The 72,089-nt window shown below is 44.1% G+C and overlaps 3 protein-coding genes, 4 non-coding genes and 1 pseudogene across 7 annotated transcripts; all 8 read right to left on the bottom strand.

The window, feature by feature from the left end:
* Positions 1–5,367: 5,367 nt before the first annotated feature.
* LOC124039087 (somatomedin-B and thrombospondin type-1 domain-containing protein) lies at positions 5,368–20,513 on the bottom strand. The gene is made up of 6 exons (XM_046354966.1): positions 19,797–20,513; positions 15,444–15,519; positions 15,067–15,185; positions 14,498–14,576; positions 10,635–10,811; positions 5,368–5,636 (listed from the first exon to the last, which is right to left on the bottom strand). Exons 1-6 carry the CDS (start codon positions 20,017–20,019, stop codon positions 5,519–5,521), a joined length of 792 nt encoding a protein of 263 aa, XP_046210922.1. The 5' UTR covers positions 20,020–20,513; the 3' UTR covers positions 5,368–5,518.
* A 15,249-nt stretch (positions 20,514–35,762) lies between these two features.
* Positions 35,763–54,177, bottom strand: si:ch211-171b20.3. Its single transcript, XM_046354964.1, has 7 exons — positions 53,954–54,177; positions 50,441–50,480; positions 46,826–46,983; positions 45,775–45,910; positions 43,775–43,870; positions 43,451–43,506; positions 35,763–36,191 (listed from the first exon to the last, which is right to left on the bottom strand). Exons 1-7 carry the CDS (start codon positions 54,129–54,131, stop codon positions 36,049–36,051), a joined length of 807 nt encoding a protein of 268 aa, XP_046210920.1. The 5' UTR covers positions 54,132–54,177; the 3' UTR covers positions 35,763–36,048.
* Positions 54,178–54,907: 730 nt separating this feature from the next.
* LOC124039449 (60S ribosomal protein L7-like) lies at positions 54,908–58,988 on the bottom strand. The gene is made up of 7 exons (XM_046355418.1): positions 58,930–58,988; positions 58,344–58,443; positions 57,635–57,801; positions 57,119–57,256; positions 56,520–56,629; positions 55,848–56,058; positions 54,908–54,960 (listed from the first exon to the last, which is right to left on the bottom strand). The coding sequence occupies exons 1-6, from the start codon at positions 58,941–58,943 to the stop codon at positions 55,850–55,852; spliced, it is 738 nt and encodes a 245-aa protein (XP_046211374.1). The 5' UTR covers positions 58,944–58,988; the 3' UTR covers positions 54,908–54,960; positions 55,848–55,849.
* On the bottom strand, positions 55,166–55,258 carry LOC124040531. The gene has a single exon (XR_006839763.1). It is a non-coding gene; the product is annotated as a small nucleolar SNORD12/SNORD106 (small nucleolar RNA).
* LOC124040535 lies at positions 56,280–56,375 on the bottom strand (annotated as a pseudogene).
* Positions 56,768–56,860, bottom strand: LOC124040536. Its single transcript, XR_006839766.1, has one exon. It is a non-coding gene; the product is annotated as a small nucleolar SNORD12/SNORD106 (small nucleolar RNA).
* LOC124040532 lies at positions 57,361–57,453 on the bottom strand. The gene has a single exon (XR_006839764.1). It is a non-coding gene; the product is annotated as a small nucleolar SNORD12/SNORD106 (small nucleolar RNA).
* LOC124040534 lies at positions 58,087–58,178 on the bottom strand. Its single transcript, XR_006839765.1, has one exon. It is a non-coding gene; the product is annotated as a small nucleolar SNORD12/SNORD106 (small nucleolar RNA).
* Positions 58,989–72,089: the final 13,101 nt, after the last annotated feature.

Genomic DNA, 72,089 nt, shown 5'->3' with positions numbered 1-72,089 from the left:
CTGTACCGTAACACCCTGTATATTGCCTCCACATTGACTCTGTACCGGTACCCCCTGTATATAGCCTCCACATTGACTCTGTACCGGTACCCCCTGTATATAGCCTCCACATTGACTCTGTACCGGTACCCCCTGTATATAGTCTCCACATTGACTCTGTACCGTAATACCCTGTATATAGTCTCCACATTGACTCTGTACCGTAATACCCTGTATATAGGCTCCACATTGACTCTGTACCGGTACCCCCTGTATATAGTCTCCACATTGACTCTGTACCGTAATACCCTGTATATAGGCTCCACATTGACTCTGTACCGGTACCCCCTGTATATAGTCTCCACATTGACTCTGTACCGTAATACCCTGTATATAGTCTCCACATTGACTCTGTACCGTAATACCCTGTATATAGTCTCCACATTGACTCTGTACCATAATACCCTGTATATAGCCTCCACATTGACTCTGTACCGTAATACCCTGTATATAGCCTCCACATTGACTCTGTACCGTAATACCCTGTTTATAGCCTCCACATTGACTCTGTACCTTAATACCCTGTATATAGCCTCCACATTGACTCTGTACCGTAATAACCCTGTATATAGCCTCCACATTGACTCTGTACCGTAATACCCTGTATATAGCCTCCACATTGACTCTGTACCGTAATACCCTGTATATAGCCTCCACATTGACTCTGTACTAGTAACCCCTGTATATAGCCTCCACATTGACTCTGTACCGTAATACCCTGTATATAGCCTCCACATTGACTCTGTATTAGTAATCCCTGTATATAGCCTCCACATTGACTCTGTACCGTAATACCCTGTATATAGCCTCCACATTGACTCTGTACTAGTAACCCCTGTATATAGCCTCCACATTGACTCTGTACTAGTAACCCCTGTATATAGCCTCCACATTGACTCTGTACTAGTAACCCCTATATATCGTCTCCACATTGACTCTGTACGAGTAACCCCTGTATATAGCCTCCACATTGACTCTGTACCGTAATACCCTGTATATAGCCTCCACATTGACTCTGTACTAGTAACCCCTGTATATAGCCTCCACATTGACTCTGTACTAGTAACCCCTGTATATAGCCTCCACATTGACTCTGTACTAGTAACCCCTGTATATAGCCTCCACATTGACTCTGTACTAGTAACCCCTGTATATAGCCTCCACATTGACTCTGTACCGTAATACCCTGTATATAGCCTCCACACTGACTCTGTACTAGTAACCCCTGTATATAGCCTCCACATTGACTCTGTACCGTAATACCCTGTATATAGCCTCCACATTGACTCTGTAACGTAATACCCTGTATATAGCCTCCACATTGACTCTGTACCGTAATACCCTGTATATAGCCTCCACATTGACTCTGTACCGTAATACCCTGTATATAGTCTCCACATTGACTCTGTACCGTAATACCCTGTATATAGTCTCCACACTGACTCTGTACCGTAATACCCTGTATATAGCCTCCACATTGACTCTGTACTGGTATCCCCTGTATATAGCCTCCACATTGACTCTGTACCGTAATACCCTGTATATAGCCTCCACATTGACTCTGTACCGTAATACCCTGTATATAGCCTCCACATTGACTCTGTACCGTAATACCCTGTATATAGCCTCCACATTGACTCTGTACCGTAATACCCTGTATATAGCCTCCACATTGACTCTGTACCGTAATACCCTGTATATAGCCTCCACATTGACTCTGTACCGTAATACCCTGTATATAGCCTCCACATTGATTCTGTACTGGTAACCCCTGTATATAGCCTCCACATTGACTCTGTACCGTAATACCCTGTATATAGCCTCCACATTGACTCTGTACCGTAATACCCTGTATATAGCCTCCACATTGACTCTGTACCGTAATACCCTGTATATAGCCTCCACATTGACTCTGTACCGTAATACCCTGTATATAGTCTCCACATTGACTCTGTACCGTAATACCCTGTATATAGTCTCCACACTGACTCTGTACCGTAATACCCTGTATATAGTCTCCACACTGACTGAATTGTAGGAAGGAATTGTACTTTACGCTTCTGGGTCTTTGTATTTCCAGAGTGTGACAAAAGCTCGGATTCAATCCGATTGAAGGTCATTTCCTATTTAGCTGACACAGTTTACCATGAATTTGATCTCCACAAACGCGAGAATCTTGCCTTTAAAAGCTGCATTGTCTACAAACAGCGATCGGATTGAATCCCGGGCTTTTGTTAACATGCCGCTTCGATGCAAATGTGTTTTGTTGAGGAAATTGCTGTTGTGATTATGTTATTACTGCCAGTAACCAGCAGAGGGAGCTGTTTATCCTGCTGTGAACAAGCACAGTTTGGAAACGTGTACAGTAGAATACCATTTTTTGCAATATTTATAACCTCTAGTTAACTAATCAATAGCTTCTACCGATCAATAACTAAAACACACAAAGTGGAAAAACAATCAAACTAAATGGAATTTTTTTAATTAGAAGAAAAAAGACATTGTTAAATGTCTTTCATCGTTTTATTTAATTTATTATACAGTGTGTTTTATTTCTGCAATATTAAGAGTGACAATAGAAAAGCAGCATTGTGTATAGTAAATTAGTTCCATCTATCATTGTGGATGTCATGCGGTTGTCTGTACATGGAAATGTTACTCAAATGTTCCTACAACAATAGTTTTAACAAACTGATTTCATTAAATAAAGATGCATAACTTTGATTGTGTGTTGTTTTGGTGTGGATATGACAAAATGCCACCCTATTCCCTACTGTTGACCAGAGCCCTATAGATTACCAGTCACCCTATTCCCTACTGAGAGAGCCCTATAGATTACCAGTCACCCTATTCCCTACTGAGAGAGCCCTATAGATTACCAGTCACCCTATTCCCTACTGTTGACCAGAGCCCTATAGATTACCAGTCACCCTATTCCCTACTGTTGACCAGAGCCCTATAGATTACCGGTCACCCTATTCCCTACTGTTGACCAGAGCCCTATAGATTACCAGTCACCCTATTCCCTACTGTTGACCAGAGCCCTATAGATTACCAGTCACCCTATTCCCTACTGAGAGAGCCCTATAGATTACCAGTCACCCTATTCCCTGCTGAGAGAGCCCTATAGATTACCAGTCACCCTATTCCCTGCTGAGAGAGCCCTATAGATTACCAGTCACCCTATTCCCTGCTGAGAGAGCCCTATAGATTACCAGTCACCCTATTCCCTACTGAGAGAGCCCTATAGATTACCAGTCACCCTATTCCCTGCTGAGAGAGCCCTATAGATTACCAGTCACCCTATTCCCTACTGTTGACCAGAGCCCTATAGATTACCAGTCACCCTATTCCCTACTGAGAGAGCCCTATAGATTACCAGTCACCATATTCCCTACTGAGAGAGCCCTATAGATTACCAGTCACCCTATTCCCTACTGAGAGAGCCCTATAGATTACCAGTCACCCTATTCCCTGCTGAGAGAGCCCTATAGATTACCAGTCACCCTATTCCCTACTGTTGACCAGAGCCCTATAGATTACCAGTCACCCTATTCCCTACTGAGAGAGCCCTATAGATTACCAGTCACCCTATTCCCTACTGAGAGAGCCCTATAGATTACCAGTCACCCTATTCCCTACTGTTGACCAGAGCCCTATAGATTACCAGTCACCCTATTCCCTACTGAGAGAGCCCTATAGATTACCAGTCACCCTATTCCCTACTGTTGACCAGAGCCCTATAGATTACCAGTCACCCTATTCCCTACTGAGAGAGCCCTATAGATTACCAGTCACCCTATTCCCTGCTGAGAGAGCCCTATAGATTACCAGTCACCCTATTCCCTGCTGAGAGAGCCCTATAGATTACCAGTCACCCTATTCCCTACTGAGAGAGCCCTATAGATTACCAGTCACCCTATTCCCTACTGAGAGAGCCCTATAGATTACCAGTCACCCTATTCCCTACTGAGAGAGCCCTATAGATTACCAGTCACCCTATTCCCTACTGTTGACCAGAGCCCTATAGATTACCAGTCACCCTATTCCCTACTGAGAGAGCCCTATAGATTACCAGTCACCATATTCCCTACTGAGAGAGCCCTATAGATTACCAGTCACCCTATTCCCTACTGTTGACCAGAGCCCTATAGATTACCAGTCACCCTATTCAAATCAAATCAAATCAAATTTATTTATATAGCCCTTCGTACATCAGCTGATATCTCAAAGTGCTGTACAGAAACCCAGCCTAAAACCCCAAACAGCAAACAATATTCCCTGCTGAGAGGTATAAAAGTCACCCTATTCCCTGCTGAGGAAAATTACCAGTCACCCTATTCCCTAGAAAGGCCAAAACCTAGGAAGAAACCTCAGAGAGGAACCGGGTCTATTCCCTGGGGTGGATTACCAGTCCTCTTCTGGCTGTGACCAGGCCCTAGAGATTATAACAGAACATGACCAAGATGTTCAAATGTTGACAGAGCCGTAAATGACCAGCATGGTCAAATAATAATAGATTACAGTCAACAGTTGAAAGCTGGAGATTAGCAGTCACAGGGCTGCTGAGAGAGCCCTATAGATTACCAGTCACCCTATTCCCTACTGTTGACCAGAGCCCTATAGATTACCAGTCACCCTATTCCCTACTGAGAGAGCCCTATAGATTACCAGTCACCCTATTCCCTACTGTTGACCAGAGCCCTATAGATTACCAGTCACCCTATTCCCTACTGAGAGAGCCCTATAGATTACCAGTCACCCTATTCCCTACTGTTGACCAGAGCCCTATAGATTACCAGTCACCCTATTCCCTACTGAGAGAGCCCTATAGATTACCAGTCACCCTATTCCCTACTGTTGACCAGAGCCCTATAGATTACCAGTCACCCTATTCCCTACTGAGAGAGCCCTATAGATTACCAGTCACCCTATTCCCTACTGTTGACCAGAGCCCTATAGATTACCAGTCACCCTATTCCCTACTGAGAGAGCCCTATAGATTACCAGTCACCCTATTCCCTACTGAGAGAGCCCTATAGATTACCAGTCACCCTATTCCCTACTGAGAGAGCCCTATAGATTACCGGTCACCCTATTCCCTACTGAGAGAGCCCTATAATTAGCATAAAAACCTAGCGTCAAAAATGGATCCAATCATTTTTTTTACTGTTTGACTGGTCTAAAGTAGTGCACTATATAGGGAATAGAGTGCCATAGGGCTCTGGTCTAAAGTAGTGCACTATATAGGGAATAGGGTGCCATAGGGCTCTGGTCTAAAGTAGTGCACTATATAGGGAATAGGGTGCCATAGGGCTCTGGTCTAAAGTAGTGCACTATATAGGGAATAGGGTGCCATAGAGCTCTGGTCTAAAGTAGTGCACTATATAGGGAATAGGGTGTCATAGGGCTCTGGTCTAAAGCAGTGTACTATATAGGGAATAGGGGTGCAAGTAGGACCGCAAGACTTCCTTTGTGTTTATATGAAAAGGAAGCTGTGGACGTGAGGACAGGAGCAGTATGCTGTTCTCTGGACCTTCTTCCACGTTCCACGACAGCCAGAGTTCCCCACAGCCTGCCAATGGAGCAGCTCCTCACTGCAAAACACACAGGACACAGGTTAGTATGGCTCACAGCCAGCCAATGGAGCAGCTCCTCACAGGACACAGGTTAGGCTCACAGCCAGCCAAGCCAGCCAATGGAGCAGCTCCTCACAGGACACAGGTTAGTATGGCTCACAGCCAGCCAATGGAGCAGCTCCTCACTCATTGCAAAACACAGCCAGGACACAGGTTAGTATGGCTCACAGCCAGCCAATGGAGCAGCTCCTCACAGGACACAGGTAAGTATGGCTCACAGCCAGCCAATGGAGCAGCTCCTCACAGGTCATTGGTTAATATGGCTGACAGCCAGCCAATGGAGCAGCTCCTCACAGGACATCAGACACTTTTCCACTAAGAACACCTGTTTTTATTTTCCTCAGGATCATTGTCCTCTATAGTCGTTGAATACTACCAATAATACTGGACTGGTGGAGGCAGTCCATGATACACAGGGTTAAAGGAGAAGACCTGGAGATACCAGGGAAAATACATACATATATACACATATATTTACATATATACACATATATATTTACATATATACACATATATATTTACATATATACATGTATATTTACATATATACACATATATATTTACATATACACATATATATTTACATATATACACATATATATTTACATATATACACATATATATTTACATATATACATATATATTTACACATAGACATATATATTTACATATATACACATATATATTTACATATATATACACATATATATTTACATATATACACATATATATTTACATATATACATATACACATATATATTTACATAGATACATATATATATATTACATACATATATATACACATATATATTTACATAAATACACATATATATTTACATAGATACACATATATATTTACATATATATTTACATATATACACATATATATTTACAGATATACACATATATATTTACACATGTACACATATATATTTACACATATACACATATATATTTACATATATACATATACACATATATATATATACATATATATACATACATATATATATACATATATTTTTACATATATACACATATATATTTACAGATATACACATATATATTTACACATATACACATATATATTTACACATATACACATATATATTTACATATATACATATACACATATATATATATACATATATATACATATATATTTACATATATACACATATATATTTACATATGCATGTTCTGAAAGGTCATTCTAACAGGAGTGGTGAGGGGTCAAATCTACTGAAAGGTCATTCTAACAGGAGTGGTGAGGGGTCAAATCTACTGAAAGGTCATTCTAACAGGAGTGGTGAGGGGTCAAATCTACTGAAAGGTCATTCTAACAGGAGTGGTGAGGGGTCAAATCTACTGAAAGATCATTCTAACAGGAGTGGTGAGGGGTCAAATCTACTGAAAGGTCATTCTAACAGGAGTGGTGAGGGGTCAAATCTACAGCAGCACAAAGATCACACTGACGACAACACAACTACTGTGTGTGAAAACATTTTTCACCTTTCAGTTAAAAAAAAAATATAATAATAATTAAATGTATGACGAGACTAGTCTTCATCTCTGCAACTGTTTTGATAAACTCGTACACCAGTCAAATGTTACCACAAACTAAGAACACAGAACAAAGATCTCATATAGTCTACACATTTTTTTTATTTTTTATTTTACCTTTATTTAACCAGGCAAGTCAGTTAAGAACACATTCTTATTTTCAATGACGGCCTGGGAACAGTGGGTTAACTGCCTGTTCAACGACAGATTTGTACCTTGTCAGCTCGGGGGTTTGAACTTGCGACCTTCCGGTTACTAGTCCAACGCTCTAACCACTAGGCTACCCTGCCGCCTCTACACTCTAACCACTAGGCTACCCTGCCTCCTCTACACTCTAACCACTAGGCTACCCTGCCTCCTCTACACTCTAACCACTAGGCTACCCTGCCTCCTCTACACTCTAACCACTAGGCCACCCTGCCTCCTCTACACTCTAACCACTAGGCTACCCTGCCGCCTCTACACTCTAACCACTAGGCTACCCTGCCACCTCTACACTCTAACCACTAGGCTACCTGCCACCTCTACACTCTAACCACTAGGCTACCTGCCGCCTCTACACTCTAACCACTAGGCTACCTGCCACCTCTACACTCTAACCACTAGGCTACCTGCCACCTCTACACTCTAACCACTAGGCTACCCTGCCACCTCTACCCTCTAACCACTAGGCTACCCTGCCACCCTCCACTCTAACCACTAGGCTACACTGCCACCTCTACACTCTAACCACTAGGCTACACTGCCACCTCTACACTCTAACCACTAGGCTACCCTGCCACCTCTACACTCTAACCACTAGGCTACCCTGCCACCCCTCCACTCTAACCACTAGGCTACACTGCCACCTCTACACTCTAACCACTAGGCTACCCTGCCACCTCTACACTCTAACCACTAGGCTACCCTGCCACCTCTACACTCTAACCACTAGGCTACCCTGCCGCCTCTACACTCTAACCACTAGGCTACCCTGCCACCTCTACACTCTAACCACTAGGCTACCCTGCCACCTCTACACTCTAACCACTAGGCTACGCTGCCACCTCTACACTCTAACCACTAGGCTACCTGCCGCCTCTACACTCTAACCACTAGGCTACCCTGCCGCCTCTACACTCTAACCACTAGGCTACCCTGCCGCCTCTACACTCTAACCACTAGGCTACCCTGCCGCCTCTACACTCTAACCACTAGGCTACCCTGCCGCCGCTACACTCTAACCACTAGGCTACCCTGCCACCTCTACACTCTAACCACTAGGCTACCCTGCCTCCTCTACACTCTAACCACTAGGCTACCCTGCCGCCGCTACACTCTAACCACTAGGCTACCTGCCTCTACACTCTAACCACTAGGCTACCTGCCACCTCTACACTCTAACCACTAGGCTACCTGCCTCCTCTACACTCTAACCACTAGGCTACCTGCCTCTACACTCTAACCACTAGGCTACCTGCCACCTCTACACTCTAACCACTAGGCTACCTGCCACCTCTACACTCTAACCACTAGGCCACCCTGCCACCTCTACACTCTAACCACTAAGCTACCCTGCCGCCTCTACACTCTAACCACTAGGCTACCCTGCCACCTCTACACTCTAACCACTAGGCTACCCTGCCTCCTCTACACTCTAACCACTAGGCTACCCTGCCACCTCTACACTCTAACCACTAGGCTACGCTGCCACCTCTACACTCTAACCACTAGGCTACGCTGCCACCTCTACACTCTAACCACTAGGCTACGCTGCCACCTCTACACTCTAACCACTAGGCTACCCTGCCACCTCTACACTCTAACCACTAGGCTACCCTGCCACCTCTACACTCTAACCACTAGGCTACCTGCCACCTCTACACTCTAACCACTAGGCTACCTGCCTCCTCTACACTCTAACCACTAGGCTACCCTGCCTCCTCTACACTCTAACCACTAGGCTACCCTGCCTCCTCTACACTCTAACCACTAGGCTACCTGCCACCTCTACACTCTAACCACTAGGCTACCTGCCTCCTCTACACTCTAACCACTAGGCTACCTGCCGCCTCTACACTCTAACCACTAGGCTACCCTGCCGCCTCTACACTCTAACCACTAGGCTACGCTGCCTCCTCTACACTCTAACCACTAGGCTACGCTGCCTCCTCTACACTCTAACCACTAGGCTACCCTGCCGCCTCTACACTCTAACCACTAGGCTACCTGCCGCCTCTACACTCTAACCACTAGGCTACCCTGCCTCCTCTACACTCTAACCACTAGGCTACCCTGCCACCTCTACACTCTAACCACTAGGCCGCCTCCTCTAACTCTAACCACTAGGCTACCCTGCCACCTCTCCACTCTAACCACTAGGCTACCTGCCGCCTCTACACTCTAACCACTAGGCTACCCTGCCTCCTCTACACTCTAACCACTAGGCTACCCTGCCACCTCTACACTCTAACCACTAGGCCGCCTCCTCTACACTCTAACCACTAGGCTACCCTGCCACCTCTCCACTCTAACCACTAGGCTACCTGCCACCTCTCCACTCTAACCACTAGGCTACCCTGCCACCTCTACACTCTAACCACTAGGCTACCTGCCGCCTCTACACTCTAACCACTAGGCTACCTGCCTCCTCTACACTCTAACCACTAGGCTACCCTGCCACCTCTCCACTCTAACCACTAGGCTACCTGCCACCTCTACACTCTAACCACTAGGCTACCTGCCTCCTCTACACTCTAACCACTAGGCTACCTGCCGCCTCTACACTCTAACCACTAGGCTACCCTGCCGCCTCTACACTCTAACCACTAGGCTACGCTGCCTCCTCTACACTCTAACCACTAGGCTACCCTGCCTCCTCTACACTCTAACCACTAGGCTACCCTGCCACCTCTACACTCTAACCACTAGGCTACCCTGCCTCCTCTACACTCTAACCACTAGGCTACCCTGCCTCCTCTACACTCTAACCACTAGGCTACCCTGCCACCTCTACACTCTAACCACTAGGCCGCCTCCTCTACACTCTAACCACTAGGCTACCCTGCCACCTCTCCACTCTAACCACTAGGCTACCTGCCGCCTCTACACTCTAACCACTAGGCTACCTGCCTCCTCTACACTCTAACCACTAGGCTACCCTGCCACCTCTCCACTCTAACCACTAGGTCACCCTGCCACCTCTACACTCTAACCACTAGGCTACCTGCCACCTCTACACTCTAACCACTAGTCTACTAATGTTATAACATATGATCAATCAACTAGTGCCATTTCCAGGGGGTTGGACATCAAAGCCTAACTACATAGCTGCATTGGCTCAAACAAGGCTTACATGACTTTCTTCATAATACCAAACGTCTTTAAAAAAATGATCCGTCCGTGACTCCGTACCTGTTGGATTCTTGTCCGTCTCCCTGGCAGCTGCCGCTATGGTTACGCATGGCGGGGGGTTGGCACGCCACACACACCGTGTAGCCCTCACGTAGGTACTGCATCCAGAGGGTGTGTGGTCTGTTCTCCACCGTACAGTGGGTAGTCAGAGACTCCATCTTATACTCCATACAGAACCTGACGGAGGAGGGGTTTGAAATATCATACCTACCATTCCACACAGAGTGCATCCTAAATGGCACCCTATTCCCTAGTGCACTACTTTAGACCAGAGCTCTATGGCACCCTATTCATTTACATTTACATTTACATTTAAGTCATTTAGCAGACGCTCTTATCCAGAGCGACTTACATTCCCTAATAGTGCACTACTTTAGACCAGGGCCCTATGGCACCCTATTCCCTATATAGTGCAATACTTTAGACCGGGACCTATAGGGAGTATAGTGCACTACTTTAGACCAGGACCTATAGGGAGTATAGTGCACTACTTTAGACCAGGACCTATAGGGAGTATAGTGCACTACTTTAGACCAGGACCTATAGGGAGTATAGTGCACTACTTTAGACCGGGACCTATAGGGTGCCATGCCAACAAAAGTAATTGGTTCGAATAATGACAGTTTGAATTACAGGGTTGCAGGAGGGAGCTGGGACTTCACATTTCAGATGGTGTGTGTGTGTGTGTGTGTGTGTGTGTGTGTGTGTGTGTGTGTGTGTGTGTGTGTGTGTGTGTGTGTGTGTGTGTGTGTGTGTGTGTGTGTGTGTGTGTGTGTGTGTGTGTGTGTGTGTGTGTGTGTGTGTGTGTGTGTGTGTGTGTGTGTGTGTGTGTGTGTGTGTGTGTGTGTGGTGTGTGTTTCCCTGCGTTCAGAGAAACTTTGCCAATTGTTCGTCCAGATTCTTTGTACATGTGATGTTAATCATGTTTCATACCTGATGGAAACCAGTGTGTGTGTGTGTGTGTGTGTGTGTGTGTGTGTGTGTGTGTGTGTGTGTGTGTGTGTGTGTGTGTGTGTGTGTGTGTGTGTGTGTGTGTGTGTGTGTGTGTGTGTGTGTGTGTGTGTGTGTGTGTGTGTGTGTGTGTGTGTGTGTGTGTGTGTGTGTGTGATCTAGATATCCTGGTGAGAAAACACTTCATTTGGTAGAAAATCCCTAGTTGCTTTTTGCTGTGACGATGGCGTGCCTCACATTTCAAACCAGAATGATCGTTGACATCTTATTAACTAAGTAAGTACCACAGGCCCCCTCACTTGTTCTACATTTTGTTACGATACAGCCTTATTCTGAAATGGACTAAATAGTGTTTGTCCTCATCAATCTACACCATTATGACAAAGTGAATACAAACTGACAGAGCTTGAGAGGATCTGCAGAGAAGAATGGGAGAAACTCCCCAGATACAATGTGCCAAGCTTGTAGCGTCATACCCAAGGAGACTCAAGGTTGTAATCTAGGCCAAAGGTGCTTCAACAAAGTACTGAGTAAAGGGTCTGAATACTTATGTAAATATGATATTTCAGTTTTTTATACTTTTTATTTTTTTATATACATTTGCAAAAATGTCTATGAACCTCGTTTTGCTTTGTCATTATGGACTATTGTGTCTAGATTGATGAGGATTTTTTACTTGTATTTTAGAATAGGGTTCTAATTTGACAAAATGTGGAAAAACTCAAGGGGTCTGAATACACTGAATTGGACTTAATTCCACATTTTGTTGTGTTACAGCTCAAATTCAAAATGGGCAAAAAATGTATAAAATGATTCACTATTCACCTTTGGCAGCGATTACAGCTGTGTGTCTTTCTGGGTAAGTCTCTAATATCTGTAGGTCTTTCAGGGTGACTCTCTAAGAGCTGTGAGTCTTTCTGGTCAAGTCTCTAATATCTGTGAGTATTTCTGTGTAAGTCTCTAAAAGCTGTGGGTCTTTCTGGGTAAGTTGCTAAGAGCTGTGAGTCTTTCTGGGTAAGTCCCTAAGAGCTGTGAATGTTTCTGGGTAAGTTGCTAAGAGCTGGTAGTCTTTCTGGGTAAGTCTCTAAGAGCTGTGAGTCTTTCTGGGTAAGTTGCTAAGAGCTGGTAGTCTTTCTGGGTAAGTCTCTAAGAGCTGTGAGTCTTTCTGGGTAAGTCTCTAAGAGCTGTGAGTCTTTCTGGGTTAGTCTCTAAGAGCTGTGAGTTTTTCTGGGTTAGTCTCTAAGATATGTGAGTCTTTCTGGGTAAGTCTCTAAGAGCTGTGAGTCTTTCTGGGTTAGTCTCTAAGAGCTGTGAGTCTTTCTGGGTAAGTCTCTAAGAGCTGTGAGTCTTTCTGGGTAAGTCGCTAAGAGCTGTGAGTCTTTCTGGGTAAGTCTCTAAGAGCTGTTAGTCTTTCTGGGTTAGTCTCTAAGAGCTGTGAGTCTTTCTGGGTAAGTCCCTAAGAGCTGTGAGTCTTTCTGGGTAGGTCTCTAATAGCGTTCCACACCTGGTTTCTACAATATTTGCCAATTTATTGTTTTATAAATTCTTCAAACTCTGTCATATTGGTTGTTGATCATTGCTTGATAACCATTTTCAGGTCTTGCCATAAATTTAAGTTAAAACTGTAACTCAGCCAGTCAGGAACATTCACTGCCTTCTTGGTAAGCAACCCCAGAGTATATTTGGCCTTGTCTTTTAGGTTTTTGTCCTGCTGAAAGGTGAAATCATCTCCCAGTGTTTGGTGGAAAGCAGACTGAACCATGTTTTCCTCTAGGATTTTGCCTGTGCTTGTCCATTTATTTGTTATCCTTTTTTATCCTTGTAAGCATACCCATAACATGATGCAGCCACCACTATGTTTGAAAATATGGAGAGTGGTACTCAGTAATGTGATACATTGGATTGTCCCAAAAAGAACACTTCGTATTAAAGGACAAAAAAAATTATTGCTTTGCCACTTTTTCTTGCAGTATTACTTTAGTTTCTTGTTGCAAACAGGATGAAGGTTTTGGAATATTATTATTCTGTACAGGCTTCCTTCTTTTCACTCTGTCAATTAGGTTAGTATTGTGGAGTAACTACAATGTCTCAGTTTTCTCCTATCACAGCCATTAAACTCTGTAACTGTTTTAAAGTCACCATTGGCCTCATGGTTAAATCCCTGAGCAGTTTCCATCCACTCTGGCAACTGAGTTAGGAATGTTGCCTGTATCTTGGTAGTGACTGGGTGTCACCATCCAAAGTGTAATTAATAACCTCACCATGTTGCTCAAAGGGACATTTAAGGTCTGTTTTTTAGTTTTTACCCATCTACCAATAGGTGCCCTTCTTTGCGAGGCATTGGAAAACCTCCCTGGTCTTTGTGGTTGAATATGTGTTTGTAATTCACTGATCGACTGAGGGACCTTACAGATAGTTATATGTGTGGGGTACAGAGATGAGGGAGTCATTCAAAACTCATGTTAAACAGTATTATTGCACACAGAGTGAGTCATATCTTTATATGTAACTTGTTAGAGCACGTTGTTACTCCTGAACTTATTTAGGTTTGCCACAACAAAGGAGTTGAATACTTATCGACTCTAAACATTTTAAGCTTTTCATTTTTAAATTCATTTGTAAAAATGTCAAAACGTTGTAAAGTATTGTGTGTAGGCCAGTGGACAAAAAAAAAATTCTCAAATTGTATCCATTTTAAATTCAGGCTGTAACAACAAAATGTGGGGAAACAGTCAAGGGGTGTGAAACACTTCTGATGGCACTGTGTGTACCACAGGATCCTTGAATCTGATTCGTCCCCTTCCCTATGTGAGTAGACGGGTGTAATAGAGCATTGTACAACTCGCTATAAGCCTTCATAACTGTTCATTTCTCCTTAAGAACCGCCATAAAACATGCATAACGCAGCATACCCAGGGTACAGAGGTGCTCCGTAGATGTCAGGCTTTGTTCTTCCTTTACCAAACTCCCTGGTGGTGATGAAAGCTGGACCTGGAGAGGGACAAACACAGTCCCCTGGTTATAACCAGGACCTGGAGAGAGACCAACACAGTCCCCTGGTTATAACCAGGACCTGGAGAGGGACAAACACAGTCCCCTGGTTATAACCAGGACCTGGAGAGAGACCAACACAGTCCCCTGGTTATAACCAGGACATGGAGAGGGACAAACACAGTCCCCTGGTTATAACCAGGACCTGGAGAGGGACAAACACAGTCCCCTGGTTATAACCAGGACCTGGAGAGAGACCAACACAGTCCCCAGGTTAAAACTAGGACCTGGAGAGAGACCAACACAGTCCCCTGGTTATAACCAGGACTTGGAGACAGACCAACACAGTCCCCTGGTTATAACCAGGACTTGGAGACAGACCAACACAGTCCCCTGGTGATAACCAGGACTTGGAGACAGACCAACACAGTCCCCAGGTTAAAACCATGCAACAGTGTGACTCAGTTGGTTTAGTTTAATGTGCGTGTACCTGTGTTCTGAGTGCAGATCTCTCCATGGTTCGACTGGTAGTCCATGCAGCCAGCCTGCTCCTCTAGACTGGGACATGGATCTGCACTGTTCCTGGGCTCCTGCTCAATGTGGCGCTGCCTACAATCCATTGATGATTCATAGATTATTGGCTTTTAAAGCATTTTAAAAGTACAAAATAAATCAATCCCAGAAGATAACACGAGTGTTAAGTCCACTTATTATATCTAATGTGGTTCTTCAGTGTTGGACAAAAGACCGCGTTTACACAAGAAGCCCAATTCTGATCTTTTGCCACTAATTGGTCTTTTGACAAATCAGATTTATTCCCACTAATTGGTCTGTCAACAGGACCAATAAATAACACACAGGTCTCACCGGACCCTCCTGGACCGCTGGCAGGGCTGGGCACAACCACTCCAGTGACTCCAGTCAGTCACCACACACGACTGGGCTGGACGAGAGACAACAGTGTTATTATTTTGCATTAAAGTATCTTCATAAACACCTATAGACACACACACACACACACACACACACACACACACACACACACACACACACACACACACACACACACACACACACACACACACACACACACACACACACACACACACACACACACACACACACAGTCTTTGACACACATGCATCTTTAATAGAACATTCAGGGAATCGTTACCTAATTAATATTCATACACCTGCCTCCCGATTGGTGGATGTGCTTTTGTTCCAGCCTAGGATAAACACACCTACCAAATCATCAAGGCTTTGATTAGCTGAATCAAATTAGTTAGCGCTGGGTTGGAACTAAAGCCTGCACGCCCTGTGAATCCTCCGTGCCAGGAGTGAAAACCCCTGAGGTGATGTTAGTTTGACGACTGAAGTTCTGTGACATTTTAAGCCTTCCCTGTAACACTGAAGACGGAACAAGTCAAGGGTGTGTACAGTTCGCTCAGCTGACTGCTCAATATTCACCCTATTCCCTATAAAGTGCACTACTTTAGACTAGAGCCCTATGGCACCCTATTCCCTATAAAGGACACTAATTTTGACCAGAGCCATATGGCACCCTATTCCCTATAAAGGGCACTAATTTTGACCAGAGCCCTATGGCATCCTATTCCCTATAAAGTGCACTAATTTTGACCAGCGCCCTATGGCACCCTATTCCCTATAAAGTGCACTACTTTAGACCAGAGCCCTACAAGAATAGGGTGCCATTTGGGACACACACCTTGGATTTGAAGGATTGGTGTTTCTGTACAGCGTTGGGTGATCTGAATGAAACTGTAAAGCTGAATGAATTGGATCCAGTCACTGATCCATTTAATCCTGTTGTTCTCTTTTCACACGCTCTCTGAGTACCTGGTCTTTGATGTGTCAGGTATTAGGTACACTCTGCTTGGCTAACTCCTACAGTAATTACCACAGAGATCCCATTCAATTCCGGATGTAGTACACTACATTGTAAATAAGGTGCTATCCGGGACACAGATAATGATTAATAGAAGTGCATTCCTGACATATTTGTCCATAATTCCATCCTGTCCGCACATTCATACAAAGTAAATGAGTTACGATTGAAACTAGACAGCATAGTTTTATATCAGATCAGTCAGAGTCCCTAACCATAGAGATCAGATTCCATTACTAGAGGGGCTATGATGTCATAAACCCTTAAAGCTCCAGAGAGGTTTGAAAACGGCAGCCATCTTGGTCAGGGAGAAGTCCAAACCAGTCTAATTGGAATGAATGGCAGAAGAGGCTCAATTCTGATTTTACTTATGCAGGAAATTCAAAATAAGAAATGTCAGAAATTGATGAATAGAAGTTTTGTCAACTTAAAATAATGTTTTGTCAACTTAAAATAATGTCATATAATTATAACTGCAGTTTATATGGGTTTTATACACATTTTCTGTTATGCAGGTGAGTGAGGACCCAAAAGCGACTTAACAGAAACTGAGTTTATTAAAGTCCAAACAGAGAAAACATAATCCTCAATCCTTAACAGGAAATGTCCAAACAGGGAAAACATAAATCCTCTTAGTTGGGGAGAGTTGCAGGGCTTGCGGCAAAAGACTGCAGGTCCCTTCGGGTAGGCGCGGGCCGTAGAGGATAGAGACACCTGCTCACACGTAGTATCTGAAGACGAGGCAGAATACAACTGGACGGAACAAGGGTACAGCAAACGGCAAACAAGAATCCGACAAGGACAGAAGCAGAAACAGAGAGAGAAATAGAGACTTAATCAGAGGGCAAAATAGGGGACAGGTGAGAAAGAGTAAACGAGGTCGTTAGGAGAATGAGGAACAGCTGGGAGCAGGAACGGAACGATAGAGAGAGAGGGATAGAGAGAGGGAAAGAAACCTAATAACACCAGCAGGGGGAAACGAATAGAAGAGAAAGCACAGGGACAAGACATGACAATATATGACAATACATGACATTTTCAGTATATATATATATATATATATATATATACTTTAAAATATACAGCTGAATACGGAAGCTTACATACACTTAGGACGGAGTCATTAAAACCTGTTTTTCAACCACTCCACAAATGTCTTGTTTACAAACTATAGTTTTGGCAAGTTTGTTAGGACATCTACTTTGTGCAGGACACAAGTCATTTTTTCAAAAATTGTTTACAGACAGATTATTTCACTTATAATTCACTGTATCACAATTCCAGTGGGTCAGAAGTTTACATACACAAAGTTGACTGTGCCTTTAAACAGCTTGGAAAATTCCAGAAATGATGTCATGGCTTTAGAAGCTTCTGATTGGCTAATTGACAACATTTGAGTCAATTGGAGGTGTACCTGTGGATGTCCTTCAAGGCCAACCTTCAAACTCAGTGCCTCTTTGCTTCACATCATGGGAAAATCAAAAGAAATCAGCCAAAACCTCAGAAAAAAATTGTAGACCACAAGTCTGGTTCATCCTTGGGAGCAATTTCCAAATGCCTGAAGGAACCACGTTCATCTGTACAAACAATAGTGACCACGCAGCCGTCATACCGCTCAGGAAGGAGACGCGTTCTGTCTCCTAGAAATGAATGTACTTTGGTGCGAAAAGTGCAAATCAATCCCAGAACAGCAAAGGACCTTGTGAAGATGCTGGAGGAAACAGGTACAAAAGTATCTATATCTACAGTAAAACAAGTCCTATATCGACGTAACCTGAAAGGCAGCTCAGCAAGGAAGAAGCCACAGCTCCAAAATATGTAGATTTGCTGGAAATTTGCTTCAAAACTGCAACAATTTTCTTTCATCTCAATGAAGAAATGTGAAGAATTGCAGAAAATCAGCTTTTTCCACTACGCCGCAAAGAGACCGTTCTGGCTAATAGACTGTGTTAGAGTTCACACTTCCTCTTCCAATGACCTGTGGGGACTGAAAGGTCAACATAATAGAACTGTCGACCAAATCTATTCATGGTAAAAGGTTGATTACTTCAGCTTGCCGGTTTGCGGGGGGGGGGGGGTCCCTGGGCAAGAAAAGTTTGAAAATCCCTGGGTTAGAGGACAGAGGTAAAGCGTAAAACAGTCGAGTGGTAAAATTAGATAAGGGTTTAAGTCCCATCGTTTCTCTGGCCAGATACTGTAGAATGCATCCATTGTTTCTCTGGCCAGATACTGTAGAATGCACCCATTGTTTCTCTGGCCAGATACTGTAGAATGCACCCATTATTTCTCTGGCCAGATACTGTAGAATGCATCCATTATTTCTCTGGCCAGATACTGTAGAATGCACCCATTGTTTCTCTGGCCAGATACTGTAGAATGCACCCATTATTTCTCTGGCCAGATACTGTAGAATGCACCCATTATTTCTCTGGCCAGATACTGTAGAATGCACCCATTATTTCTCTGGCCAGATACTGTAGAATGCACCCATTATTTCTCTGGCCAGATACTGTAGAATGCATCCATTATTTCTCTGGCCAGATACTGTAGAATGCATCCAGTATTTCTCTGGCCAGATACTGTAGAATGCACGCATTATTTCTCTGGCCAGATACTGTAGAATGCACCCATTATTTCTCTGGCCAGATACTGTAGAATGCACCCATTATTTCTCTGGCCAGATACTGTAGAATGCATCCATTATTTCTCTGGCCAGATACTGTAGAATGCATCCATTATTTCTCTGGCCAGATACTGTAGAATGCATCCATTATTTCTCTGGCCAGATACTGTAGAATGCATCCATTATTTCTCTGGCCAGATACTGTAGAATGCACCCATTGTTTCTCTGGCCAGATACTGCGTCCAAAATGGCGATATTTTTTCAAATACTATATGGTTCACGAATTCAAATGGCATCCTAACAAAATGTAGAATAATCACAGGGTATGAATACTTCACTGTATATACCATTTCCAGTCTTTCATAATAACAGACGGCCCACGATTCTCCATCATCATTTCACTATTGTGGCTCCAGGTAGCCTAGTGGTTGGAGCGTTGGGCCAGTAAGCACGACAAGGTAAAGGTCTGTCGTTCTGCCCCCTGAACAAGGTAGTTAAACCCACTGTTCTCCGGTAGGCCATCATTGTAAATAAATATTTGTTCTTTAACTGACTTGCCTAGTTAAACAAACGTCAAATATAGTGCTATAGACCCTGGTCAAAAGTAGTGCACTACATAAGGAATAGGGCAACGTTTGGGGCAATTCATGACAACCGTGACTGTAGAGACTCCATCCATCCTCCTTACCTGGGCACTCGGTGGGGTAGTCATAGCAACAGTCTTTGGTCCTGAGGCAGCCCTCGTCGCAGTAGCAGGTGCCGAACACACGGTCCATCCTCCAGTCTGCCGTTGAACAGGTGATGTCTGAACCCCGGCAGCACTTCCCAGCGCACCCTCCTTCCACCCCAACGTGGTACGGTCCCAGCACGGCAGCTACCAGCAACAACACATAATCCACGGCTGACGCCATCGTCAGGGACAAAAATACGGGGGGGGGGCAAGTTGGGACCTCCAAGGATTCCACAAGAGGCTGAAATAGTCTCTCCAAAATTACAATGTGTGTGTGTCGTCTCCGCGTCTAGAGTCTCTCTGTGTGAGTGTGTGTGTCTTCTACTCAGTTTGTTTTCAGATCTCCCGTACTGTCAGAGTAAGAAGGACAGGGACAATCTTCAATCAAGCAGGACACAGTAGACATACTCCCTACCCCAGCTCAGATTAACTACAACACTTCTCCGACCACTGCTCTGCTGCTGGAGCCCTCGTGACCTGAAATTCCTGCGTCCACACAGCCCTTCTGTTTACCAGCAGGTTGAGCTGAAGAAAAGCGTCATTCCACAAATACAGCTCAGCTCCACTGTTCACACACAGATCAGTCACTCAGTCAGTCTGTCTGTCTGTCTAGTGTTTCCGCCCTGACTGCTTGTAGACTAACCACACACCAAACCTGAGATTCTCCCTCGCTCTCTCTCCCACTGAGTTCCTCTCTCTCTCTCTCTCTGAGTTCCTCCCTCTCTCTCTCTCTGAGTTCCTCTCTCTCTCTCTCTCTCTCTCTCTCTCTCTCTCTCTCTCTCTCTCTCTCTCTCTCTCTCTCTCTCTCTCTCTCTCTCTCTCTCTCTCACTGAGTTCCTCTCTCTCTCTCTCTCTCTCTCTCTCTCTCTCTCTCTCTCTCTCTCTCTCTCTCTCTCTCTCTCTCTCTCTCTCTCTCTCCCACTCTCTCTCTCTCTCTCTGAGTTCCTCCCTCTCTCTCTCTCCCACTGAGTTCCTCTCTCTCTCTCTGAGTTCCTCCCTCTCTCTCTCTCTCTCTCTCTCTCTCTCTCTCTCTCTCTCTCTCTCTCTCTCTCTCTCTCTCTCTCTCTCTCTCTCTCTCACACTGAGTTCCTCCCTCTCTCTCTCTCTCTCTCTCTCTCTCTCTCTCTCTCTCTCTCTCTCTCTCTCTCTCTCTCTCACTGAGTTCCTCCCTCTCTCTCCTCTCTCCCTCTCCCTCTCCCTCTCTCTCTCTCTCTCTCTCTCTCTCTCTCTCTCTCTCTCTCTCTCTCTCTCTCTCACTGAGTTCCTCCCTCTCTCCCACTGAGTTCCTCTCCCACTGAGTTCTCTCTCTCTCTCTCTCTCTCTCTCTCTCTCTCTCTCTCTCTCTCTCTCTCTCTCTCTCTGGATATCAGGACAGGGATTACTCACCTCGTATTGGACAAAGATTCTGGATATCAGGACAGGGATTACTCACCTCGTATTGGACAAAGATTCTGGATATCAGGACAGTGATTACTCACCTCGTATTGGACAAAGATTCTGGATATCAGGACAGGGATTACTCACCTCGTATTGGACAAAGATTCTGGATATCAGGACAGGGATTACTCACCTCGTATTGGACAAAGATTTTTTCTCTTTAGGACACAAAGGATTTATTTCAGAACCCGACAAGGCCCAAAATCCCTTAATTCGCAGGAGAAATTAGGCAGATATCAAGGACATACACTACCATTCAAAAGTTTGTCCATTAAAATATCAAATTGATAAAAAAATACAGTGTAGACATTGTTAATGTTGTAAATGACTATTGTAGCTGGAAACTGATTATTTTTTTAATGGAATATCTACTTAGGCGTAGAGAGGCCCATTAACAGCAACCATCACTCCTGTGTTCCAATGGCACGCTATGTTAGCTAATCTGTCATGGCTGTTGAAAGGACAGGACCAAGGCGCAGCGTGGTGAGCGTACATTTTCTTTTATTAATCAAAATGACGCCGAACAAAAAAAATAACATTACAAAAACATAAAACAAACTGTGAAGCTTTATGTGCCCTAAACAAAGTCAACTTCCCACAAAGACAGGTGGAAAAAGGGCTACCTAAGTATGGTTCTGAATCAGAGACAACGATAGACAGCTGTCTCTGATTGAGAGCCCTACCTGGCCAAAACATAGAAATATAAATAATACAGTATAGAATACCCACCCCAACTCACACCCTGACCAGGCACCCTTCGTTGTGGGCCCCGGACTGGGCACCCTCGTTGTGGACCCCGGACTGGAGATTGTCGCTGGAGGGCAAACAGTGGGTCCATCTCCTCTATACACCCACCTGGTAGTGTGGTGGATGGAACTACCAGCTCTCTGTAACCTAGAGGACAACCAGTGGGTCCATCTCCTCTATACCACCCACCTGGTAGTGTCGTGGATGGGACTACCAGCTCTCTGTAACCTAGAGGACAACCAGTGGGTCCATCTCCTCTATACCACCCACCTGGTAGTGTGGTGGATGGGACTACCAGGTCTCTGTAACCTAGAGGGCAACCAGTGGGTCCGTCTCCTCTATACCATGTTTCTTGTAGGATGACAATGTCTGTATTTCCAATGTATTTGATGAAGTCTGGGTTCCTGCTCTTTAGATCAAAGGCAGATGACCTCAGACCTTGTATATTCCAGGAAGAGATAGTAAAAGCTTTGTGTTCCGTAGTGTCTAGTGTTGTTTTTGTGTGGTTTACGCCTGGACCGCTCTCTCTCTTTGTCTTACTTTCCCTGTCTTTGTTTTTCTAGTTTCTCTCAAAGAGAGAGAGAGAGAGCGAGAGAGAGAGCTCAAGGTAGAGAGCTGTTGTGTGTGCTTCCCCCTTCTCTCTCTCTCTCCCCCCCTCCCTCCCTGTCTTTGTTTCTCTAGTTTCTCTCAGAGAGAGAGCTCAAGGTGGAGAGCTGTTGTGTGTGCTTCCCCCTTGTCTCTCTCTCTCTCCCTTTCCCTTTCTATTTCCCTCTCTTTCTCTCTCCCCCCCTCCCTCCCTGTCTTTGTTTCACTAGTTTCTCTCAGAGAGAGAGCTCAAGGTGGAGAGCTGTTGTGTGTGCTTCCCCCTTCTCTCTCTCTCCCCCTCCCTCCCTGTCTTTGTTTCTCTAGTTTCTCTCAGAGAGAGAGCTCAAGGTGGAGAGCTGTTGTGTGTGCTTCCCCCTTCTCTCTCTCTCTCTCTCTCCCCCTCCCTCCCTGTCTTTGTTTCTCTAGTTTCTCTCAGAGAGAGAGCTCAAGGTGGAGAGCTGTTGTGTGTGCTTCCCCCTTCTCTCTCTCTCTCTCTCCCCTCCCTCCCTGTCTTTGTTTCTCTAGTTTCTCTCAGAGAGAGAGCTCAAGGTGGAGAGCTGTTGTGTGTGCTTCCCCCTTGTCTCTCTCTCTCTCCCTTTCCCTTTCTATTTCCCTCTCTTTCTCTCTCCGGCTCTCTTTCTCTCTCTTTCTCTCTTTTTCTACCCTGTGCCATCCCAGTGTCTCAGCCAGAGTAATACCAGTCATGCCCAGCTGGTCTCAGCTCCGTATCCAGGAGCCTCAGGGGCAGAAGCAGGAATGTGAATGATTGGCTGGAGTCCAGGCCTAAATGCCTAGGGGGCTCGAGTACAGGGTCTGCGTCTGAAACCCTGTGTGGTTTACCTGTTAACGTTAAGTTATCTATACAATCACAGTTTGACATCCACATGTCCACAGTTGACATGTCGTCTTGACATGTCAAATCAAATTGTATTTGTCACATGAACCGAATACAAATAGGTGTGAACTTTACAGTCAAATGCTTAAATTTTACAAGCCCTTAACCAACAATGACGTTTTAAGAAGTGTCAATAAAGTATTTACTAAAATCAACTTAAGTAACAAAAAATGCAAATAACCACTTAATTAGCTGTTCAGGAGTCTTATGGGTGTAGAAAATGTTAAGAAGTCTTTGACCTCTTGCCATGCGGAAGCACAGAGAACAGTCTATGACTGGGGGTGGCTGGAGTCTTGGGCAATTTTTAGGGCCTTCCTCTGACACCTCCTGGTATAGAAGTCCTGGATGGCAGGAAGCTTGGCCCCAGTGATGTACTGGGCCGTACGGATTACCCTCTGTAGTGCCTTGCGGTCGGAGGCCGAGCAGGTGCCATACCAGGCAGTGATGCAACCGGTCAGGATGCTCTCGATGGTGCAGCTGTAGAACTTTTTGAGGATCTGAGGACCCATGCCAAATCTTTTCAGTCTCCTGAGGGGAAATAATCTTTGTCGTGTCCTCTTCACGACTGTCTTGGTATGTTTGGACCATGTTAGTTTGTTGGTGATGTGGACACCAAGGGCCATGTTAGTTTGTTGGTGATGTGGACACCAAGGGCCATGTTAGTTTGTTGGTGATGTGGACACCAAGGGCCATGTTAGTTTGTTGGTGATGTGGACACCAAGGGCCATGTTAGTTTGTTGGTGATGTGGACACCAAGGGCCATGTTAGTTTGTTGGTGATGTGGACACCAAGGGCCATGTTAGTTTGTTGGTGATGTGGACACCAAGGGCCATGTTAGTTTGTTGGTGATGTGGACACCAAGGGCCATGTTAGTTTGTTGGTGATGTGGACACCAAGGGCCATGTTAGTTTGTTGGTGATGTGGACACCAAGGGCCATGTTAGTTTGTTGGTGATGTGGACACCAAGGGCCATGTTAGTTTGTTGGTGATGTGGACACCAAGGAACTTGAAGCTCCCAACCTGCTCCACTACAGCCCCGTCGATGAGAATGAGAATCCTGTAGTCCACAATCATCTCCTTTGTCTTGACATGTAGTCTTGGTGAAGAAGTACAAGACAACAGGTTCTATGCTGTTGTCATAGAGAGGCACATCGGATCAGGGATAACGATTTTATCTAACTTGGTTTGACTTGAGGATAATTGATTTGCTTGGTTGTGTCCCAAATGGGACACTAATTCCCTTACATGTGCTAATTTTAGACTCTTCCACCTTTATGTTATACTAGGGGAAAGTGTGTTTCCGTATCTAGGGCTGACGGTGAGGACTTGTGAAGAGCAGAAACAACAACCTCTGCATAATCAAGACAGTTGCTGTGTGAGAAGGTTTTAAAAGTTCACAGTTAGCCATTGTTATTGAAATGCCAGCTGAGAAGTGCCAGAGGCTTCGGCCCCAAGTGAGAGGCAGGGCCGCCCGCCGGAGCCATGGCCCAGTGAGACACGAGTGGCGGCCCCGCCTAGACGGTAGGAGCCTTTTGAGTAAAACACCTTTGGAACACAGGGCTTTGAGAGACTCCATTAGATTAGTCATTTCAGGAAAAGAGAGCACAGACAGGCCCCCTTTATGCTAGACACACGGACAGGGTTGGGGAATAACTGTAATAAAATATAACTGTAATAATATTGAAATCAGATTAGATACTTTTTTGAAAAGCTAGAAGATTACTTTACATTTCAGAAATGACATTTCCTTTTTGTCTACTCTTAAAGGCAAAGTATTCCAAAAGTAACTGGGAGTAATCAGATACCATTGCTGAGATTAGGTCATCCACAAATGATATTACTGAATACAATTTTAGACAGGCAACTGGTAACCGGAACGGATTACATGCTTACATCCACAAATGATATTACTGAATACAATTTTAGACAGGCAACTGGTAACCGGAACGGATTACATGCTGCTACACCCGGCATTGCTTGCTGTTTGGGGTTTTAGGCTGGGTTACTGTACAGCACTTTGAGATATCAGCTGATGTACGAAGGGCTATATAAATTAATTTGATTTGATTACATTTTGAAAGACAGGTAACTAGTAATTGTAAAAGATTCAATTTAGAAAGTAACCTACTCAACTCTGTACAGATACATGCATCCATACTCTTGGCATTCATCAGCTATACTCTTGGCATTCATCAACTATACTCTTGGCATTCATCAGCTTTACTCTTGGCATTCATCAGCTTTGCTCTTGGCATTCACCAGCTATACTCTTGGCATTCACCAGCTATACTCTTGGCATTCACCAGCTTTACTCTTGGCATTCATCAGCTTTACTCTTGGCATTCATCAGCTATACTCTTGGCATTCATCAGCTAAACTCTTGGCATTCACCAGCTAAACTCTTGGCATTCATCAGCTATACTCTTGGCTTCATCAGCTAAACTCTTGGCATTCATCAGCTAAACTCTTGGCATTCACCAGCTAAACTCTTGGCCTTCATCAGCCATACTCTTGGCATTCATCAGCTAAACTCTTGGCATTCATCAGCTAAACTCTTGGCATTCATCAGCTATACTCTTGGCATTCATCAGCTAAACTCTTGGCATTCATCAGCCATACTCTTGGCATTCAACAGCTAAACTCTTGGCCTTCATCAGCTGTACTCTTGGCATTCATCAGCCGTACTCTTGGCATTCATCAGCCGTACTCTTGGCATTCATCAGCCGTACTCTTGGCATTCATCAGCCATGCTCTTGGCATTCATCAGCTATACTCTTGGCATTCATCAGCTAAACTCTTGGCATTCATCAGCCATACTCTTGGCATTCATCAGCCATACTCTTGGCATTCATCAACTATACTCTTGGCATTCATCAGCTATGCTCTTGGCATTCATCAGCTATACTCTTGGCATTCATCAGCTATAATCGTGGCATTCATCAGCTATACTCTTGGCATTCATCAGCCATACTCTTGGCATTCATCAGCTATACTCCTGGCATTCATCAGCCATACTCTTGGCATTCATCAGCTATGCTCTTGGCATCCATCAGCCATGCTCTTGGCATCCATCATCCATGCACTTGGCATCAATCAGCCATACTCTTGGCATTCATCAGCCATACTCTTGGCATTCATCAGCTATACTCTTGGCATTCATCAGCTATACTCTTGGCATTCATCAGCCATACTCTTGGCATTCATCAGCTATACTCTTGGCATTCACCAGCTAAACTCTTGGCCTTCATCAGCCATACTCTTGGCATTCATCAGCTAAACTCTTGGCATTCATCAGCTAAACTCTTGGCATTCATCAGCTAAACTCTTGGCATTCATCAGCTATACTCTTGGCATTCATCAGCTAAACTCTTGGCATTCATCAGCCATACTCTTGGCATTCACCAGCTAAACTCTTGGCCTTCATCAGCCATACTCTTGGCATTCATCAGCCGTACTCTTGGCATTCATCAGCTAAACTCTTGGCATTCACCAGCTAAACTCTTGGCCTTCATCAGCCATACTCTTGGCATTCATCAGCTAAACTCTTGGCATACATCAGCTAAACTCTTGGCATTCATCAGCTAAACTCTTGGCATTCATCAGCTATACTCTTGGCATTCATCAGCTAAACTCTTGGCATTCATCAGCCATACTCTTGGCATTCACCAGCTAAACTCTTGGCCTTCATCAGCCGTACTCTTGGCATTCATCAGCCGTACTCTTGGCATTCATCAGCCGTACTTTGGCATTCATCAGCCATGCTCTTGGCATTCATCAGCCATGCTCTTGGCATTCATCAGCTAAACTCTTGGCCTTCATCAACCATACTCTTGGCATTCATCAGCTAAACTCTTGGCATTCATCAGCTAAACTCTTGGCATTCATCAGCTATACATTCATCAGCTATACTTTGGCATTCATCAGCTAAACTCTTGGCATTCATCAGCCATACTCTGGCATTCACCAGCTAAACTCTTGGCCTTCATCAGCAAGGATTAAAAAGGCTTTGGCATTCATCAGCCTGATTCTTGGCATTCATCAGCTAAACTCTTGGCATTCACCAGCTAAACTCTTGGCATTCATCAGCTATACTCTTGGCATTCATCAGCTAAACTTTGGCATTCATCAGCCATACTCTTGGCATTCACCAGCTAAACTCTTGGCCTTCATCAGCCGTACTCTTGGCATTCATCAGCCGTCCCCATGATTCATCAGCCGTACTCTTGGCATTCATCAGCCGTACTCTTGGCATTCATCAGCCACTTTGGCATTCATCAGCCGGCTGGCATTCATCAGCCATGCTCTTGGCATTCATCAGCTATACTGTTGGCATTCATCAGCCATACTGTTGGCATTCATCAGCTATACTCTTGGCATTCATCAGCTAAACTCTTGGCATTCATCAGCCATACTCTTGGCATTCATCAGCCATACTCTTGGCATTCATCAGCCATACTCTTGGCATTCACCAGCTATACTCTTGGCATTCATCAGCCATACTCTTGGCATTCATCAACTATGCTATTGGCATTCATCAGCCATACTCTTGGCATTCATCAGCTATACTCTTGGCATTCATCAGCTATAATCTTGGCATTCATCAGCTATACTCTTGGCATTCATCAGCCATAGTCTTGGCATTCATCAGCTATAGTCTTGGCATTCATCAGCTATAGTCTTGGCATTCATCAGCCATACTCTTGGAATTCATCAGCTATGCTCTTGGCATCCATCATCCATGCACTTGGCATCCATCAGCCATACTCTTGGCATTCATCAGCCATACTCTTGGCATTCATCAGCTATACTCTTGGCATTCATCAGCTATACTCTTGGCATTCATCAGCTAAACTCTTGGCATTCATCAGCTATACTCTTGGCATTCATCAGCTAAACTCTTGGCATTCATCAGCCATACTCTTGGCATTCACCAGCTAAACTCTTGGCCTTCATCAGCCATACTCTTGGCATTCATCAGCCGTACTCTTGGCATTCATCAGCTAAACTCTTGGCATTCACCAGCTAAACTCTTGGCATTCATCAGCTATACTCTTGGCATTCATCAGCTAAACTCTTGGCATTCATCAGCCATACTCTTGGCATTCACCAGCTAAACTCTTGGCCTTCATCAGCCGACTTTGGCATTCATCAGCCGAGAGAGGGCATTCATCAGCCGTAGAGAGAGGCATTCATCAGCCGATTTTGGCATTCATCACACTAGATCTTGGCATTCATCAGCCACATCTTGGCATTCATCAGCCATGCTCTTGGCATTCATCAGCTATACTGTTGGCATTCATCAGCCATACTGTTGGCATTCATCAGCTATACTTTGGCATTCATCAGCTAAACTCTTGGCATTCATCAGCCATACTCTTGGCATTCATCAGCCATACTCTTGGCATTCATCAGCCATACTCTTGGCATTCACCAGCTATACTCTTGGCATTCATCAGCCATACTCTTGGCATTCATCAACTATGCTATTGGCATTCATCAGCCATACTCTTGGCATTCATCAGCTATACTCTTGGCATTCATCAGCTATAATCTTGGCATTCATCAGCTATACTCTTGGCATTCATCAGCCATAGTCTTGGCATTCATCAGCTATAGTCTTGGCATTCATCAGCTATAGTCTTGGCATTCATCAGCCATACTCTTGGAATTCATCAGCTATGCTCTTGGCATCCATCATCCATGCACTTGGCATCCATCAGCCATACTCTTGGCATTCATCAGCCATACTCTTGGCATTCATCAGCTAACTCTTGGCATTCATCAGCTATACTCTTGGCATTCATCAGCTATACTCTTGGCATTCATCAGCCATACTCTTGGAATTCATCAGCCATGCTCTTGGCATCCATCATCCATGCACTTGGCATCCATCAGCCATACTCTTGGCATTCATCAGCCATACTCTTGGCATTCATCAGCCATACTCTTGGCATTCATCAGCCATACTCTTGGCATTCATCAGCCATACTCTTGGCATTCATCAGCCATACATGGGCTACTAACAGCTCACTGCATAACATACACTTAGTATTACTTTCTTAGCTACAGTGTAAATATCTCCCTGGGATATTACATCATTTGACATGTTTGATCTCACCTTGTTGTGACGTGCTCACTTGAACAGGAAGGTGGCTGATCCTTTGTGGGCAAGTTTTGTCATCAAAGAAAGACAGAGGCCCGGATTTACAACTCCGAGTTGGATGACCGTTCAAAACGACCGTTCAAAACGACCGTTCAAAACGTACTTTTCCAGTCGGAGTTCGTTTATTCACGACTTCCCAGTTGCAACGCTTGCAGTTAGCCACCGTCACCGATTCCGTCCAAACCACTCATTGTTGAATTTGTGATTTCCAACTTATAATATTTATGTCCAATGGTCGATGAGCACCGAAACAGTTGATCTATAATTTCTCTTCATTACTTATCTTAATATGACAAGGATTAAAAGGCTTTATCCGTAGATTATCAACCTGATTCATGATGATGATGACTGTTAGCTAAGATTTTTGAAAGTAAGAGGTTGACATGATCAGTCCAATCAAAGCTACTGTAGATATGTGATTTGACGTAATTTTATCTGTGGCCAATGACCTTGAGCCTTCTTGGAAGGGCACTACTAATGTAAATCTATGAATTGTGAAAGTCTACCCTTACTAAGGAATGGTGACGTAGTGTCCCCATGATTGACAGAACACTGAGCCAATCACGGCGCAACACTCCTTTCTGCTGGCTTGCCCCACCACCACACAGAAAGCACTGAGCTCGGCTGAAACACCTGGATTTTGGAGCTGCCTTCCTCAAGAAAACATAAAAAAGACCATGTTTGTATGCCGCTTAATAACTCAATTATATATGTTTTTTTTTTCATTACATTGTTTGCAAACTGATTTGTGACTCGTATTACTGCCAAAATAACATGCAAAACAGGCAAGCTCCACCTGCCCTGAATGACGGGTCGCCACTGATCCTCACAAACACACAGTCTGCTCCTCTCTCCCCCCTCTTCTCCCCCTTTCCTCTTTGCGCCCTCTCCCCCTCCCCTCCCTCTCGCTATCCTCCCCCTCTCTTCCCTCTCTCCTCCCCCTCTCTCCCCCTCCCTATCCTCCCCCTCCCCTCCCTATCCTCCCCCTCCCCCCCCCCCTCTCCCCCCTCCCTCCCTATCCTCCCCCTCTCTCCTCCCCCTCCCCTCCCTATCCTCCCCCTCTCCCCCTCTCTCCTCCCACCTCCCCCTCCTCCCCCTCCCCTCCCCTCCCTATCCTCCCCCCCCTATCCTCCCCCTCTCTTCCCTCTCTCCTCCCCCCTCCCCCCTTTCTCCTCCTATTAACCTGCCTTTCTCCAGAAAACTGCTCCGAACCAGCGGAGGGGGTCTGCATGGGTCCTGTGAGTTCTACCTACCTAGCAGAGTTTAGAGAGAGGATACACACACTAGAGAGAGGATAACACACACTAGAGAGAGGGTAACACACACTAGAGAGAGGATAACACACACTAGAGAGAGGATAACTCACACTAGAGAGAGGATACACACTAGAGAGAGGATAACACACTAGAGAGGATAACACACACTAGAGAGAGGATAACACACACTAGAGAGAGGATAACACACACTAGAGAGAGGGTAACACACACTAGAGAGAGGATAACACACACTAGAGAGAGGATAACACACACTAGAGAGAGGGTAACACACACTAGAGAGAGGATAACACACACTAGAGAGAGGATAACACACACTAGAGAGAGGATAACTCACACTAGAGAGAGGATACACACTAGAGAGGATAACACACACTCGAGAGAGGATAACTCACACTAGAGAGAGGATAACACACACTAGAGAAAGGATACACACACTAGAGAGGATAACTCACACTAGAGAGAGGATAACTCACACTAGAGAGAGGATAACTCACACTAGAGAGAGGATAACACACACTAGAGAGAGGATACACACACTAGAGGGAGGATACACACTAGAGAGAGGATAACACACACTAGAGAGAGGATACACACACTAGAGAGAGGATACACACTAGAGAGAGGATAACACACACTAGAGAGAGGATAACACACACTAGAGAGAGGATACACACACTAGAGAGAGGATAACACACACTAGAGAAAGGATACACACACTAGAGAGAGGATAACACACACTAGAGAAAGGATACACACACTAGAGAGGATAACTCACACAAGAGAGAGGATAACACACACTAGAGAGGATAACTCACACTAGAGAGAGGATACACACACTAGAGAGAGGATACACACACTAGAGAGAGGATAACACACACTAGAGAGAGGATAACACACACTAGAGAGAGGATAACACACACTAGAGAGAGGATAACACACACTAGAGAAAGGATACACACACTAGAGAGAGGTAGTTGTAGTTGAGGCAAAAATACATCTCTTACCTTGTTTGGTTTTGGTACTGGACTCTAAACATGTTTGGTTTTGTAGATCTCTTGAGCTCAGTGTAAGAGGCTTCATCACACAGTATCTTTGTCACATTATCAGAAAGCCATTCAAAAGCCTTGATAGTTTACATGAAAGCCAAATAACCTCAGTGACTGTGTACAGTATCAGCCTGCCCATCTAACTCCAAGCCAGTCATGGGGCTCCATTTTGGCTCGGTTTCCCCATGCCTAAGCAGTAATAACAGGCAGTGAGTAAAACTGAGAGTGGCTGACTCCATTTTGGCTCAGTTTCCCCATGCCTAAGCAATGATGACGGACAGTGAGTAAAACAGAGAGTGGCTGACTCCATCTTGGCTCGGTTTCCCCATGCCTAAGCAGTGATGACGGACAGTGAGTAAAACTGAGAGTGGCTGACTCCATTTTGGCTCGGTTTCCCCATGCCTAAGCAGTGATGACGGACAGTGAGTAAAACTGAGAGTGGCTGACTCCATTTTGGCTCGGTTTCCCCATGCCTAAGCAGTGATGACGGACAGTGAATAAAACAGAGAGTGGCTGACTCCATTTTGGCTCGGTTTCCCCATGCCTAAGCAGTGATGACGGACAGTGAGTAAAACTGAGAGTGGCTGACTCCATCTTGGCTCGGTTTCCCCATGCCTAAGCAGTGATGACGGACAGTGAGTAAAACAGAGAGTGGCTGACTCCATCTTGGCTCGGTTTCCCCATGCCTAAGCAGTAATAACAGGCAGTGAGTAAAACTGAGAGTGGCTGACTCCATCTTGGCTCGGTTTCCCCATGCCTAAGCAGTAATAACAGGCAGTGAGTAAAACTGAGAGTGGCTGACTCCATCTTGGCTCGGTTTCCCCATGCCTAAGCAGTGATGACAGGCAGTGAGTAAAACTGAGAGTGGTTGACTCCATTTTGGCTCGGTTTCGCAAATGCCTAAGCAGTAATAACAGGCATTGAGTGAAACTAAGTGACTTTTTTTGAAGACTTGAACAGTAATCCTGTGTTGGGTCTACCTTTTCTTTCCGGAGACTCACTGATCTCAATCCAAGGGCGACGCGAAGGCCTTGGAAGTTTTGAAAACATTGAACTTGCCGCAGGGCAGAACCATCGGAAGACGATAAACATGGAGATATGACTGTATTTGTTGGGGCTGTAACTACGGGGCTCTCTCTCTCGGCCTGGTATTGGAACAATCTTCTCTCGTCACACCACGCTGTCATTGGATGCTATTCAGCGATTCGGACTTCAGATTCTACTTCACACTAGGACAATAGAGCTGAGTCCCAAATGGCACCCTATTCCCTACATTGCGCACTAATTTGGACCAGAAGTGCTATGGATACTGGTTTAAAGGAAGTGCACTATGAAGGGAATACGGTTCCATTTGGGAGGGATTCTACAAGAAGAGGATGATGTCAATGGAATCACTTACTGCAACGAAGATCGTATCATATTTTCATTACATTGTCATGAATCTGATGTTTTCATTAGTGAATCACCTCCGACCCCAGAGATCACTGTTTTCTAACAGACTCCTTCCCTATTGGTTCTGTCCTGATGTTGTCTGTTTACACGTAAGATCTGATCACAGTCAAATCCCAACACGTCTTAATAATAATGAGGACAAGATCAGGACAAAGGACGCATGTCGGAATCAGGTATAAACAGGGCTTGTGTGTTCGGGCGTGTGCCTGCATGCCTGCCGTGAGTTGTCAGCGTGTTGTCAGTCGTTAGCTTCTCTCCAAAAGCCCCTCCATGGTTGTGTTGAGAGTGTTTGGTAAGCATGTTGTCAGTAAGTTGTTAGTGTGTTGTCAGTGTGTTGTCAGTGTGTTGTCAATGTGTTGTCAATGTGTTGTCAATGTGTTGTCTCTGTGTTGTCTCTGTGTTGTCTCTGTGTTGTCTCTGTGTTGTCTCTGTGTTGTCAGTAAGTTGTCAATGTGTTGTTAGTAGGTTGTCAGTGTGTTGTCAATGTGTTGTCTCTGTGTTGTCTCTGTGTTGTCTCTGTGTTGTCTCTGTGTTGTCAGTAAGTTGTCTCTGTGTTGTTAGTAAGTTGTCTCTGTGTTGTTAGTAAGTTGTCAGTGTGTTGTCAATGTGTTGTTAATGTGTTGTCTCTGTGTTGTCAGTAAGTTGTCTCTGTGTTGTTAGTAAGTTGTCAATGTGTTGTCTCTGTGTTGTCTCTGTGTTGTCTCTGTGTTGTCAGTAAGTTGTCTCTGTGTTGTCAGTGTGGTGTCAGTAAGTTGTCAGTGTGTTGTCAATAAGTTGTCTCTGTGTTGTCAGTAAGTTGTCTCTGTGTTGTCAGTGTGTTGTCTCTGTGTTGTCAGTAAGTTGTCTCTGTGTTGTCAGTATGTTGTCAGTGTGTTGTCAGTAAGTTGTCTCTGTGTTGTCAGTAAGTTGTCAGTATGTTGGCAGTAAGTTGTCTCTGTGTTGGCAGTAAGTTGTCAGTATGTTGGCAGTAAGTTGTCTCTGTGTTGGCAGTAAGTTGTCTGTGTTGTCAGTGTGTTGTCAGTAAGTTGTCTCTGTGTTGTTAGTGTGTTGTCAGTAAGTTGTCTCTGTGTTGTCAGTAAGTTGTCAGTGTGTTGTCAGTAAGTTGTCTCTGTGTTGTCAGTAAGTTGTCTCTGTGTTGTCAGTAAGTTGTCTCTGTGTTATCAGTGTGTTGTCTCTGTGTTGTCAGTGTGTTGGCAGTGTGTTGTCAGTAAGTTGCCAGTGTGTTGGCAGTGTGTTGTCAGTGTGTTGTCTGTGTTGTCAGTGTATTGTCAGTAAGTTGTCTGTGTTGTCAGACATTAGCTTCTCTCCTCCAGGCTCTGTGTCGTCAGTCGTTAGCACAATGTTTGTGATCAAATGGAGTTTTACTTGCGCACACTCTCTCTGCAGCGAGTCAATTCACTGGGGTAATGGAGGGGTAGCGGTTCCTGCTATCCGTTTTTTGTACATGTGCGTATTCACTAATTAACGCCTTCTTGAGGCTGTTTCGGGCCTGTCGTGTCCCCTCCCTGGTCAATGCAACTGCTCATTGAATCTCCCTCCACGCAACCGGTTCTCTCCTCATCTCACCCTGACACAAAACAAGATACAATAGAATGTGTGAGGGGCCTCGTTATTGAACACAATGAGGTCTATTCACCGGTATGGTTGTGTCTGTACAGTACTGCAGCGCCACAATGTAGCCTACTTTAGTGAGGAAAGGCCACATTCCCAGTCCTGTGGGAAAGACTTGGTCTCTATATTGGTGATATGGAATGCACTCTGTCCATGTCCCAATTTGCACACTTTTCACTATATAGTGTCCCTATGGGCCTTGGTCAACAGTAGTGCACTATATAGGGAATAGGGCCCTGGTCAAAAAGTAGTGCACTATATAGGGAATAGGGCCTTGGTCAAAAAGTAGTGCACTATATAGGGAATAGGGCCCTGGTCTAAAAGTAGCACATTATATAGGGAATAGGGCCCTGGTCTATAGTAGCACATTATATAGGGAATAGGGCCCTGGTCTAAAGTAGTGCACTATATAGGGAATAGGGCCCTGGTCTAAAGTAGTGCTCTGGTCTAAAGTAGTGCTCTATATAGGGAATAGGGCCCTGGTCTATAGTAGAGTATTATATAGGGAATAGGGCCCTGGTCTAAAGTAGTGCTCTCTCTATATATGTAATGATCAATTAGCTAATCCAAGTTTATAATTTTAAAGACTAACACAGGAGTGATGGATGCTGATAATGGGGTTCTGTAGATGTTTCATTTAAAAAATCAGCCGTTTGCAGCTACACTAACCATTTACAACATTAACAATGTCTAAACTGTACTCCTGATCAATACAATGTTATTTTAATGGACAATTTTTTTTTTTTTCTAATTTCAAAAACAAGGACAAGTCTAAGTGACCCCAAATTTTGAACAGTAGTATAAGTCAAAATATTGAATTACACTTTGCTATTACATAGCACCAACAAGCTTTTACAAAGTTAGATTATATTTAAACAAGAAAAAGGTTTATATTTCCCTAAGTGTTTTCTTTGTTCAGGCGGCATTGGCACTGCGTATGGGGTCACAGCCTTGAACTGTGACCTCTGCTCTCTGATTGGCTGATAGACAGGTTGTGTCAGGAGTCCTGTCTCCTGTTCTTCTTAATCTTCTTGATCTTCTCCTGCCTGACCGTCTCTCCCTCCAGAGAAGCGATCTCAGACAGTCTCTGGATGATTGAGGCTGACGGGGCTCCGCTTACCGGGTCTGGGTATGACTGGGCTGGAGGAGGAACAGAGAGGAGAGTGGTATGTACACTCCAAAGACTCCTTCGTGGATGAGAGGGCTGAAATATTGAGCAGGTCATGTGTGATATGGGGAACACTGGACTAGAAACAAGACAGTGTCTGATCCGACTGTCCTGGAGGAGGAACAGAGAGGACAGTCTAAAGGAGGAGGAACAGAGAGGACAGTCTAAAGGGGGAGGAACAGAGAGGACAGTCTAAAGGAGGAGGAACAGAGAGGACAGTCTAAAGGGGGAGGAACAGAGAGGACAGTCTAAAGGGGGAGGAACAGAGAGGACAGTCTAAAGGAGGAGGAACAGAGAGGACAGTCTAAAGGGGGAGGAACAGAGAGGACAGTCTAAAGGAGGAGGAACAGAGAGGACAGTCTATGAAGGAGGAGGAACAGAGAGGACAGTCTAAAGGAGGAGGAACAGAGAGGACAGTCTCAGGAGGAGGAACAGAGAGGGCAGTCTATGAAGGAGGAGGAACAGAGAGGACAGTCTAAAGGAGGAGGAACAGAGAGGACAGTCTAAAGGAGGAGGAACAGAGAGGACAGTCTAAATGAGGAGGAACAGAGAGGACAGTCTAAAAGGAGGAGGAACAGAGAGGACAGTCTAAAGGAGGAGGAACAGAGTGGACAGTCTAAAGGAGGAGGAACAGAGAGGACAGTCTAAAGGGGGAGGAACAGAGAGGACAGTCTAAAAGGAGGAGGGACAGAGAGGACAGTCTAAAGGAGGAGGAACAGAGAGGACAGTCTAAAAGGAGGAGGAACAGAGAGGACAGTCTAAGGGGGGAGGAACAGAGAGGACAGTCTATGAAGGAAGAGGAACAGAGAGGACAGTCTCAGGAGTGGGTTGGTATGAGGAACAGAGAGGACAGTAAGGATACCAAACTAAATCAAAACTAGTGAGAAAGTGTTAGGAAGCTACACACACTGACAGCTTCAGGGAAGCTTGAAAACAAAATCACAAGTAAGAGGACAAATCTCCAATGGCATGAACACATTAAACAGATGGGGAATATCTCCCCCCCCCCCCTCCACCACAAAAACACACACACTGGGGAATAGCTGCCTGCTCCAGACAGACATGACTGATATGACCGATTGATAGGAAGGGCACTTGACCCCCCCCCACCACAAAAACACACACACTCCACCACAAAAACACACACACTGGGGAATAGCTGCCTGCTCCAGACAGACATGACTGATATGACCGATTGTTAGGAAGGGCACTTGACCCCCCCCCCTCCACCACAAAAACACACACACTGGGGAATAGCTGCCTGCTCCAGACAGACATGACTGATATGACCGATTGTTAGGAAGGGCACTTGACCCCCCCCCACCACACACCTACACACACTGGGGAATAGCTGCCTGCTCCAGACAGACATGACTGATATGACCGATTGATAGGAAGGGCACTTGACCCCCCCTCCACCACAAAAACACACACACTGGGGAATAGCTGCCTGCTCCAGACAGACATGACTGATATGACCGATTGTTAGGAAGGGCACTTGACCCCCCCCACCACACACACCTACACACACTGGGGAATAGCTGCCTGCTCCAGACAGACATGACTGATATGACCGATTGTTAGGAAGGGCACTTGACCCCCCTCCACCACAAAAACACACACACTGGGGAATAGCTGCCTGCTCCAGACAGACATGACTGATATGACCGATTGTTAGGAAGGGCACTTGACCCCCCCCACCACAAAAACACACACACTGGGGAATAGCTGCCTGCTCCAGACAGACATGACTGATATGACCGATTGATAGGAAGGGCACTTGACCCCCCCTCCACCACAAAAACACACACACTGGGGAATAGCTGCCTGCTCCAGACAGACATGACTGATATGACCGATTGTTAGGAAGGGCACTTGACCCCCCCTCCACCACAAAAACACACACACTGGGGAATAGCTGCCTGCTCCAGACAGACATGCCTGAATGATGACTCCAGACAGACATGACTGATATGACCGATTGATAGAAGGAGTCTTTAATCCAGTAATGGCACTTGACCCCCCAAGAACTGCAGGTTGCCTCCACCACAAAAACACACACACTGGGGAATATCTGCCTGCTCCAGACAGACATGACTGATATGACCGATTGATAGGAAGGGCACTTGACCCCCCCCTCCACCACAAAAACACACACACTGGGGAATAGCTGCCTGCTCCAGACAGACATGACTGATATGACCGATTGTTAGGGCACTTGAAGGGCAGCTTGACCCCCCCCCCCCCACACACACACCTACACACACTGGGGAATAGCTGCCTGCTCCAGACAGACATGACTGATATGACCGATTGTTAGGAAGGGCATTTGACCCCCCCCCTGCTCCACCACAAAAACACACACACTGGGGAATAGCTGCCTGCTCCAGACAGACATGACTGATATGACCGATTGTTAGGAAGGGCACTTGACCCCCCCCACACACAAAACCTACACACACTGGGGAATAGCTGCCTGCTCCAGACAGACATGACTGATATGACCGATTGTTAGGAAGGGCACTTGACCCCCCCCTCCACCACAAAAACACACACACTGGGGAATAGCTGCCTGCTCCAGACAGACATGACTGATATGACCGATTGTTAGGAAGGGCACTAGACCCCCCCTCCACCACAAAAACACACACACTGGGGAATATCTGCCTGCTCCAGACAGACATGACTGATATGACCGATTGTTAGGAAGGGCACTTGACCCCCCTCCACCACAAAAACACACACACTGGGGAATAGCTGCCTGCTCCAGACAGACATGACTGATATGACCGATTGTTAGGAAGGGCACTTGACCCCCCCACAAACACACCACAATAGCTGCCTGCCCAGACAGCTTTTCTCAGTGGGAGAGCTAATCCAGGAGGGGTGAACTGAGCCCAGCCCTGACAACGAGCCCTGACAACGAGCCCTGACAACGAGCCCTGACAACGAGCCCTGACAACGAGCCCTGACAACGAGCCCTGACAACGAGCCCTGACAACGAGCCCTGACAACGAGCCAGACCTTCGGTGCGTTGTGTTTAAAGCCGCGTTTGTTCGGTAGCTTTACGTCACCATCGTCATAAAGCACCTGAGGCCAGGTTGAACTGTGACGAACGAAAAAGTCCTCTCCTGTGCAGCAGCCGGGTGGGGTCTGGAATGACAGACTGAGCTCTCATAAAATACACATAGGAGGAAGTACCGTACACTTAATCAAGGAAAGGCCACATTAGTCCCGAATGCTACCCTGTTACCTATTTAGGGTACTACTTTGGACCACGGCCAGTAGAGGTCGAAAGTAATGCCTTTTATGGGAAATAGGGCTCGATTTGGGACGGATTATGAGGACGCTGGGTTCATGGAAGGATACAGGTCTATGGGCATTCCTTTACACACAGTCTTTTCATAAAAGAGTCCTCTTACTAAAAACGTTTCAGTATTTTAAAAAGAGAGCAGTATGTGGAAACGATAGCCACTGGTTACACAAGATTTACATCTAGTTGGTTTAATGGTTCAAACGGTAGACGAGCCTGTATCGTTGTCCGCGCAGGCATTTAAAAAGGCTGATAAAAGATATCATAAATGAATCAAACCCTGAGGTAGTCATTATTGTGGGGACGATAACCCTCACCATAGTATAGGCATTTATTGAAGCGCAATGTAAAATTCAGATCGCCCTACAATACTATGTAACTATGTACAGTAGAAGTCGGAAGTTTACATACACCTTAGCCAAATACATTTAAACTCAGTTTTTCACAATTCCTGACATTTAATCCTAGTAAAAAAGTCCCTGTCTTAGGTCAGTAAGGATCACCACTTTATTTTAAGAACGTGAAATGTCAGAATAATAGTAGAGAGAGTTATTTCAGCTTTTATTTATTTCATCTTATTTGCAGTGGGTCAGAAGTTTACATGCACTCAAATAGCGTTTAGTAGCATTGCCTTTAAATTGTTCAACTTGGGTCTAACTTTTCGGGTAGCCTTCCACAAGCTTCCCACAATAAGTTGGGTGAATTTTGGCCCATTCCTCCTGACAACTGGTGTAACTGAGTCAGGTTTGTAGGCAAGTCGCTCTGGATAAGAGCGTCTGCTAAATGACTTAAATGTAAATGTAAATGTAAATGTAGGCCTCCTTGCTTGCAAACGCTTTTTAAGTTCTGCCCAAAACTTTTCTATAGGATTGAGGTCAGGGCTTTGTGATGGCCACTCCAATACCTCGACTTTGCTGTCCTTAACCTCTCTAGGGTACGTGGGACGCTAAATGCCCCACCTAACCAACATCCAGTGAAAGAGCAGGGCACCAAATTCAAACAGAAATCTCAATTAAAATTAAATTAAATTAATAATTAATCAATTAAAATTCCTCAAACATACAAGTATTATACACCATTTTAAAGATAAACTTGTTGTTAATTTCACCACAGCGTCCGATTTCAAAAAGGCTTTACGACAAAAGTGCACCATGCGATTATTATATTATTATCATGGTCAGTACCTAGTCACAAAAACACAGCCATTTTTCCAGCCAAAGAGAGGAGTCACAAAAAGCAGAAATATAGATACAATTAATCATTAACCTTTGATGATCTTCATCAGATGACACTCATAGAACTTCATGTTACACAATACCATGTATGTTTTGTTCGATAAAGTTCATATTTATATCCAAAAATCTCTGTTTACATTGGCGCGTTATGTTTTGCCTCCAAAACATCCGGTGAAATCTACAGAAATACTCATCATAAATGTTGATGAAAATACAACTGTTATGCATGGAATTAAAGATATACTTCTCCTTAATGCAACCGCTGTGTTCTGCAACCGCAGATTTCAAAAAAGCACACCATGGAATAATCTGAGTACAGCGCTCAGAGACCAACACAAGCAATACAGATTGTTATGGAGTCAACAAAAGTCAGAAATAACATTATAAATATTCACTTACCTTTGATGATCTTCATCGGAATGCACTCCCAGGAATCCCAGTTCCACAATAACTGTTAGTTTTGTTCAATAAAGTCATTTATGTCCAAATACCTCCTTTTTGTTCACGCATTTAGTACATTAATCCAAATGCGCAGGCAATAGGTCCAGACGAAGTCAAAAAAGTTATATTACAGTTCATAGAAACATGTCAAACGATCTTTACAATGTTTTTATCATAAATCTTCAATAATGTTTCAACAGGAGAATTCCTTTGTCTTTAGAAATTAAAGAAATTAAAGGGAACGGAGCTAACTCTCACGGGCGCACACCTGACTGAGCGCATGGCCTTCTGGCAGACCCATGACTCAAATCAGCTCTCATTCTCTCCCACTTCACAGTAGAAACCTGAAACAGGGTTCGAAAGACTGTTGACATCTAGTGGAAGCCTTAGGAAGTATACTATGACCCCACAGACACTGTATATTGGATAGGCTAAGACTTGAAAACCTACAAACCTCAGATTTCCCACTTCCTGGTTGGATGTTTGTCATATGAGTTCTGTTATACTCACGGACATCATTCAAACAGTTTTAGAAACTTCAGACTGTTTTATATCCACATCTACTAATAATATGCTGAGTGGTCCCATGGTGTTTATACTTGCATGCTATTGTTTGTACAGATGAATGTGGTACCTTCAGGCGTTTGGAAAATGCTCCCAAGGATGAACCAGACTTGTGAAGGTCTACACATTTTTTTCTGAGATCTTGGCTGATTTCTTTTGATTTTCCCATGATGTCAAGCAAATAGGCACTGAGTTTGAAGGTTGGCCTTGACATACATCCACAGGTACACCTCCAATTGACACAAATTATGTCAATTAGCCTATCAGAAGCTTCTAAAGCCATGACAACATTTTCTGGCATTATCCAAGCTATTTAAAGGCACAGTCAACTTAGTGTATGTAAACTTCTGACCCCCTGGAATTGTGATACAGTGAATTATAAGTGAAATAAACTGTCTGTAAACAATTGTTGGAAAAATGACTTGTGTCATGCACAAAGTAGATGTCCTAACTGACTTGCCAAAACTATAGCTTGTTAACAAGAAATGTGTGGAGTGGTTGAAAAACGAGTTTAAATGACTCCAACATAAGTGTATGTAACTACATTAAATTCAAAATCGCCCTACCATCATATCTAAGCCAATATGACACCAATGTTGAGGAAAATTCTCAAATCAAAGTACTGCTAAACTGGATTTTATCATCAGACAATTATTTTCGCCCAAACCAAGCTCAAATTCTAGACGTCGAATGAAAACAAGGACACAGCATCCATAAGATATGATAATTATACTTTGGATCAATTTGGACTGAATAGGCTTGTAGGTGCAACAGTTTATATCACATGTATAATTGAATCGCTCTGGTTCATTTCCGTCCGTTACGAACCAACGATGTGCTACCTTTTGGTAGCATCAATGGACAATGCTAACTGACAATGGAGATAGAAATTAATTTCATAATTTCTGTTAACGTTATTTATTGAGGCACAGTGTAAAAAATATATATTTTATCAAATGAAAGTCAACATATCAGCCAGGATGAGACACTTTGATCGAGCATCACCTGCGTGTGTTTGAAATGAGCTCCATCCATTTTTAAAAAAGTTACAACAAAATGTGTAAAGGTCAAGAGGTAATGAATACATTCTGAAGGTCCTGTATATGAGTGACTGTGTACTACACACAATCAGGTTTTATGTTGGGCACCTACTGACCCCAAAAAAATATTTGATGATATATACTGTTTTTTTTGTTTTTCCCTCGATGACATGTAGTGCTAAATATAAAGGTTTAAGGAAATACAGACAGGCACCACATAACTACAAGACAAAACAGTTGGCTCAATCAAGCATTGGGATCTTGTAAATTTAAAAAGCAAAAGCTTGTTTTCATATAATACAAAAACAGAAAACAGTGGAATGGGATTAGTGTGGTGAGTGAAGAGTCCAATACTTTAACTTCTATGCAGTACTAATTACATTACTGTGGAAGAACCTCTTAGAGTATGAATTAGGCTGTTTGAGAAGCTTGTAATCCTAAGCAACCTGCCTTCACATTGAAGTACAATAGACAAACATAGCTACGGTAGTAGGACAAAGCCGTGTGCTGGAAAACCTTGGTAGAGCACGGGTTAAATAAGCACTGTGGTGCTCGTGTGAATTCACTTTCGTTGTCCTCTTCAGACCAATGCCTACTTCTCACTTAATACTTAGTTTTTAGATTTGAATTATACTTACATTTCTGATTAGCTCCTATTGTGAAAAGACTGCAGGTTCTGTTATTTACTCTTGTTCTGAGAACAGAATGAGCAACAAGACAAGTTACCACCAAAACTTGTGATGTCATGCTACATATGCTACTAGCATACTCTTATATAGTGTAGATATGCATCCCAAACGACAACCTATTATGGGCTATTGTGTGTAGGACTGGCTGTATAAAGCTACGGGGTGAATACTTGCTGTAGGTCATAGGTCAGGTCATAGGTCATAGGGATGGGATGTAGACATACTGTATATTTAACTGTATACTGTAATGATACTTTAATACTACTCTGGTACCTGTTCTTGTAGACTTCTGTAGAGAAGGGGTTTCTTCCATTGAGCGAGGCTGCAGCTGGCAGCAGGATGGCAGGAACTGACCGCAGGTCATAAGAGCTGGAGGGCGGAGGTGCACAGCATCAACACCCTAGGACACCGTCAACCCCAACACACACTAATAAAGTTTTTTTTTAATGTTTAAACTCCAATGACTGTCAGATTAGAGTCAACAGACTATGACTTTGAATCAGAAGGGGTTTGGCCGGCTCCTCTCTACTGTAACCTACCAGCTAATCTCCCTCAGTGGTGGAAAAAGCACCCAATTGTCATACTTGAGTAAAAGTACAGATACCTTAAAAGGAAGTTACTCAAGTAAAAGTCAGCCAGTAAAATACTACTTGAAGAGAAGTATTTTGTTTTTAAATATACTTAAGTATCTAAAGTATAATACAAATATATAAAATCACTTAAAATTCTTTATATTATGCAAAGCAGATGGCACCTTTTTTTCGTTAACATTTACAGATAGCCAGGGGAACACTCCAACACTCAGAGATTATTTACAGATAGCCAGGGGAACACTCCAACACTCAGAGATTATTTACAGATAGCCAGGGGAACACTCCAACACTCAGAGATTATTTACAGATAGCCAGGGGAACACTCCAACACTCAGAGATTATTTACAGATAGCCAGGTGAACACTCCAACACTCAGAGATTATTTACAGATAGCCAGGTGAACACTCCAACACTCAGAGATTATTTACAGATAGCCAGGGGAACACTCCAACACTCAGAGATTATTTACAGATAGCCAGGGGAACACTCCAACACTCAGATATTATTTACAGATAGCCAGGTGAACACTCCAACACTCAGAGATTATTTACAGATAGCCAGGTGAACACTCCAACACTCAGAGATTATTTACAGATAGCCAGGGGAACACTCCAACACTCAGAGATTATTTACAGATAGCCAGGGGAACACTCCAACACTCAGAGATTATTTACAGATAGCCAGGGGAACACTCCAACACTCAGAGATTATTTACAGATAGCCAGGGAACACTCCAACACTCAGAGATTATTTACAGATAGCCAGGGGAACACTCCAACACTCAGAGATTATTTACAGATAGCCAGGGAACACTCCAACACTCAGAGATTATTTACAGATAGCCAGGGGAACACTCCAACACTCAGAGATTATTTACAGATAGCCAGGGGAACACTCCAACACTCAGAGATTATTTACAGATAGCCAGGGAACACTCCAACACTCAGAGATTATTTACAGATAGCCAGGGGAACACTCCAACACTCAGAGATTATTTACAGATAGCCAGGTGAACACTCCAACACTCAGAGATTATTTACAGATAGCCAGGGGAACACTCCAACACTCAGAGATTATTTACAGATAGCCAGGGGAACACTCCAACACTCAGAGATTATTTACAGATAGCCAGGGGCACACTCCAACACTCAGAGATTATTTACAAAAGATGCATTTGTGCTTAGTGAGTCTGCCAAGCCAGAAGCAGTAGGGATGAGCACCCGTTCTCTTGATAAGTGCGTGAATTTGACTATTATCCAATCCTGTTAAGAGTTCAAAATATAAACGAGATATTTTTACTTAAGTACTTTCCACAACTGGGTGTAATAGCAGGGGCAGACTTAGCGATTTCGGGGGGCCGTTTCAAAATGCAATTGAGAGGCCCCTTACACACAAAAGGGATATTTTCCTCCATACATTAAGTATTTATTATAATACTGAATAACCTGGTGTTAAAAATACCTTCAATTCTGGGGTTTAATTTCAGCTCAATTCATGTTCGTTTTTCCATTTGTGTCAAAAACTGTCTCTGGGCCCCCCCCAGCTGGGGCCTGTTTCATTTGAAACATGGCTGAGTCAGACTGGCATTTACAGACAGTAGAGACACAGAGCACAGTGATGGATTAATGTATTCCGGATGGGCTGCTTAGTGACCCCGAAGGCCAAGCGGGGTCTGCTTACCCAAAGGCGCAGGGGCGAGCAGGGGCATGGGAAAGCTCCTTGTGGAGGGTATAGTGGTGGAGGTGGCCCGACCGGTGGATCTGGTAGTCTCTGGGCAGGGGAGGGATGGAGCCGTTAGGCTTCATGGGACGCTCATCTGAGTGGGGAAAATAAAAACAAGATAGAGTGGAAATGGGGGAAAACAACATTGGTTCAAATAGAAGGTGAAGCCACAGTTTGACGTGGATGTCGCTGGTCCAAAACAAGTGCCTAGAAGGGTTCACACACACACACACACACACACACACACACACACACACACACACACACACACACACACACACACACACACACACACACACACACACACAAAGGACTGCTGCAACCAAGCCTGACAATGTCATAAGGAAAATACAAATGCTGAGGTCGCCATCTACTGGTGAGTCTGGAGTCACACGTGTCCAACGTCAATCAAACGGAGCCTTTTTTTTCTCCTTTTTTTATTCGTTATTTTACCAGGTAAGTTGACTGAGAACACGTTCTCATTTACAGCAACGACCTGGGGAATAGTTACAGGGGAGAGGAGGAGGGATGAATGAGTGCATTGTAAACTGGGGATTATTAGGTGACCGTGATGGTTTGAGGGTCAGATTGGGACTTCAACCAGGACACCGGGGGTTAAACACCCCTACTCTCACGAGAAGGACAAAGGGGGGGGGGGGGGGGTCAAAATCAAAAGTAACAGTCAGTATCTGGTGTGGTCACCAGCTGCATTATGTACTGCCTCCACTCCTGCATACCACATCTTTGTATTTTACCTTTATTTAAACTAGGCAAGTCAGTTAAGAACAAATTCTTATTTACAATGACGGCCTGGGAACAGTGGGTTAACTGCCTTGTTCAGGGGGCAGAACAGATTCTTACCTCGTCAGCTCTGGGATTCGATCGAGCAAACCTTCTGGTTACTGGCCCAACACTAACCTACCTGCCGCCCCTGTGCTGTGGGAGAAAAGGCTGTGGATCTCACAGTAATAATCAACTGGGGGGGGGGGGGGGGGAATAAAACGAATACCTCGGAAATCACACTTGGGATACATCCTGCTGTCATTCTTCCATGTCTTATCCAACCGAAAGCGTCTCTCAGAGATGTCTTTCTCTGGGTAGTTATTATCGGAGCCGCCCAGCCGGGACAACGGAGACGCCTCTCTGCCCAGGAAGGAGGAAGCAGCCCTAAACACCAAAATAACATGTCCACAAATTAAAAACCAACTGAATAACATTTCAACCTGAGTTGTCCCCCATGTAAATTAAAAACCTACATCACTAACTGAATGTATCTGTGTCTAACATAATATCATATACATATCATCCATCACTATAGCTAACCATGACTATACATATCATCTCAAATGGCACCCCATCACACCCCCATGTCCAGTATCCCTGTCTCCTACATATCTCCCCATCACTACACTATACATATCTACCTCCATCACTATACATATCTACCTACATATCCCTGTCTCCTATACATATCTACTCCATCACTACAGTATCCCTGTCTCCTATACATATCCATCACTACATATCTACCTCCATCACTATACATATCTACCTCCATCACTCCAGTATCTCCTATCCATCACTACAGTATCCCTCCATCACTACAGTATCCCTCTCCTATATATCTAACTCCATCACTACAGTATCCCTGTCTCCTATACATATCTACCTCCATCACTCCACATATCCCTGTCTCATATCTACCTCCATCACTATACATATCTACCTCCATCACTCCAGTATCCCTGTCTCACTTCCCCTCCATACATATATCTACCTCCATCACTATACATATCTACCTCCATCACTATACATATCTACCTCCATCACTATACCAGTCCATCCCTGTCTCCTTCCCCTACCTCCATACATATCTACCTCCATCACTATACATATCTACCTCCATCACTATACATATCTACCTCCATCACTATACATATCTACCTCCATCACTATACATATCTACCTCCATCTCCATCACTATACATATCTAACTCCATCACTCCAGTATCCTACAGTGTCTCCTTCCTACCTCCATCACTACAGTATCCCTGTCACTATACATATCTACCTCCATCACTATACATATCTACCTCCATCACTATACATATATCTACCTCCATCACTATACATATCTACCTCCATCACTATACATATCTACCTCCATCACTACCTCCATCACTATACATATCTACCTCCATCACTATACATATCTACCTCCATCACTATCCCTGTCTCCTATACATATCTACCTCCATCACTAGTATCCCTATCTACCTCCATCACATATCTACCTCCATCACTCCAGTATCCCTGTCTCCTACATATCTACCTCCATCACTCCAGTATCCCTGTCTCCTATACATATCTACCTCCATCACTCCAGTATCCCTGTCTCCTATACATATCTACCTCCATCACTACAGTATCCCTGTCTCCTATACATATCTACCTCCATCTACCTCCACTCCTATACATATCTAGTATCCCTGTCTCCTATACATATCTACCTCCATCACTACAGTATCCCTGTCTCCTATACATATCTACCTCCATCACTATACATATCTACCTCCATCACTCCAGTATCCCTGTCTCCTATACATATCTACCTCCATCACTCCAGTATCCCTGTCTCCTATACATATCTACCTCCATCACTACACATATCTACCTCCATCACTCCAGTATCCCTGTACATTGTTAATATGGTACTGAACTGACCCTGTATAGTCACCTTCCCCCTATACATATCTACCTCCATCACTCCAGTATCCCTACTCCTATAAATATCTACCTCCATCACTCCAGTATCCCTGTCTCCTATAAATATCTACCTCCATCACTCCAGTATCCCTGTCTCCTATACATATCTACCTCCAACACTCCAGTATCCCTGTCCCCTTCCCCCTATACATATCTACCTCCATCACTCCAGTATCCCTACTCCTATAAATATCTACCTCCATCACTCCAGTATCCCTGTCTCCTATACATATCTAACTCCATCACTCCAGTATCCCTGTCTCCTATACATATCTAACTCCATCACTCCAGTATTCCTGCACATGTAAATATGGCATTGGAACTGACTTTTAATATTTCCTATATATAGTATACTTACTGAAATGTGAATTTAAATATCCTCCCCCCATCATCTTCTAGTAATAAACTCAGCAAAAAAAAGAAATGTCTCCTACTGTCAACTGCATTTATTTTCAGCAAACTTAACATGTGTAAATATTTATATGAACATTACAAAATTCAACAACTGAGACATAAACTGAACAAGTTCCACAGACATGTGACTAACAGAAATGGAATAATGTGTCTCTGAACAAAGGGGGGGGTGGGGGGGGGTCAAAATCAAAAGTAACAGTCAGTATCTGGTGTGGCCACCAGCTGCGTTAAGTACTGCAGTGCATCTCCTCCTCATGGACTGCACCAGATTTGCCAGTTCTTGCTGTGAGGTTATCCCACAGTTCCCAGACACTCTGATCCAACAGGTGCCAGACACTCTGATCCAACAGGTGCCAGACACTCTGATCCAACAGGTGCCAGACGTGCTCAATGGGAGCACGTTGAGATCAGGGCTCTTCGCTGGCCTTGGCAGAACACTTGACATTCCTGTCTGAGCAGGAAATCACACACAGAATGACCAGTATGGCTGTTGGCATTGTGATGCTTTAGGGTGATGTCAGGATGAGCCTGCAGGAAGGATAACACACGAGGGAGGATATCTTCCCTGTAACGCACAGCGTTGAGATTGCCTGCAATGGCAAGCTCAGTCCGATGATGCTGTGACACACCGCCCCAGACCATGACGATAAACACAACTTCGACGATAAACACGAATCTGACCATCACCCCTGGTGAGACAAAACCGCGACTGGTCAGTGAAGAGCATTTTTTTGCCCGTCCTGTCTGGTCCAGCGACGGTGGGTTTGTGCCCATATGCAACGTTGCTGCTGGTGATGTCTGGTGAGAACCTGCCTTACTACAACAGGCCTACAAGCTCTCAGTCCAGCCTCTCTCAGCCTATTGCTGACAGTCTGAGCAATGATGGAGGGATTGTGCATTCCTGGTGTAACTCGGGCAGTTGTTGTTGCCATCCTGTACCTGTCCCGCAGGTGTGATGTTCGGATGTACCGATCCTGTGCAGGTGTTGTTACACGTGGTCTGCCACTGCGAGAACGATCAGCTGTCCGTCTTGTCTCCCTGTAGAGCCGTCTTAGGCGTCTCACAGTACGGACATTGCAATTTATTGCCCTGACCACATCTGCAGTCCTCAAGCCTCCTTGCAGCATGCCTAAGGCATGTTCACACAGATGAGACGACCCTGGGCAGTTTACATTGCATTGACTATTGCGTTATTGGTTGAGTTTGCAAGAAAGGCATTTTACTGTACTTGTGCATGTAAAATTAACACCTTAAACTTTCGACCAGGGCCCATCAAAAGTAGTGCACTATATAGGGAATAGGGTGCCATGGGGCTCTGACCTAAAGTAGTGCACTAAATAGGGAATAGGGTTCCATAGAGCTCTGGTCTAAAGTAGTGCACTATGTAGGGAATAGGGTGCCATATGGGAAGTAGACATCCTCTTGTACACTTAACGTTACTTACCCCTCCACATTCCAGGTGGAATCCTTTCGGTCCCTGGAGTCTAGAATTTCAAAATAAAATGTAAAAGCATGTTGTGAAGGAAGTGGAACCAGCATAGTAGAATCAGTCACACTACAGGTGTTTAAATATATTAGGATTAGATACTGCACATGCAGCAGCTACTCTTCCTGGTGTAACCATCATATCAAACATCTCCAATCAAACCTAGAATCGGCTTTCTATTGCCCAACAAAGCATCCTTCATTCACCCCACCAAACTTACCCTAGTAAAACTGACTATCCTATCGATCCTCGACGATGTCATCTACAAAATAGCTTCCAATACTCTACTCAGCAAACTGGATGCAGTCTATCACAGTGCCATCCGTTTTGTTTCCAAAGCACCTTATACCACCCACCACTGCGACCTGTGCACACACAGACAACAGCCACCCTCGAAGCATCGGGGGAACAACTACCTCAAGGTGTCAGCACCAGTGAAGTCACCGATTGGAACGCTATTAGCGCGCACCCCGCTAATTAGCTAACCATTTCAAAAATCGGTTACACATTAAAACGTACAAATACACAAAAGTAAGAACATTAGATTACATTAATTAAAATGTAATAAGTGTTACTGGAAAGACGACAAAAATACTATTTACACACTATTCATATATACACAATCATATTCTTATTTATATATATATAGTACAGTTCAAATTGATTTTAAGAGGAGAGGCGCTGTTTATCTTACCTTTATTTAACCAGGTAGGCCAGTTGAGAACACCTTTATTTAACCAGGTTAGGCCAGTTGAGAACACCTTTATTTAACCAGGTTAGGCCAGTTGAGAACACCTTTATTTAACCAGGTTAGGCCAGTTGAGAACACCTTTATTTAACCAGGTTAGGCCAGTTGAGAACACCTTTATTTAACCAGGCAAGTCAGTTAAGAACAAATTTTATTTAACCAGGTTAGGCCAGTTGAGAACACCTTTATTTAACCAGGTAGGCCAGTTGAAACACCTTTATTTAACCAGGTAGGCAGTTGAGAACAGATTTAACCAGAAGTCAGTTAAGAACAAATTCATTTTCAATGGGCCTAAACAGGGGTTAACTGCCTGTTCAGGGGCAGAACCAGATTTGAACTCCATTCTCTAACCACTAGGCTACCCTGCCGCCCCTGCCACTCTAACCACTAGGCTACCCTGCCGCACCTCCACTCTAACCACTAGGCCACCCTGCCGCCCTCCACTCTAACCACTAGGCTACCCTGCCGCCTCTCCACTCTAACCACTAGGCTACCCTGCCGCCCCTCCACTCTAACCACTAGGCTACCCTGCCGCCCCTCCACTCTAACCACTAGGCTACCCTGCCGCCCCTCCACTCTAACCACTAGGCTACCCTGCCGCCCATCCACTCTAACCACTAGGCTACCCTGCCGCCCATCCACTCTAACCACTAGGCTACCCATCCACTCTAACCACTAGGCTACGCCCCCATCCACTCTAACCACTAGGCTACCACCTACCCTGCCCCCTCCACTCTAACCACTAGGCTACCCTGCCGCCCCTCCACTCTAACCACTAGGCTACCCTGCCACCCCTCCACTCTAACCACTAGGCTACCCTGCCACCCCTCCACTCTAACCACTAGGCTACCCTGCCACCCCTCCACTCTAACCACTAGGCTACCCTGCCGCCCCTCCACTCTAACCACTAGGCTACCCTGCCGCCCCTCCACTCTAACCACTAGGCTACCCTGCCGCCCCTCCACCCTGCCGTTGTGATATGTCTTTCTATTTGTTTTTTAAGGCTAAACTTGCTTTTTGTCTGGTGGCTGAACATTCCAAGATGCACGGCTCAGTCAGCTGAGGCCATGCATTAAAGTGCCGTGTACCCAGTCTCATCGTGTAACATTACCGGTGTGTAATGGGTAGGCTGGCTATCTAGCTGCTGGCTAATGAAATGAGGTCAGCGCTCTACAGGAGACTCCAAGGGGCAACAAGATCCTGTTCATGAGTGATTAGTGCACTATACAGGGAAACCTATCATCAGAAGCATATTTATTTTATTTATCCGTTATTTTACCAGGTAAATTGACTGAGAACACATTCTCATTTACAGCAACGACCTGGGGAATAGTTACAGGGGAGAGGAAACGGAATGAGACAATTGTAAACTGGGGATTATTAGGTGACTGATGGTTTGAGGGCCAGATTGGGAATTTAGCCAGGACACCGGGGTTATCACCCCTACTCTTACGATAAGTGCCATGGGATCTTTAATGACCTCAGAGAGTCAGGACACCGGGGTTAACACCCCTACTCTTACGATAAGTGCCATGGGATCTTTAATGACCTCAGAGAGTCAGGACACCCGTTTAACGTCCCATCCGAAAGACGGCACCATACACAGGGCAGTGGGATTTTTTTTAGACCAGAGGAAATAGTGCCTCCTACTGGCCCTCCAACACCACTTCCAGCAGCATCTGGTCTCCCATCCAGGGACTGACCAGGACCAACCCTGCTTAGCTTCAGAAGCAAGCCAGCAGTGGTATGCAGGGTGGTATGCTCTCTATTGGCACCACACTGGGAAAGGGGGGACATTTGGGACGAAGTGATATAACCTGGCTCTGGACATATGTATAATGGACAGTCAGAAAGTACACAGGTTAGAGGGCTCAAAACAAGAATCATCATGCCTTGCCCTTAAAGGGATATGCCATCCTATAGTTGAAATGTGACCCCGAAACTTGATCGTGATAAGGTTCCCCTCGTTGGACAATACGGATAATAAATAATAATAATATATGCCATTTAGCAAACTAACACATGCCATAAATGCTTTTAAAACAATTACCTGCACTCCAGATTACTAAATGAGCCAATAAACGGTATAGGCATAGTTGTCCAGAACACAGACATCAGTTTATATCCTCACGACAAAGTATTATTCATTCAAATAAAATAAAATTCTTAATATCCTTATTTTGACTACAACTCCCATCACGCAAAGCGGTCTTTGTAGTCTTCCTGCCCGCAGGCCAACGAGGCCACTGCGCGTTGCCATATCAACCCGACTCCTGTCGTTTTGCGCTAGAAACGCGATTTCTACCAGGATCAATATGTGGAGAATACAAACGTTTACATCGATAGCTAGTTGTAAAATAATTCCCGAAACAAACCGCATTAAAACGACTTCTCATTCGGATATCGACTATTGTAACTTTTTATAGCGATCGCATTGTGGGTTTGGTAGTCGATTTGAACTCGGCAGATTATAATAAATTGCTTCCTTTACAAAAAAATGTGGATTATTATGAATGTAAACTGCACACGGATCATGAACAGCATGCATGACAATGTCAGGATTGAGAAGAAACGGACTACTTGTAGTCTTTAAGAAATATTTGCTTTAAAACGTCTAACCACTTGCATACTCTTTACTTGCATCCACTTTAGACATACAAAAACGCGTTTCTTCCCGGCACCCAAACCAGATGTAATGCCACAAAAAAGCATTTCCTCCTTACCGCTCAGAGGGCATCTTCTCCTTAATGTATGAACTTGAAAAACCGGCTTGACTCCGGCCAGCCTTCCTCCCGGTATCTGTAACCCCGGACAGGGCCGACCGGAGAGCGGTCCACAGTCCCCGGCGGTGCCGAGAGAAGCGGCTCGTCTCATCACCTTCTGGCTGGCCGTGGGGTGCATCACGGTAATACGACAAAAACCCTCATATAAAACTAAATAAATTAGCCATGTTATCAAACAAACCCCCCCCAAAAAAGAAAAAGATGAATTATAAACTAAAGAGAGCGTGAGACTAGAGGTTACGTGGCGTAATTGAATCACGTGGTTTCCATGGCTACGTGCTGTTGATGGCCAAGCAGCAGGTCTGACATTTAATTGAACCTTTATGTTACTCGGCCAAGTCAGTGTTGAGAAAAAAATCCTTCTTTTCAATGACGGCCAAGGAACAGTGAGTTTAACTGCCTTGTTCAGGGGGCAGTTTACCTTGTCAGCTCAAGGATTTGAACTGGCAACCTTTTGGTTACTGGCCCAATGCTGTCACCCCAATCATCTACATAGTAATATACTACAACTCGCCTAACCAAACAAGTTCATGTAATGTGACCAAGTTTGTGACAGCATTGCATTGCTTAGTTAATGAAGTGCTTGTATTGAAGTTACAACATTTATGTGTTAAAAATGCCTCAAAAGATGTGACTCAAAGTCATTACTGATGTGACAAAATAGTGTGGACCAGAAGCAAAGCTCTCCAAAGCTTGTTCCTAGCGCCCTACAGATTCAGGTTCGGTACAAACGGGGATGGAGTAAAAACCACAGGACCGTAGCTCTCCAGCAACAAGCTCAGAAAGCACTGCTGTAGAGTCCAGTGTTTTTAATGTAGGAAACCACTTGGGAAGGTTCAACATACGACACAAAACAGATTATAGACACCAGAGTTATGAGACAAGACCAATGAGTTCCTTTTGATGTTTATTGTACAGACAACAGCATCCTTTGGAGAGAAAAAAACCTGGAAGACAAGAAATTTGAATATCAGAAAACACATCTTACTCACAGCGAACACATTTCCAATGTTTAGTTTGAGATCCATTGTTTTAATGTTTCCCAGCACTGAGCAAAACTTGAAATGAGCATCTAAAAAAAAAAAACTTTTAAAAATTAATTTATTATTTCAGTAACTGGATGGGAGAACATCCTCAAAGTGCCAGTAGTTTAATGTGGTTTCAGACAAATTGGCTTAATTTTTCAGACTGGATTCACCAGAGTCGATAAGATGGGGAAAAAAGTTGAGCATCATTAACCACATTGTGTAAAAAAACAGAAACTGGACACTTAGGGACTATTTATGGGTTGAACTAGTGCACTGCATAAGGAATAGGGTATCACTTGGGGATACAAACCTACAGGTTTCCCATCTCACCTCAACTCTACCCCTGTCCCCGGCGTTTCCCCCAAACTCAGTCCTTAGGACTCCCAACGTGTGAACATGTTTTGGGTGTTAGCCCCGACAACACAAAGCTTGATTATTTGAATCAGCTGTGCGACACTATGGCCCCGAGAGCATCTATAGCCATTGACTGGACCCCTAGACACTATGGCCCCTAGAACATCTATAGCCATTGACTGGACCCCTAGACACTATGGCCCCTAGAACCTCTATAGCCATCGACTGGACCCCTAGACACTATGGCCCCTAGAACCTCTATAGCCATCGACTGGACCCCTAGACACTATGGCCCCTAGAACCTCTATAGCCATCGACCCAGGACTATTGACAGTGAGTGTAAAAAAAAGATTATTTGAATCAGCTGTGTGGCGCTATGGCGGGTGGGTTCCCAGAGGACAGAGTGTTGGAAACACTGCCTTAGAAAAATTATAATAAATAAATCGAGTCACCTCTAGTTCATCCTCCTGACGAGTCTGTTGATCTGGTCCTCCCTGTTTCCAGCGTCTCCTCCCTCCACAAAGTGAGTCGTCTTCTTGTTCATGCCTCCTCGGGGTGTGGACAGTTTGAAGGGCCACAGGAAGTTGTTGGCAGGCTTGAAGTTCTTCCCGACCGTGTAGATCTCGTGGATCAGGTCCTCCACGCAGATGATGCCGTATTTACCTGAGGGACGAGGACAGAGTTTTAGAATAAGGCTGTAAAGTAACAAAATAAGGAAATGTCAAGAGGTCTGAATTACTTTCCAAATGCAGTGAATTTAGCAGATGTTATTGTAGAGAAAAGCGTACGGCTAACGGGTTTGTGTACAGTAATGGGAAATCCATGTCCCAAAATCACAAAATGCGGTAGTCTATTCTGCCATTTCAGATCGCAGTCGTTTTCTCAATGTGGTTTCAGACAAATTGGCTTATTTTTTTTTCAGACTGGATTCACCAGAGTCGATAAGATGGGGAAAAAAGTTGAGCATCATTAACCACATTGTGACGTTTGAAACGACAGGAAGAACGGTGTACGGGACATGGATCGTCTTTAACCATCTAGTCCATGTTAAGAGTACATGTGGGAAAAGGCTTTGACCTCCCAACATTATGAAGCGATTCAGTCCCATATGAGTAAATGCGTACCCAGGGCCTTCTCGACCAGGGCGTTGTCCGTGAGGGCGATGCGCTGCTTGGTCATCCTGCCATGGCCACGCTTGTAGATCAGCTCGCGCACAGACTTCAGGTTGGGGTACCTACGGAACAAGACCAGGAAAATACTGTGCAACAGCAATGCAGGTAGCGTAGTCGCAACGAAACAGTGAGAACTACTGCACCCAACCAAAAACAATACATCTGGTTCATTTCATACCGGGCACGTCTTTAGTAATATCAATGTGGTTTCAGACAAATTGGCTTCATTTTTCAGACTGGTTTCACCAGAGTCGATAAGATGGGGAAAAAAGTTGAGCATCATTAACCACGTTGTGTAAAAATTCCAGACAATCACCACAGCGGAATTCAGGTTGTATGTGTCACTACCTTAAATCAATGCCAAGTAAAGTAACACAAAACCGCAACTGTCCAATTCAACAGGGCTGTCCACATCAAGGCAGGGGTGTATTCAGTCGCGCAAACCTGTTTGCAACATGAAAAGTTCTACTACGAGCATTTCTTGTTGGCCAAGAAATGCCTCCCTACATCGGATCATTGGCTTCCTACCGTGGTAGTGATGTCAGTCTTACCCCCAAGCGATGTAGGGCTCGGCGATCCTCAGCATGTTGATGGAAGCCTTGTTCAGTTTGACGAAGACCCCGTTGAAGATCTGACGCAGACGCATGAGCTGGAGGACCTTGCGCACCTTGGGGCTGACACCGTTGATACTGGGGGGGGGGGGCAGAAAGAGGCGAGTCGACGGCACGGTGTTAGTTATGTTCAGCACAACATCACTTGTCTTAATTTTCCAGTTGGCTTTTAGTTTACATTCAATGTGGTTTCAGACAAATTGGCTTAATTTTTCAGACTGGTTTCACCAGAGTCGATAAGATGGGGAAAAAAGTTGAGCATCATTAACCACATTGTGTAGAAGTTCGAATGACAGGCAGAAGACATTGTCACCAGCTGTACCAAGTAACAAATCAAATCAAAGTCCAGGTAATGAGTTAAATACATCCATGTTTTACCCAGCACCTGAGTAACGTGTACGAGACATGGAAAGCTGATAAAATACACATTTAGCAGTCTAATCCACAGAAACACACCCCCTGATCCTGATGACGAAGGCCAGCTTGGGCTCCGCTGGGACGTAGAAGTTCCCGACCTTGCGGGCCGTCCTCCCCATACGGATCTCACGCCTGTACATCTCCCTGTACTCCTTGTGGTACTTCTCAGCCCTCTTGTAGATCAGTTTCCTGGTCACCTTACGAGTCTGGGGATACAAAGCATCAACTATGTTTCAGAGCAGAACATCACAGCTGGGCAACACCTCTAGTTAACTTCACAGTATGAACAAAAAAACATTTCTTTTAGCAGCTGGTTGTATGGCATTCACCCACCACTGTACATAAAGGATGCAATGTTTAAAACTAATCAAATACATTTTATTTGTCATATGCTTAAAATACAACAGGTGGAGGAGACCTTACATTGGAATGTTTATTTACAAGCCGTTAACCAACAAGTTATAGCCGGCAATGATTATTTAGGACATTTCTATGTGGTTTCAGACAAATTGGCTTAAATTTCAGACTGGTTTCACCAGAGTCGATAAGATGGGGAAAAAAGTTGAGCATCATTAACCACATTGTAGTTTTACGGTTTGAATGAGTGGGTGGATATAACATCCCCCCCACCCCACCCAGACAGTTCTAAGCAGTACATTAACTGCATTTAAGGGGAGATTATATGCATTGTAAAATTAAATACGGATCCTGCTAGTTAGGTTAGTCCTTTGGTTTAGTTCAAACTTACTTTTTTTTCGGCAAGCATCTTCTTGATGCGCATGGTCTTCATGGTGGCGAAGGCCTTCCGCCTTTTCAAAAGGCTCTCAGGGACCGCCGGAACCTTCTTTCTGCAACAGATGGGACACTTTGTTTAGATTAAGGAGAAATAGTTTAACATGGATGGAAGTGACTGACTGACTGAGGAATAGTAATTTAACGGACCAAACATTGTTGCGAAACTGGCCTGTTTAGTTTCGCCCGGAGAAGACAGACGCAAAGTCTACTTTGTGATATTGTGGAGCTCAAACAGCGAAATACTCAGAAAATATACTATGTACCTCATTGGCAATATGCAAGTAATACTACGAGACACGCATCGCATAGAAGTAAAAACATGTGCAAATCGAGTCGCAAGACGGGCATGTTTCTGGCCGCATCCAGTCCCGAGTCAACAAAATCAACAAATATATCGTAAAGTAAAAAACGCCACTCCACACTACCGACACGACAAATATGTTCTATAGTTGACGAAAACTAACTAAATGTCAAATAACGTTGGATATTTGTGAAATTAGTAGATGGACATAGATTCTTGCAGAGCAGAAATCACTTACTCTGCGTCCGCCATTGTGTCCACCGAGAAAGAGACTTTCTTTCATGCGCATGCGTGAGTTAAAAGCTTGTAGGACCCCAGTCGATGTCTATTAAACTGCCTGAGAAGAATTGGCTTTTGCAGCTAATCTCGCAGTGTCTACCATAAAGTGGCGATTTTAGCACGTAAATCTTGGTGGGGCAAACTCAACATGAGAAACGAACTGTTAGGTCATTCATTTTTCTAACCTTTATTTAACTAGGCAAGTTAGTTAAGAACAAATTCTTATTTACAATGACGGTCTACCGAAAGGCAAAAGGCCTCCTGTGGGGTCATTTCGGTAGACTGTCATTGTAAATAAGAATTAAATTAAATAAAGGTTAAATAACAAATATAAAAAAATTAAGGCCCTAACAGTTCGTGTGCACCGTTTCTCATGTTGAGTTTGGAGGGTAGACACTAGGGATAAAATTACAAATCAGTAAAATAAAAATATAGGACAAAACACACATCATGACAAGAGAGACAACACAACACTACACAAAGAGAGACCTAAAGATGACAACATAGCATGGCAGCAACACATGACAACACAGCATGGTAGCAACACAACATGACAACAACATGGTAGCAACACAACATGACAACAACATGGCAGCAACACAACATGGTAGAAGCACAAATCAGGGTACAAACATTAATGGGCACAGACAACAGGACAAAGGGCAAGAAGGTAGAGACAACAATACATCACACGAAGCAGTCACAACTGTCAGTAGGACTGTTCATGATTGAGACTTTGAATTAAGAGATGGAGATTAAAGCAGCCACAACTGTCAGTAAGAGTGATCGAGTCTTTGAATGAAGAGACTGAGATAAAAACTTTTTAGTTTGAGTGTTTGTTGCAGCTGGTTCCAGTCGCTAGCTGCAGCGAACTGAAAAGAGGAGGGACCCAGGGATGTGTGGGCTTTGAGGACCTTTAACAGAATGTGACTGGCAGAAGGGGTGTTATATGTGGAGGATGAGGGCTGCAGTAGGTATCTCAGATAGGGGGGAGTGAACAGGTGTTGTATGTGGAGGATGAGGGCTGCAGTAGATATCTCAGATAGGGGGGAGTGAACAGGTGTTGTATGTGGACGATGAGGGCTGCAGTAGGTATCTCAGATAGGGGGGAGTGAACAGGTGTTGTATGTGGAGGATGAGGGCTGCAGTAGATATCTCAGATAGGGGGGAGTGAGGCCTACGAGGGTTTTATAAATAAGCATCAACCAGTGGGTCTTGTGACAGGTATACAGAGATGATCAGTTTACAGAAGAGTATAGAGTGCAGTGATGTGTCCTATATGGAGCATTGGTGGCAAATCTGATGGCTGAATGGTAAAGAACATCTAGCCACTCGAGAGCACCCTTACCTGCCGATCTATAAATTACATCTCTGTAATCTAGCATGGGTAGGATGGTCATCTGAATCATGGTTAGTTTGGCAGCTGGAGTGAAAGAAGAGCGATTATGATACAGGAAACCAAGTCTAGATTTAACCTTAGCCTGCAGCTTTGATATGCACTGAGAGAAGGACAGTGTACTGTCTAGCCATACTCCCAAGTACTTGTATAAGGTGACTACCTCAAGCTCTAAACCCTCAGAGGTAGTAATCACACCTGTGGGAAGAGGGGCATTCTTCTTACCAAACCACATCACCTTTGATTTGGAGGTGTTCAGAACAAGGTTAAGGGCAGAGAAAGCTTGTTGGACACTAAGAAAGCTTTGTTGTAGAGCATTTAACACAAATCCGGGGACATAACGCTGCCCCAAACGTAACTGCTATTCATGTGTAATTACATGATTCTGTCATTCAAAAACTTGGCATATTTGGAAAGAATTCATCTCGGAGATTATGAGGAAATTATCAGAAGATAGATAGGAGTTGCATAGTTCAGAATACACAAGATCAAGCACACACAAAAATAAATAAAACATGTATTTGATTTTGAAAGTCATCTTTCATTGACAAGCTAGAAGTGAATTATTGATGCCCAGAGCTGGAAACACATCAGATGGCTTCCACAACATGTGAACAACATCAGAAAGAAATAAAGGGATTGATAGACCTAACAACTAGAAATGGGGAGATATTTTAGTAAGTGGTGTCAGGTGTGGTCATGGGATGTTTCCAAGTGTCCCTAAACCTCTCCAAAGTGGCATATGTCTGTAAAGTGTTCCTAAACCTCTCCAAAGTGGCATATGTCTGTAAAGTGTCCCTAAACCTCTCCAACATGGCATATGTCTGTAAAGTGTTCCTAAACCTCTCCAACATGGCATATGTCTGTAAAGTGTTCCTAAACCTCTCCAAAGTGGCATATGTCTGTAAAGTGTCCCTAAACCTCTCCAAAGTGGCATATGTCTGTAAAGTGTCCCTAAACCTCTCCAAAGTGGCATATGTCTGTAAAGTGTCCCTAAACCTCTCCAACATGGCATATGTCTGTAAAGTGTCCCTAAACCTCTCCAACATGGCATATGTCTGTAAAGTGTCCCTAAACCTCTCCAAAGTGGCATATGTCTGTAAATGAGATCATTCCAGTGCTATTACATATTTGCAATCCCTAAATGCTATTTGTTCAGTGTAAAAACACACATTTCAACCATATCAACCTCATTCAAACATAGTGGTGGTGTTATGGGGAATCCAGGGTACATTCAAGTGTCCTTTCAGCCTCTCCAAAGTGTCTGAATGTGGTAATTGCAATGTTTTTGCACACTGTGGCTAAAAGTTATTGTTTATTATAAAAACTACATTTCTACAACACCAATCTCTCTCGAACATTGTGGTGGTGTCGGGAGACATACAGGAGATATCCAAGTGTTTTTTTAACCTCTCTAAAGTGCCTGAACGTTTAGCCTAGACATATCTAATGCATCTAATCAAAAACTAAACTGTTTACAAAAAACAACATAAAAGCTACAGATACACAGTACTAACGTTTGGACACACCAACTCATTCAAGGGTTTTTCTTTATTTTTTAAACTATATTCTACATTGAAGAATAATATTTAATTAAAACATCAAAACTCTGAAATAACACATATGGAATCATGTCGTACGCATAAAAGTGTTAAACAAATAAAAAAAAATTTTATATTTGAGATTCTTCGAAGTAGCCACCCTTTGATTGAACAAATCTAATTTGTTTTTTTTTTCGACAGGACAATGACCCAAAACACACCTCCAGGCTATTTGTCCAAGGAGAGCGATGGAGTGCTGCATCAGATGACGTGGCCTCCACAATCACCCGACAACCAAATTGAGATGGTTTGGGATGAGTTGGAACTGCAGAGTGAAGGAAAAGCAGCCAACAAGTGCTCAGCGTATGTGGGAACTCATAACTCCTTCAAGACTGTTGGAAAACCATTCCAGTTGATTACCTCATGAAGCTGGTTGAGAGAAGCCTAGTGTGCAAAGCTGTCATCAAGCCAAAGGGAAGAATCTCAAATATAACATATATTTTGATATGTTTAACACTTTTTTTTAGTTCCATTATTTCATAGTTTTGATGTCTTCACTACTATTTTACAAGGAAGACATTTGTAAAAAATTTAAGAAAAATCCTTGAATGAATAGGTGTCCAAACTATTGACTGGTACTGTATGTAAAAAATAAAATAATAATCACTGTAAAAATGTCTGGTAAACTTTGTTTGAGATGTATGCAACTAGTACTAATTGTGTGTCATTAACCTTGTAAAGCATAACATGCTCATATTATCCAAATATACGACAGGGAAGCCTAGTGGTTAGAGTGTAGAGGTGGCAGGTAGCCTAGTGGTTAGAGTGTAGAGGCGGCAGGTAGCCTAGTGGTTAGAGTGTAGAAGAGGCAGGTAGACTCGTGGTTAGAGTGTAGAGGAGGCAGGGTAGCCTAGTGGTTAGAGTGTAGAGGCGGCAGGTAGCCTAGTGGTTAGAGTGTAGAGGTGGCAGGGTAGACTAGTGGTTAGAGTGTGGAGGTGGCAGGTAGCCTAGTGGTTAGAGTATAGAGGAGGCAGGTAGACTCGTGGTTAGAGTGTAGAGGTGGCAGGGTAGACTAGTGGTTAGAGTGTAGAGGAGGCAGGGTAGCCTAGTGGTTAGAGTGTAGAGGCGGCAGGTAGCCTAGTGGTTAGAGTGTAGAGGTGGCAGGGTAGACTAGTGGTTAGAGTGTGGAGGTGGCAGGGTAGCCTAGTGGTTAGAGTGTGGAGGTGGCAGGGTAGCCTAGTGGTTAGAGTGTAGAGGTGGCAGGTAGCCTAGTGGTTAGAGTGTAGAGGAGGCAGGTAGCCTAGTGGTTAGAGTGTAGAGGAGACAGGTAGCCTAGTGGTTAGCGTATAGAGGAGGCAGGGTAGACTAGTGGTTAGAGTATAGAGGAGGCAGGTAGCCTAGTGGTTAGAGTATAGAGGAGGCAGGGTAGACTAGTGGTTAGAGTATAGAGGAGGCAGGTAGCCTAGTGGTTAGAGTATAGAGGAGGCAGGTAGCCTAGTGGTTAGAGTGTAGAGGTGGCAGGGTAGCCTAGTGGTTAGAGTGTAGAGGAGGCAGGTAGCCTAGTGGTTAGAGTGTAGAGGTGGCAGGGTAGCCTAGTGGTTAGAGTGTAGAGGTGGCAGGGTAGCCTAGCGGTTAGAGTGTAGAGGAGGCAGGGTAGCCTAGTGGTTAAAGTGTAGAGGCGGCAGGTAGCCTAGTGGTTAGAGTGTAGAGGTGGCAGGGTGGCCTAGTGGTTAGAGTGTAGAGGCGGCAGGGTAGCCTAGCGGTTAGAGTGTAGAGGCGGCAGGGTAGCCTAGCGGTTAGAGTGTAGAGGCGGCAGGGTAGCCTAGCGGTTAGAGTGTAGAGGCGGCAGGGTAGCCTAGCGGTTAGAGTGTAGAGGCGGCAGGTAGCCTAGTGGTTAGAGTATAGAGGAGGCAGGTAGACTCGTGGTTAGAGTGTAGAGGAGGCAGGGTAGCCTAGTGGTTAGAGTATAGAGGAGGCAGGTAGCCTAGTGGTTAGAGTGTAGAGGTGGCAGGGTGGCCTAGCGGTTAGAGTGTAGAGGCGGCAGGGTGGCCTAGTGGTTAGAGTGTAGAGGCGGCAGGTAGCCTAGTGGTTAGAGTGTAGAGGTGGCAGGGTGGCCTAGCGGTTAGAGTGTAGAGGCGGCAGGGTAGCCTAGCGGTTAGAGTGTAGAGGCGGCAGGGTAGCCTAGCGGTTAGAGTGTAGAGGCGGCAGGGTAGCCTAGCGGTTAGAGTGTAGAGGTGGCAGGGTAGCCTAGCGGTTAGAGTGTAGAGGCGGCAGGGTAGCCTAGCGGTTAGAGTGTAGAGGCGGCAGGGTAGCCTAGCGGTTAGAGTGTAGAGGCGGCAGGGTAGCCTAGCGGTTAGAGTGTAGAGGCGGCAGGGTAGCCTAGCGGTTAGAGTGTAGAGGCAGCAGGTAGCCTAGTGGTTAGAGTGTAGAGGAGGCAGGGTAGCCTAGTGGTTAGAGTGTAGAGGAGGCAGGGTAGCCTAGTGGTTAGAGTGTAGAGGTGGCAGGGTAGCCTAGTGGTTAGAGTGTAGAGGTGGCAGGTAGCCTAGTGGTTAGAGTGTAGAGGTGGCAGGGTAGCCTAGTGGTTAGAGCGTTGGACTAGTAACCGGAAGGTTGCAAGTTCAAACCCCTGAGCTGACTAGGTACAAATCTGTCGTGCTGCCCCTGAACAGGCAGTTAACCCGCTGTTCCCCGGTAGGCTGTCATTGAAAATAAGAATTTGTTCTTAACTGACTTGCCTGGTTAAATAAAGGTAAAATAAATACAAATAAAATCAAATATACAACCATGGGGAAAAAAACGGTTTCCTTTACTTTTTAACCTCTATATAACTAGGCAAGACGGTTAAGAACAAATGCTTATTTACAATGACGGCCTAACCCGGCCAAACCGTATCCCGGATGGTGCTGGGCCAATTGTGTGCCACCCTATGGGACTTCCAATCACGGCCGGATGTGATACTGCCTGGAATCAAACCAGGGTCTGTAGTGACGCCTCTAGCACTGAGATGCAGTGCCCTTAGACCGCTGTGATACAGCCTGGGGAAAAACCAGGGTCTGTTACGCCTCTAGCACTGAGATGCAGATCCCTTAGACCACTGTGATACAGCCTGGAATCAAACCAGGGTCTGTAGTGCGCCAATCTAGCACTGAGATGCAGTGCCCTTAGTCCGGATGTGATACAGCCTGGAATCAAACCAGGGTCTGTAGTGACGCCTCTAGCACTGAGATGCAGAGCCCTTAGACCACTGTGATACAGCCTGGAATCAAACCAGGGTCTGTAGTGACGCCTCTAGCACTGAGATGCAGTGCCCTTAGACCACTGTGATACAGCCTGGAATCAAACCAGGGTCTGTAGTGACGCCTCTAGCACTGAGATGCAGAGCCCTTAGACCACTGTGATACAGCCTGGAATCAAACCAGGGTCTGTAGTGACGCCTCTAGCACTGAGATGCAGTGCCCTTAGACCACTGTGATACAGCCTGGAATCAAACCAGGGTCTGTAGTGACGCCTCTAGCACTGAGATGCAGAGCCCTTAGACCACTGTGATACAGCCTGGAATCAAACCAGGGTCTGTAGTGACGCCTCTAGCACTGAGATGCAGTGCCCTTAGACCACTGCGCCACTCAGGAGCCCCTTTATATTACAGTGAACTTGGAGGGATTTTAATGAATGCAGGGTGTGAGTGGCAGGGGGAGTGGCTTGGTGTGGAAGGGGAGGGGCTTGGTGTCTGTGTGAGTGGCAGGGGGGGGGGGGTGCTTGGAGGGATTTTAATGAATGCATTCATTCATGCAGACATGTGGCTAAATGTTCACCATCCATTTCTACTGTGTTAATATTGAGTTAGAATCCCTCAAAGTTCACTCTAATAGAACAGAATAATTATTTTCCCCTATTATGGAGCTGGCATAATATGGACATCGCATGGTAAAAATGACCATCACACTGGATTCATGATCCACTAGCTGCACACACACACACATATATATATATATATGACAATATAATACAATATATATATATTACAACAAAAATACTTACACATGTGTCCAGTTCTTCTTTTCTATTTTTTCTTCTTTTATTGTTTTTTTACATAGTGGTCCTCAAAGTTCACTGTTATATAACATCTTTAAAAAATAGTAATTAAAGATAAAGAATGTGTAGATAGATCGCCTCCCCCCAAATGTAGTTATTTAAAATTTTGTACTACAGTAATCAATATCAATGCAGTACTAACAATCCATCACATAAACAATCCATCACTGTACCCCACACATAAAATAAAAATTAACAATTTGGTATTATCTTTGATTACGGAATATTACATTAGTGTGCTACAAACTGTTTCGAATGATTTCTCGGTCAGTGCGTTTGAGTGTATCCATTTTACGACCAGAGAACAATCAATACCGTAAAGTGCTGTGTATTCACGCAAAAAAATAAATCAGGAGGACCCTGAAGAGCGGATGGCATGACCGCGTTTTGCGAGTACTTTGAATGTTCCTTGTACTCACCCTCAGTCATAGAACAATAATGAACGGATTGGCAATATTTTGGCACGGTCAACTTGTAGAAGGTTAGTGGGAAAGTTTAAACCACCTAAATATACGCACATGCACTAAACATTTAATATTCGAAACTCAAACGATTTCCCAACACAGTTTTCTATAATCCTACGGGCTATTAATCATTCTCCATATTTTATATCCCAATGCATCCATATTACGCATGCCCACCATGGCATTGGGCAGCTGCTATTTTGCGGCATATTTCAAGTGCCAATTTGTAAGTCGCTCTGGATAAGAGCGTCTGCTAAATGACTTAAATGTAAATGTAAGTGCACTCGAAAACAGATATTTATCTTATTTCAGTCTGGGAGCTAGCAAGCTACAGTGCCTTCAGAAAGTATTCAAACCCCTTTACTTTTTCCAAATTTTCTTGTGTTACGGCTTAAATCGATTAAATTTAAATTGTGTGTCACTGATCTACGCACAATAGTCCATAATGTCAAAGCGGAATTTTGTTTGTAGAAATGTAAAAAAATAAAAATAATAATTAAAAGCTCAAATGTCTTGAGTCAATAAGTAATCAACCCACTTTGTTATGGCAAGCCTAAATGAGTTCAGGTGTAAAAATGTGCCAAAACAAATCACATAAAAAGTAACACGGGACTCCCTCTTTGTTCAATAAAAGTGGTTAACATGATTTTTTAAATAACGACCTCATATCTGTACCCCACACATACAATTAGCTGTCCCTCAGTCAAGTAGTGCAAAGCATGTAGAGGTCTGTCATTTTTTATCATAGGTACACTTCAACTGTGAGAGACGGAATCTAAAACAAAAATCAAGTTGTATGATTTTTAAGTAATTAATTAGCGTTTTATTGCATGACATAAGTATTTGATCACCTACCGACCAATAAGAATTCCGGCTCTCACAGACCTGTTCGTTTTTCTTTAAGGAAGCCCTCCTGTTCTCCACTCATTCATTACCTGTATTAACTGCAGCTGTTGGAACTCGTTACCTGTATAAAAGACACCTGTCCACACACTCAATCAAACAGACTCCAGAGATTCCGTCTCTCACAGTTGAAGTGCACCTATGATAAAAAATTACAGACCTCTACGTGCTTTGTAAGTAGGGAAAACCTGCAAAATTGACAGTGTATCAAATACTTGTTCTCCCCACTGTATAGTTGGGCTTTGTCCCCGTCGTTGTTATGACACTTTATTTTGGGTGGAAAAATAAAACCCAAGATCATTTTTCTTCAAGTAGCCAAACAAAACTTGGCTACTTGATTGGGAAAATGGCCCAAAGCCTTTGGTGTTCAAATGTAGGCCGATGTCAGGAGGTACTGCTGCATGAAGTCAGGAGCAGGAGAGCAAAATGAGTGAGCAACGTACTTTACTCACAAAAATAAAGGCAAAAAGATAAACAAATACACTTGACCAATAACCAACGGTAAATATTACGCACGGGTGAACACAGCATTGAAAAACCAGCCGTCAGGAACCGAACTGAACGTAGAAATAAACACGCACAACAAACACGGGGGAAACAGAGGGTTAAATACATGACCATGTAATTGGATAATGAAAACCAGGTGTGTAGAAAATAAAGACAAAAACAAATGGAAAATGAAAGATGGATCAGCGATGGCGAGAAGACCGGTGACGTCGACCGCTGAACGTCGCCCGGAACAAGGAGAGGGACCGACCTCGGCGGAAGTCATGACAACCAAGATGTTTTTGTTCTCCTTAAAATTATCACAAATAATTGCATCACAGGCTACATCTTTGAAAACAGAAGTCTTTTATATTAGTTTTTTTTTAAAATCCAAAGTGGATTTCTCATTGAAAAGTGTTTCTTGGTCTTTGTCAGAGTTTTTAAACTAAAGAATAAACCAATCTTTTGATTTCTGAATGTTTCGGCTCCGGGGACACAGGATGTGGATATGATGTCATGTTAACCCTCCTGCTGTGTCCCGATCCAATTGGACCGCTCCGGGGACTCGGGAAGAAATCTGGGTTTTTATTTCTCCACCCAGAATAAAGTATGTCATGAAAACAATGGGGACAAGGCCCAAAACAAACACGTGTGTATATATATATATATATATATATATATATATATATATATATATATATATATATATATAGGTGTAAATCTCTAAATAGTCCACAATAACATGAAAGCCGATACAACAGAACACAGGTGCTCACAAGAACCAACGGACATGGAACAATAATGAACCAGGACAATGGGGAACAGAGGGCACATATATAACATACTACTCAGGGGGAATGGGAACCAGGTGTCCGTAATGAGACAAGACAGTCCGGGGTGGGGCGATAATGAATCCAGTTCAGTGAAGCTGAGAAGGCCCCCCATACCTACTCAGCCAATCAGGAGCCTCTACCACGATGTAGACCTCCGGAGCTGGTGAACAGAATGAGCAGCAGGACCTGGGGGATCCGTGACATTAACGGTGCGTTACCGTCACCTGCTGTACTGAAGCGCCCCGCCTCCCGCCTGTGTACATTAAAAATAAAACAAGGAAAATAATATAATAATAATAAAATTATATATATATATATATATATATATATATATAAAAAAATAAAATTGACCAACAGAAGTACTGTATATAGAGGTGGTTTGGAATGTCCACATGAACCCCCCTCCGAATTGTCCGACCAATTGCACCCTTCTACGTTAAACGTATCTTTGATGTTTCTGAGATTTGACAGTACAACAAAAAGGTTACATTACCGAAACATTCTTTTTTTTTTCCATACAAAAAAACATTGAGGGCAACCAATCGCATGGCGCTACAGAGGGTGGTGCGAACAGCCCAGCACATCGCTGGGGAACGAGCTCCCGGCCACCCAGGACCTCTATACCAGGCGGCGTGAAAGGAAAAGCCCGGAAGATCATTAAAGACTCCAGCCTTCCATGCCACAGACTGTTCTCAGTGCTTTTTGCACTGAAAGTGGTACGCGGAGCATCAAGTCTGACACCAACAGACTCCTGAACAGCTTCTACCCCCAAGTCATAAGACTGCTAAATAGATGACAAAATGGCTACACAGACTGTCTGCATTGACATTTCTATACATTTGCACTTACATACAATCAATGTATAAACTGCTGCTACTCCGTTTATTATATATCCTGATGCATAGTCACATTTCACCTTTACAGATATACCCCTACCACTCCAGTATCCCTGCTCATTGTAAATATAGTATTGACACTGACCCTGGAACTGTCCCTGTATATAGCTAATGACCCTGTATATAGCTACTGACCCTGGAACTGACCCTGTATATAACTACTGACCCTGTATATAGCTACTGACCCTGTATATAACTACTGACCCTGTATATAGCTACTGACCCTGGAACTGACCCTGTATATAGCTACTGACCCTGTATATAGCTACTGACCCTGTATATAGCTACTGACCCTGTATATAACTACTGACCCTGTATATAGCTACTGACCCTGTATATAGCTACTGACCCTGTATATAGCTACTGACCCTGTATATAACTACTGACCCTGAAACTGTCCCTGTATATAGCTACTGACCCTGTATATAACTACTGACCCTGTATATAACTACTGTCCCTGTATATAACTACTGACCCTGTATATAATTACTGACCCTGTATATAGCTACTGACCCTGTATATAACTACTGACCCTGTATATAGCTACTGACCCTGTATATAACCACTGACCCTGTATATAACTACTGACACTGTATATAGCTACTGACCCTGTATATAACTACTGACCCTGGAACTGTCCCTGTATATAACTACTGACCCTGTATATAACCACTGACCCTGTATATAGCTACTGACCCTGTATATAGCTACTGACCCTGTATATAGCTACTGACCCTGTATATAGTTAATGACCCTGTATATAACTACTGACCCTGTATATAGCGACTGACCCTGTATATAACTACTGACCCTGTATATAGCTACTGACCCTGTATATAACTACTGACCCTGTATATAGCTACTGACCCTGTATATAAGTACTGACCCTGTATATAGCTACTGACCCTGTATATAACTACTGACCCTGTATATAGCTACTGACCCTGTATATAGCTACTGACCCTGTATATAACTACTGACCCTGTATATAACTACTGACCCTGTATATAACTACTGACCCTGGAACTGTCCCTGTATATACCTACTGACCCTGTATATAACTACTGACCCTGTATATAACTACTGACCCTGTATATAGTTACTGACCCTGTATATAACTACTGACCCTGTATATAGTTACTGACCCTGTATATAACTACTGACCCTGTATATAACTACTGACCCTGTATATAGTTACTGACCCTGTATATAACTACTGACCCTGTATGTAGTTACTGACCCTGTATATAACTACTGACCCTGTATGTAGTTACTGACCCTGTATATAACTACTGACCCTGTATGTAGTTACTGACCCTGTATATAACTACTGACCCTGTATATAGTTACTGACCCTGTATATAACTACTGACCCTGTATATAACTACTGACCCTGTATATAGCTACTGACCCTGTATATAACTACTGACCCTGTATATAACTACTGACCCTGTATATAGTTACTGACCCTGTATATAACTACTGACCCTGTATATAGTTACTGACCCTGTATATAACTACTGACCCTGTATATAACTACTGACCCTGTATATAGTTACTGACCCTGTATATAGTTACTGACCCTGTATATAACTACTGACCCTGTATATAACTACTGACCCTGTATATAACTACTGACCCTGTATATAACTACTGACCCTGGAACTGTCCCTGTATATAACTACTGACCCTGTATATAGTTACTGACCCTGTATATAACTACTGACCCTGTATATAGTTACTGACCCTGTATATAACTACTGACCCTGTATATAATTACTGACCCTGTATATAGTTACTGACCCTGTATATAGCTACTGACCCTGTACATAGTTACTGACCCTGTATATAACTACTGACCCTGTATATAGCTACTGACCCTGTATATAACTACTGACCCTGTATATAGCTACTGACCCTTTATATAGCTACTGACCCTGTATATAACTACTGACCCTGTATATAGCTACTGACCCTGTATATAACTACTGACCCTGTATATAACTACTGACCCTGTATATAGTGACTGACCCTGTATATAACTACTGACCCTGTATATAGCTACTGACCCTGTATATATCTACTGACCCTGTATATAGTTACTGACCCTGTATATAACTACTGACCCTGTATATAGCTACTGACCCTGTATATAACTACTGACCCTGTATATAGCTACTGGCCCTGTATATAATTACTGACCCTGTATATAGTTACTGACCCTGTATATAGCTACTGACCCTGTATATAATTACTGACCCTGTATATAGCTACTGACCCTGTATATAATTACTGACCCTGTATATAGTTACTGACCCTGTATATAGCTACTGACCCTGTATATAGTTACTGACCCTGTATATAACTACTGACCCTGTATATAGTTACTGACCCTGTATATAACTACTGACCCTGTATATAACTACTGACCCTGTATATAGCTACTGACCCTGTATATAACTACTGACCCTGTATATAACTACTGACCCTGTATATAGTGACTGACCC

Source organism: Oncorhynchus gorbuscha, linkage group LG07, assembly GCF_021184085.1.
Source record: "Oncorhynchus gorbuscha isolate QuinsamMale2020 ecotype Even-year linkage group LG07, OgorEven_v1.0, whole genome shotgun sequence".
Lineage (NCBI taxonomy): Eukaryota > Metazoa > Chordata > Actinopteri > Salmoniformes > Salmonidae > Oncorhynchus > Oncorhynchus gorbuscha.
Note: the sequence above shows the minus strand (reverse complement) of the source record. Positions and strands in the feature narration are given on the sequence as shown.

Bases quoted from the DNA above. Each gene is read 5' to 3' on its own strand.
- si:ch211-171b20.3 (XM_046354964.1), bottom strand. From the start codon at position 54,131: ATGCACCCCACGGCCAGCCAGAAGGTGATGAGACGAGCCGCTTCTCTC. The intron at 50,481-53,953 runs GTAAGGAGGAAA...TTGAAATTCTAG, and splicing joins GAGAAGATGCCCTCTGAGCG to ACTCCAGGGACCGAAAGGAT. The intron at 46,984-50,440 runs GTAAGTAACGTT...TTTGGTGTTTAG, and splicing joins TCCACCTGGAATGTGGAGGG to GGCTGCTTCCTCCTTCCTGG.
- LOC124039449 (XM_046355418.1), bottom strand. The intron at 57,802-58,343 runs GTAAGTTTGAAC...TTGTATCCCCAG, and splicing joins AGATGCTTGCCGAAAAAAAA to ACTCGTAAGGTGACCAGGAA. The intron at 56,630-57,118 runs GTAAGACTGACA...CTTGTTCCGTAG, and splicing joins GAGCCCTACATCGCTTGGGG to GTACCCCAACCTGAAGTCTG.
- LOC124039087 (XM_046354966.1), bottom strand. From the start codon at position 20,019: ATGGCGTCAGCCGTGGATTATGTGTTGTTGCTGGTAGCTGCCGTGCTG. The intron at 15,520-19,796 runs GTAAGGAGGATG...TCTCTCGTCCAG, and splicing joins CTACCCCACCGAGTGCCCAG to CCCAGTCGTGTGTGGTGACT. The intron at 14,577-15,066 runs GTACACGCACAT...GTCCCTCTCCAG, and splicing joins GATCTGCACTCAGAACACAG to GTCCAGCTTTCATCACCACC.